The following is a 71314-nucleotide window of genomic DNA, read 5'->3' on the forward strand; positions in this document are numbered from 1 at the left end:
TTAGTTGTGAAGAATAATATCTGTCTGTTAATGTCTATGGCTACAGCTGGGAGATTGTTAGCTTAGCTAGTTTAGTACATAACACCCTGGAACAACAGTTAGTTGTTCCAGGTTGCCTTTTGTATGAATTAAAAAAACGTTAACATGTATGAATTAGTGATAAGTGTTTATGTTTTTTACTTTTGGACAAAGCCGGTGTAGCTGTTTCCCAACTATTTCAGTCTTCATGCTAAGCTAGGCTAACCGTGTCCTGGCTGTAGTTTCATATTTAACAGCGTATCTGTCTTCTCATCCAACTCTCATTGGCAAATAAAGTTTTCCAAAAGTACTGTAGTTCTTTAAAATGAGAGCAAGCTATATGATTTAAAAGAAATGTGAATGTTTAAGGAAAACAGGACAAAAGAAAGAAAGAAAGAAAGAAAGAAAGAAAGAAAGAAAGAAAAGCATATTTGAGTTGCAGGAAATGGGTACATTTTTGCAAATAATTGTAGCACACAGCCACTTAAAAAAAGTCAAGTATAAACTGTCTGATAAATAATTAGCATTGCAGCATTAGTGCGCCACGAGGACTTATTGCCTGAAAGCTTGTAGTGTTTCGAAATAATGAGCTGTGGCTTCAGCCTGTGCGTCTGTGGTTTTTGAACGTGTGTCATATTGTTTTCTATTTGGATTCATTGGGATCAGCTGCTCTTTGATGCTCTTTTTTTATTCTGTATGTTATTTAGGATCTAAAATACATTTTGTCACCCTAAAACTCCACCCTCACCCTCCACCCTTCTTGGGTTTAGCTGGTCAATAAATACTCAATCTCCACCTCTCTGTTGGGAAACACTGATGACCCAACATCTCAAACTGAGTGATTTGAAATTCATTAATTAACTGAACATTTTCAACATCTATACTTACAATGCCATCTCCATACAGTAGCACGTAAACTGACCAGGCTGCATAAACACTGACGCATATTTGTATGCAGTGATTCAGTCATCAGGAGTTCCAGGTGTAATATAAAATATTCATGTAATTCTTAATGTATGTCATGTGTGAAAATTTCCAACATTAGTCATGCTGTATGTGTAATTGTTGCACGCAGCACATGCTTTAATCAGCTCTGACCTTTCCAATGGATGCAATTCAGGGAAGTGTTGAGGAAACATCCTCCGTGTTCTAAAAAGGGTTATTGTGGAAGAGAAGGATTGTCTAGATCTGGGGTGGATTTTGCCTTTCGGGTTTTATTTAAGTGCTGTTGAATGCATGCAGGCGGTAATCCTGTAATCGCCGTTTAACCAACTTTTTAATGTGATGAAATTGAACCATTTGAACGAGCCACTCTGGAGCGTCCCTCAGTGATGTCCTATCAAATTAGGGAGCAGGGTCAGCGGCATTACCAGCCAACCTCAGTAGTAGATGTATCAGAGATGGGTGTGGAGCACTGGAAACCAAATGACATAAAAAAAAATCTTTGGTGGAAAAGACGTTACCATTGTACTTTATAGACATAACAATTCAAACCAAAACATGGTGGTCATGAGCTTTGGGTAGTGACCGAAAGACTGAGATCGCAATGGCATTCCCTTGTAAGGTGTCTGGGCTCAGCCTTAGAGACAGGCTTAGGATCCTAGACATTCGGAGGGAGCTCAAGAGTAGAGCCGCTACTACTTTGTCGAAATGGGCCAGCTGAGGTGGTTCGGGCATCTGATCACGGTGCCTTCTGGACGCCTCCCTTTGGGAGGTTTTTCTAAACGTCCAACTGGTAAGAGGCCCCGGGGTAGACCCAGAAGGGGAATTTATTAAACGTCTCATCTGTGCCGTGGAACGCCTCGGGGTCACCTGGAAGAGGTGGAAAACGTTGCTGGAGGGAAGAAGGTCTGGAATACCCTGCTAAGTCTTGCCGCCGCCATGACTCGACTCCGAATAAGCAAAAGTTAATGGATGGATGGACGGAACGTCGGTATTTTTGCAAGATCTAGTAAATCAGCATTAGCCTAACATCTTTTCGGTTAAGATGTAATAACATGTTTTGTATACAGCGGATTTCCAATAGCTATAATAGGAAACAACTAGTCAACCAATTGCTATAAGCATGAATTGTAGGCCACCACAGTAATGTGAACAGTCACAATGTGAAAGCAAATGAAGCCGACATGACTAAAGCATTAAGTACGGCCAAACGCTACGCTGCTAATAAAATTTATATGCGTTTAGTTTACTGTTCCAAAGCTTTGCTACAAATTAAAAGATGGAGCTTAATCTGTGTGTGTGTGTGTGTGTGTGTGTGTGTATATATAATGAATGTGTTGTGAAACAGAATTATACCTACACACTTTGTCTCACCAACAGTCAGTGCATCATGGTAATTATGGCGTGTGAGGGCAATCAGAATAAATTAATTATGCTCAGATGCATAGCCTTTGGCAACTTTTCATGCGCGTGTGTGCGTGTGTGTGTGTGTGTGTGCGTGTGTGTGTGTGTGTGTGTGTGTGTGTGTGTGTGTGTGTGAAAGGTCAGTTTCCTTTGCAAGGCGTAAATGAAGTCGCTGACAAAGTGATGGATGTCTCTGTGTGAATGTTGATGCTTCAATCCCAACCCCACTCACCAAATGGTTCAATTATGACACAGACAATTTGTAAGTCATTTAGCCGGCAATAACGACGCCATTCTAGCTTTTTGCGTGTAATTTAATGCCATAACGTCTGTACTGACTGCGATGTAAATGCATACACATACAGTAAAGATTCAAAAAAGAATACTTCTGGTGGGTAGGAGTGGAGGCAGATGGGGCAAACAAACAGGACTTTTAACCAGGAGACCGTTGTTTGTGTACCAAAGAGATATTTTGAGGTTTCAGTAGTGATGTTTGTGACGTGTTTTCCATACGTACATTACGTTATTTATTGTTTGACTTAGTCTTATTTCAAACCCTACCATGATGTTTTTCCCGAAACCTAACTAAGTGGTTATGTTGCCTAAACCAAACTGCGGCTGTTTCACGGTAACGACGTGACTTAAAATGACACAAAAAGCCTCAAATGTGTTACCATGACAGGCAGAATGTCCTTAAATAGTTATGCGATTTGTACGCCTTCCCATGTGCTTAGGTTGGCTTGACAACAACGTGAGTATTGGACTCTGCAAATGTCCGATGCCAAAGTTCTTTACAGTCTTTCTTTACGCAAAATCTGTGCATTGCAACTATGGTTAAGGTGAGGGAAAGGTTGCGGATATTTATCGTGAGATAAATTAATTTGCTAATTTACCTGAATGGAAACGTCACTGTATGATCCTCCAATGACCCCAGAGATGGCAAGCGGAACCTCATTTTGGACGGGTCTGGAGCCATCGGGGCAGATGAAGCCTGGATCGTGCACCTTGGTGAGGGAGGCCCTGACAAAATCAAGGGACTGCTCCAGAGCATATGTGTCCTTCGAGCAGGTGTCCAGAATGTGGGCCCCCAGCTGGAGTCCGGGAAGGATGCGGTCGCTGGAGTTAATCTCATCAAGCGCCAGCAGCATGGCTTCCAGTCTCTGGATCCCTCTCTCCTTGTTGATCTTACCACAGTCCTCCATCCCATCACCTTTATGGTGTACCGGGAACAAGCCTCCAATCACCAAGTCCCCGTCCATGATGATCTCACGTTTGGCCGCGGGCGTTAATCTGGAGATGTTGGGCAGGACTCCCGGTATCAGCAGCTCCAGCAGGAGCATGGGTAGAGGCCAATAATGGGCCGAATAGGCCAACGACCTGGGGCAGAGCACTACACCCAGCATGGCGGGATCAGGTAGCAGCACTCAGCTGGCTGAAGCAGAGAGGAGCCGAGGTTCACAGAGTCTGGAGGCCAATCGCTGTCAAGTCTTCTCTCAGTGGGTGCAGCATGTTTGGTATTTCCTGAGTGAATGAAAGAGAAAACTAATAACCCAGTTAATCAAGCATGAAGTGCATTCGACTAATCTATCTATCTTTTCAGGTTTAACAGCATCCATGGGCAGAAAGTAAATACATTTTAATTAATGAGGAATGAAAGAGAGTTACAAAACAGAATAATAACATGACTATGTCTTAAAATGTCCATTACTGACGCCCACTGACAGCAAATTGTTTCGCCTTTTTGTCCCAGATTTTCATTAGTGCCGTTACCCTTTCAGCTTTTTCGCCCACAGGGTTATTCAAACACATGAAACAGTCACCACAAGACATAAAGCAGTATAAAAGCAGCCAGTTTATGTTTAAACTTTCTTTGCAAGTGGTTCTTTACTGTTTTCATATCGATTTTTGCCTTTTTTTTTCTCGACGTCTAATGCTATCTACAGACATGTTACAGACAGTTAATGCTATTACAGTGTAAGGCAGTATAAACCCAGGACTCAGACTGTTTTGTCAGGAGGCTGAAATTGGGCTTATGAGTTACTTTTTGAAGATAACTGTGATTCCAGTGTGTAATATAATCACTGCAGTTTGATCCGAAAGTGACCACATCAAACATTAATAAATATTTAAGGGACTTCTTTTTTTTTTTCCAAGTGAAGCGTAATTTCCAAGCTCACAACCGAGATATCACATAGATGGCGGTTCTCCTCAATGGCTGGGGTTGCCATGGAAACATGGTGGGAGAAAAAAAATAAAATAAGGGTTGGACTGCGGGGAAGTGGGCAGCGAGACACGTATGCTAATATAGATTCCTACCATGTGGAGGTTACAGGTTTAGGCCTCACCAGGAGCTGTTATGATGTCTGATTAGGGAGGTGGGCAGCTTCAATCACGGCGCTCTCAGAGAGAGAAAACCAATCCTGTTTCTTTCAAACACAATCATTCATCACATTCATCAAACACACAAGTTCAGCAAACTGATTTAAACTGTCTTTAGAGAGACAATAGACTTTTAATATCTCATCACTTCATGTTCATGTTCATGTCCGGTACTATCAATAACGTCGCTTTCCCCCCCCCCCTGTAAAATGCAGAAGTTGCTTCATTTGAAAGTCATAGGGATCCAAAAATGACACATGAAATCAGCAGAAATTGTCTGTTCGTGTGTTTTGTACTTTTTAACATCCGAGTTCAGGTTTTAGAGGAGTCACGCTGGTAACAGAGCTTGGCTGTAGTTTGGACTATATACAGCATGCGCCGCCGCTCCCCTATTAAGGAACAAAGAGCGGCTACCTTATTAGTGACTTCTCATATTGTGCCGCGAGGTGTTGCCACTGACATTGTAACATTACATAAAAAAATGTGTCACTCGTCCCTTCCTTATAAATATTACATCAGGTTGTGGGTGGGGAAACCTTATGGTGCGATGATGAATCCACTACGCTCCATCCAGCGGAGAGGAATACATGTGTGAACTCATAATGTAAAATGTGCCTCAGACCCGCTGTGTGTCTTGGGACAGTAGGTGCGGGAGCTTGTTGGTGCTACCCAACATGTTGCCCTATTATTAGCACCAAGGTGAAAAAAGCAACTTGAAGAGTTCAACATTAAGAGTCTAATTGCTCCTCTTTGCTGTCTGCTGGAGCAGATGGGGGCTTTCCGGTCGCAAAGACTAGGTCACGGTCTGAATTAATGGTGCAATAAGGAACAGCCAATTAGACGAGGATGTGCAAACTAGGTCAAAGTGAGGCTGGAGGTCCAAGAGAACCTCTCGGAACCTATAAGAAGTTCAAAACAAATGTTGGTCTGAAGCGGACATGAAGCGCAGCTACCGTATTTCCTACCGATATTTGAAACACTTACTAAACGGGAGCAGCGATATCAGCTCACATCGGGCTCTGCGTGGTTGAAAAGTAGCTCCTATCAGGCCTCGATCACATCATTAAAACCATCTTGATGTGGAAACGGCTGTCACGCTCACACTGAGCAGCTGAGAGAGAGAGAGAGAGAGAGAGAGAGAGAGAGAGAGAGAGAGAGAGAGAGAGAGAGAGAGAGAGAGAGAGAGTCACTCGCTCCCCAGATGCCTGAGCACAATATTCCCACTGAAAGGCAAGTTCAAAAAGAAGAAGCAGTCTGCTTTGAACCATCATCAGCTAATGCGTTACAGCTCCGGCACGGGACAGAGAGGATTTCGCTAAAACAAGCTGGTGTGAGAACACCGTTCCTTATTATCTTACCCAAATATAACTAATGTGCCATGTGTGGCTTTCAATGCCGGTGATTGCCACATACAACTGTATTACGCACGTGTTTACAATGCTATTCATGTTTAGGAAATGAGTTGAAGAGATGGAGGGTGTGTGTGTGTGTGTGTGTGTGTGTGGGGGGGGGGGGGGGGGGTGCTAACCACCTGTTTGTTATTGTTAATAAAATCCACTATGATAATGCTGAAATCAATCTAGTTGATGTATTATTTATTACCATGATGTACGAGAACCGTTATTAATGCTCCTTTCGGTAGCATCACCTCAAGCATTTGGGCTTTGCCCTCAGGTTTGTTTGGCACACAGCCTTTTGTTCAATGCTTGACTCTACATGACATGACATTTAATTTAGCGTCCAATCCACTACAAGTGAATCATTAAGCCTGTTGAGTAACAACAGCTTAAACACACGCACTTGTCCCATGAGATTTTATAAAAAATGTTGCTTTCCAATATTTAGTGACTATCACTGATGGGATGATAATTTATGGCTGCAGTATTTTTTTTTTTGTGCTCATTATGGCAAACTCTCTTCCTTTTCCCCACGATTTGATTTTTTTTTTATGTAATATGACCCAACAGATTTTCACATTATCCATGCAGTCGGAAGACACAGGACAAATCTCCTGTGCCATTTAGCATTGTGAATATTAATGATCCTCTGAAGGAGTGGAACTAGCTGTTCAAAGCAACAACAACAACAACAAAAAATATATATTTACTGCTGATGAAATACAAAAGGAAGAAGAGAAAAACAGCAGTCGCCATAATCCCACTAATGATTTTCATCACAATATCATCTCCAGTGGGGACACAGTTTATCCCTCCACCTGGACTTGTCAGCTGAAGGAATTAGGATGCCTCTGTGGTGGCCAGCAGCCGGCTAGATTGTAAATTTGAACATAGATCAAGTGCATCATTTCATCAAAATAGCACAGGAGAAATCAGTCAGCCTGTTTGGCTCCCAGGCTTTTATTGTGCCAACATCTTACCTGCATGTTTATGAGGAAACTTAAATCACAGACTGAGACTGAAGTGCAGATGTGAGAGTGAGGCTGGCTACAACAGGTTGCCTCGGTCTATTGACTGTCGGTGGCACCATCCAATAATAACATGATAATCACGTTCATGCAGACACGGTGGTATTACAGTAACCTATGACCAACCCATCACTGTTCTCTTGCATTCGAGAGAAAACCCGCTGCTACATCACATCCTGTCTGATTTACTGACAACTATTTGATGCATTGTGGATTTGTTCAATGATTTGCAGAATGAAAACAACCCAGGTTCTCTCACAGCAGGGCGCTGTTACGTTGCTTAGGAAGCTGACTGAAAACAAAAGCTCTGATTAGTTCGAGAACAGCAAGTGCCATATTAGACTAGAAATGCAATCTTTAGTGGAGGACAAATGTGACTGTGCTGAATAGCCTCTGGCGTGGAGAGGGAGACAACTTTGCATGCATATCCCAACATGCAGACACACTCAGGTGTTGGATTGTCTAATCATAAAGTGTGAGGCTATACACACTATAAGGGCACGTTGCTTTGAATATTTGCTGGGGATATTGAGCCATAGAGATTTGTGTGCAATAAAGATGCATGTTGGCAAAATGTGATCCACTGATCTGGATTGAATGGCAGTTATTAAGATGTGGATGTGAGATACGTGATCAAATCTAATCTTAAGGAGGAAAAAAATGCAAACGCACCTCGGACAGTACAATGCAGAGACAAGTTATTTCTATGACAGACTATGCTAGGTGGGGGGAAAAAAACATACCACTGTGTTAAAAAAATCAAAGTTATCAAGCGCTCATTTCTTACCTGGTTGTAGCACTAGATGTCTCTTGGCAGATGTATCTGCAGGTCTCTTTTCCACAATCCGCGCGCGCGTCAATTAACAGACAACGTGCGGAGCTTCATGTGACGAGCGGAGTCCAGATGTTGTTCACTTTGAGCATGTTTGCCAGGCAGCGGGTTGGATCTGTCCGTGGTTCTGAAGTGTTGTCCTCATCGGCAAGTCTGTCAAACTCCACTCGGGGCTCTCCAACTCGTGTCTGCCAGTCACCGTGTGTACAGCACGCCTACAGACCCGAGCGACACAGCCCACCGCCCATGTGCGCGCGTGTCCACTCGCATCGACAGTTACGATGCGCGACGGATTCTTCTGTATGTGTCTGCCTGCTGGACTGGGAGTCAGGTGATTCTAAACGAATCTGTGATTACAATTTACAGATCGCTATCTGTAGTCGTTTCTCTTCGGTAAGTGAATCAAATTCAACTTCAAAACAAGAAGTGTTGAGGAATCCTATAGCGCTCGTGCAGCTCCTCTCTGCAGCGCCACAGCTGTAATGAGTGCAACGAGTCGACGCTGCGCTCTCGCGTCTCAGTAGCCTCACTGTGCTTCACAGCGTTTGTTTGCAGGGCAGCGAGCTACAGCATCGGCATCGGGAGCAACTTAAAAAAATAAATAAATAGAGAATATAAATATGTGCTGTTTTGCTGTATGCAGGAGTGAAGAATACAAACAATGAAGAAAGTGAAATCATCTAAGCCACAAATCCTGTCTTTTTTAAAAATTACCAATCAATTGCATTGTGGGACCAAGCTTGTGATGTATCTAACTTTTAATGATATATCCCCCCCCCCCCCCCCCCCTCCCTAAAAACACTTTCCAAATAGACAAAGCAAGGCGCTGCAGCTCTCCAGCTAAATTTAGATAGATGAGAAAAAGGGAAATGAGCAACTTTTTTTTTTTTTTTCCCCTCTATGAAGGCTGGCCAGCTCCTCATTCACCTCCATCTCATTAAAACTGAATCTCACTCCAGATGAGTGGCACAGCACTTCACAAACTCAAAGGGGGGGGGGGGGGGGGGGGGGGGGGGGGCCTTGCACGGTTTGTTTGTTTTTTCACTGAAAAGGCTACAACGTCCCACACGAACATGAAAAAACTCCCAAAAGCAAACATTTAATCTGCTGTTCAGCTCATATGATGAAGGCATAATTGAGCTCAAGGTTGAATCAAATGCAAAAAAAAAAAAAAAAAAAGACATCATTCGTAATAATTTGTCGTTGCAAACAACCCTGAACTAATACACAATACAGATCAGAACTGTCTTTCATCTTCCAAAAGAAATTAACTGTATTGATTCAGCTAACTATTTAAAAGCGGATTGGACGACTTCAATGTCTCACTGGTAATTAAAGTTATTCTACACGGAGCTCTGTAGCAAAGCATTCTGGGAAGACACCCTTTCATTCAACAAATTGTGCATTTTTTTTTTTTTTTCTTCCCTCATCCAAAACAATATTACATCAGCGACATTCCTGTTGCATAATTAGTGAGGAGTGCAGAAGAAGGTCTGCTGCACCAGTTTGGGTCGTTAAGTCCAACTCCGTTCCCCGAACACCACCAGTCACAATTCAATCTGGAAATATCCAGGAAGCAACGTCATAATTAATACAGTATATGTGTTCAGCTTCACCGCTCACCCGTTTCTGTCACCTTCACATACTTGAGCGCCACACCCTCCTCTCACCTACACATACATAACACATCTCGCCATTTTCAAATGTTCCATTTCCGCACTAACAATAGATACTTTGTAAGTTAGGGGTTGGGAGAAGGAAAACTTTTTCTGTGTACAGTGGCAATTAGAATGACGAGTGGGTCCTGCTTGTTGCATAATTCCCTCAGCTAACACAAAGGGACCAATTTCCTCCTGAAATAGCATTGTAGTTTACATTACAATAGTTGAGGGCATGTGGGTGGAATGTAGAGTTTAGATAGCAACATGCCAATTAATGTCGAGTGGAATTATAGAGGACAGACACAGTGCGTTTCCAGCCAGTGGTCAGAGCGACTGCTGCTCTCTTTGTGTGTTTCTAACGACTCAATGTCAATGAACAATGTTAAACAAATGTGGTGTTTCTGTTTTGTGTTGATATTCACAAGTATGGAAACATACGAAAACAAACTTTGTCATAAAAATACTGCTTTCTGCAAAGGAAATAGTCCCTGCTAAGCTTCCCCTTCCCACCCCAAAGGTTCACATCCTTCAAGGATAAATCCGTTTTTTCAGCATCATTTTGGCTCATATTTTCAAACATTGTTTTTTTTTGACGAAAACACTGCACTCATTAACGTAATTGCTGGGAACAAACGAGTTCAATGTGGCAAGAAACTCGAGCAGTTGGACTATCAGATGCAAGCCAAGCCTTGTAAACAAGCCAAACGTTTGGTCAGATCACTGAAACTACTCTATTTGGAGGTAAAACACAAAGTGGCTTTAATATATAAAAAAAAAAATAATAGGCTGCCTCAATACAGCAGGATGTGTCCACAAATACAACATGTACAGTAGGTCACATTTAAACCCTTCAATATCCCTGCAGTCCCAGATTATTCAACAGGAACAGTGATCCTAAACTATGACAAGTTGGAATAAAGCGGAATTACCCTTTGATTCCATAAAACAGCTACTGTCACACCAATGATATTTAAGTCTGGTTATGTTTCGATTCCCTGTAGCCAACAAATAATTCACAGGTCAGCATGGCCTCAGCAAGTTGCTACCCCAAGTGTATAAGGGCACACCCCACCGCTCCCAGAGAGGCGCTAATTACACCAACAGGCAGCGTCTCAGGGCCTCACTCGACTATTTAAGCACATTCATCTTGTTTAACTTCATCCTGAGGGAATTCAACCCTCTTTAGAGCCATCAGCATTTAGATTAAAAATGTAAACACCCACTATAGATCATCTTATTTGTACTGCATTAGTCAGGTAACAGCTCAGCATTCCGCCAATTAGGGTCTCTGCCGCAACTTCAACCAGAATAAATGAATGAATGAGTGATGTCGTGACAGGCTTTTTTTTTTTTTTTTTTTTCTTTTCTTCACATTTCCATGTGGAATAAGAACATACAAGAGTTTAACAAGGGATCGTCAAGAAAAATAAATGACTCAAATGAGCCGTCAGGCAGCAAAAAGATCCCCATTAATGGGATATAATCCTCCTCAAAGAATCAGCCTGGCTGTATAATATATGTAATGTTAGTAATTAAGACCGGATAACAGCCTTTACGACAGCTTTGGTTTAGATAAAAACACTCTTTTCTGCAGGTTTTCTTTGGGCTCAAAACAGTCTGATCGTGAAGCCGTTGCAGGTTTGACAGTTTATCTGACAGTTATAGTTAAGGAAGGCCTTATTGGTGCGATTAGTCATATCAAACACAACAGCGAAGTCAAGGACATCTTTTCCGTCCGTGTGAAAATCTGTACGATCTTAAAGGAACGCACTTTAGCTCAGAATATGCAGCAGCTGCTTACTTGATAACACATGCACATCCCTTTGAGTGAGCGCCGCTCTCTGCGACAAGTTCCGGCGCGATCTCTTGTTTGTATGGAAAATAAAGGATATGGATGTGACTGTGCACACTGCTGTTGTGGGTCATCGGGTGGTCCGTCAGGCTGCAGCTGCCATATTTATTTCAGAGGGAAAGAGAGGAAAACAATAAAAAGGAGAAACAGAAATCTAGAGACCATCCTGCAATGGGATCACACACCGGCCAAGATGCCAAATAGGGCCATGGGCATAAAGTGAAAGCCCCCCCCCACACACACACACTTCCTACCTCCTTTCTTGGATCACACCCGGCCTTCAATTTAATCTCAACTACATACCAGTAAAGTGTTGTGATTGGATCCTGCACAGTTGTGACACAATCTGTCCACAAATAGACAGACTGTCAGACAAATACAAACACCTGGCAAAGGCCTCCGTGGTCGTTCCCACTGCAGTTGGCGTCTCCAGAACACACATTTTGTCGTGATGACACACACACACACACACACACACATACTCACAAGGTGAAAACTATACCAAGCCTCGCTGTTGCAGCTGGTAATTAGCCTGCGCAAAGAGACAGCAGATGGGAGAAAGGCTGAGAAAGTAAAATAACACAATATGACGGCTTGAAAGAAAATGAGGAGCTGCGAATGGATGTGTGAGGAGAATTTGAGGAAGCGAGACGCCAGATGTAAATAAAAGGTAGAGTAACAGAAGTTTGCTTTCAGTAATGGGAAATTAATGTTAGTGGTCACTTGCCATGTCATGTTTCTCCTCGACTGATCACGACAGCAGGCTGCTCGCACACACACACACACACACACACACACACACACACACACACACACACACACACACACACACACACACACACACACACACACACACACAATAATCACGTCCTCTATTTCAGCAGTGCTCGTGAGAACGACACGAAGACGGTTATTACGCATTAATTCACACCTTCCTCTTTGGAAACGAAGTCAATTTTATATCAAAACATGTGCATCAGCAGCAGAGTCATGTCAACGCTCAAACGCCGTGAAATACACTTAACACTTCTAACGGAGCGCACAAATATTCAGTCAAAAAATACAAACAGTACAGATCATTTTGTGAAATCGATGTGCTTACAGTAATTCCAACGCTTTGATGAATGAGACTAAGGCCCTTTGTAAACAAGTCCAAAACTTAAAAACTCCATGAATGTTTGTCGAACAAGTCTTGTGCGAAATGCAAGTAATGGTTAGCTTCAGTACAGCATATTAAAGACATTTCAAGTAAAAAATGTTTTTTTTTGTAACTTATACATCTTGTATGATATACATCATCACTTCTCCAAAAAATGTTTCAAGAAACTCAGGTCACCTGAATAAGATTGTTTTCTGTCAGCAGAATCAAGCAGATTTGAACACTTTCACTTCAGCGATTAAAAGATAAGTCTGGTTAGATTATAGATTTGTGTGTAATTATCAACAGATCCAATGGAAAGACCAAAATTAGCCATAAATTAGACCTCCTGTTTTGTTCAATAACTCAGCTGTTTTAGGGGCGGGGGGGGGGGGGCACTTTATATTAATGAGCCATTTATTTTAAAGCTTCTTCTATAGGGCAGAACGGGCTCTCAGGGTAGGGAAGTGTGAAAGTATTGAGAAACAGTGTTAGTTTTTGGTCTTTTCATTGGATTTATTCACAATACCAATCCACGATACCTGCTTTATCCTTTAATATTTCCCCATTTGGACATAATGAGACACACTTTTATAATTTGAACTTCTCAATCTTCTCAATTTCAATCCTTCAATCTCCGTTTCTCAACTAATGCCTCTCTCAGTGAACTTTTACTCCTCTCCCCCAACAGCGCCCCACCGCTCCCGAGCCTCGGGGCTCTTCTTATTGGAGTCTCTAGGAAGCCGCTCTTCCCTCTCCGCCTGCTGTCCACCGGTCTGCTCCCAGTCCAGCTCTTTAAAGGAGGTTCCCCCGGAGCTTCTCCCTCTGTAGTTACTATCCCCTTGATCCCGGAGAGACGGCGAGCGGACAGAGGACGCCGCCGGGGACGTCTCTCTGCTGTCCGACAGGAGAACCCCACTCCCCGAGCTGCATTCACTGTTTGAGTCTGCACCTAGAGAGCAGTGATAAAACAAAAGGGAGGGATGGACAGATGGTGAGAGGAGTTCTATAAACAAACACCACATGAGAAACTCACTGCCCAAAAAAAAAAAAAAAATCCAGTGCTGGGATTCAACCAAAATCTGCATGACGGGATTTGAGCTGCACCGTGACTTCAGCTCGGAATAACTATTATCTTATCTTATTTTAAAACAGACTCATCAATTATTCAGATATCATATGCTGGGAGGAAAATGTATTCATACATGTATGAATATATCTTCAAATTAGTTGTCGGTATATCAATTGTTTCCAAATATGAGTGTTAAAATAGTTCAAGGCCATAAAAAGACTGGAGTCCACAGCCACGTTTTAGACTAACACGCTCACAAAAGACAATGTTAACATACTTATACCATCCTCGTGTTTAGTTAAGACTTTGAGCTTACAAACATCTGCTGATTAGCTTCAAACAGTGCAGCTGAGGCTGCAGGAGAATGTCATCAGTTATGCACATATTCCGTAAAGTGCTGAATAAGTTAAAGCTTTGACCTGATGATGGCACTGCATGAAAAGTCAGGGGATGCCCAAAGTTATTACAATTCATCCGCAGGGAGACATAGATGTCCGTACCGGGTCTTATTTGATACCATCCATCTAATAGCGGTCGAGATATTTCACTCAAAAACACAACTGTCAACCTCAAGGTGGCGCTGAAGGAAAAGTTAGGGGGGGGGGGGGGGGTCCCCAAAGTCGTCCCCCTGACTTGTCATCCTCTGCATACGCATTCATGGTCCCAACACATTTCATGGCAATCCATCCAATAGTTGCGTTGAGATATTTGTATAACGTCCGATCGGTCTAAGTGGTTCGAGTGACCGGACTGATGGACCCACAGCCAGACCAACAGAAACATGACCTACATCCATTAGAGATATTGAACCTTTGCAGTGTGGAAGCTAGGAAACACTTCATTCTTCTTTTCCAGGATGTAGTACATGTTGCTCGTCACATATTTTTTGTGGCTGTTACGGAACTACGGGATGTGCAGCAACACCTTGTGCTGCATCTAGAAGTGGGGACTCAAAATAGGCACTGAAATGTTGTTAATTAGAAACTCTGGTACGCTAAAGGTCTTCTGCTCGCTAATTGGAGGGGTTCATAGAGGCAGCTCCGCCACTTGACTCCTCTGGTTTGTAGTTTGTTCCTCGCAGGTTAACAGGATTCATATCATACCTGTGTGCCGTTTTTGTCAACCTTTTTTTTTTTTTCCGTCTTTGAGCGTTTTTCCACATAACACTCTTCTCAAATCATTAAGCCAGACTGTCATTAACTGCAGACCTGATGATGACACACATGAGAACTAACCTTTCATCGGGAAAAGGTGACAGAAGCCATAAGGAGGTTAATGTCATAGGTGATATATAATACATGGTGGAGGTATCTGAGCAGTCAACAGACGACGGGTTGACGAGCTAAACCTTCTAATCGCTGAGCATATCAGCTGAGGGACAATGTTTAAAAAGCACAACGCTTTAAGTAAAGACTGCATTATAAAGCAACAAGTTATTACTGTTCAAAATCACCAACTATCAATCAACAACTGCGTCTCCCATGAAATCTATTTAACGTTCAAATATGGGCTTTCAGATCAACACTGGCTGTAAACTAAACTAAAATCATACAATGATTTCAAACCATAAGATTGAAAGAGGTGAAGAAAAAAATAAATAAAAAATACAGTGAAAGCTGCTGACTTGGTCAGTAACTCCGTGAGAAGCTCTCGAGACACCAGACAGCATATTTTTCATTCCTCATTAAACTTCAAAAAGGTAGAAAACAGAAGGACACGCTTCAGAGACATGTTGAACGTCACACTTCTGAGCTCCAGTCAGGAGACCTCCAACAAGCAAAATACAAAAAAAAAAAAAAGGAGGAGTTGTGTTACGAAGCGACATGCGAATAGTACCGAACATGAACCAGTCTGACATTTTAATCAGCAGCAACTCTGATAGTTTATGAGGAAATCCGTTACGTTTATGTGTGCTAAGCCTGCTGCTGAGTGTGCTCTAATGCACTCAGTGAAAACAGAGAAGACCCAAGGGCTCACGTTGTTGTGTCACGCATGCCCAAAATATGATATTAGAAAAAGATGAGAGAGATACTGCAGTGGAAATCTTTTCATGTTGGAAGAATATGAGACTGATGCCAGGGTGGAGCACACAGGCGCAGATTAGAGAATTTAATCTAATTGCATGTAAACTGCAAAGCTTATTGAGCGATACATTATTTATTCCAGACAATAAGATTGCATACAGGGGACTATATTTTTTTATTTTATTTAAACCTTTATTTAACCAGGAGAGTTTGTGGAAGGGAAGTTGTATACATGAGAAATAAAACGACAAACCACACAAGGTGTACTCTATAGAATAAACTCCTAAATCTACCTTTGTATAATGCATTTCAAATTCAAATTAAATCTTTGAATTAAGCCACAGGCTCTCGTTGATAATTCTAAACTCACTTCATGATTGAAGCAGCCAAGAGACAAATGAAATAAAACGTTAGAAATATGCATAGTGAGCTCCGGTAGAGCAATGCGTTTGGTCTCGTGTTGGTTTTCCCCTGCTGGTTGAACGCCTAAAGGAAGCAGCAACATTTAATCAGTCAGTGGGGAAGAAAAATCCCATTTGTATTGGAAGACACACATTAGGAATAACATCTTAATTTTTAAAAAAGGGGGAAAAAAAACAAAACTGTCGTTGCATTTGATCGGAGGGGTCGAGCGGCGCCTTCAGGCATCGGCCTCTACATGCATGCGAGTGACGGTTGATCCTCTATTGGTCTTCGTCTCGTCCTTTATTGGAAAGAGACGAAGAAAGATGCTGCGGGATTATAGCAGGTTAAGATCGAATGTGCAAACTTACTTTACAGAAAGATAATTAGCATATTAAGGCTTTAAACACACGACTAACTAAGAGAGCTTTTGAGGAATAGTTTGACATTTTGGTAAGTAGGAAGCTTAGAGCATAATGATTGGGAGTTTAAAAGATTTTTAGAAATCTGCCAACCAGCACTTTCAAAGCGCACTAATTACCGTGTTATCATCAATTGGTCAGTCTCAGACTGTTGCCTGGCAACCTCACGGCGAGTACAACAGTAGTCACCGGGCAAAAGACATATTAAAAAAAAAAAAAAAAAGCATGTTTCTCTCCGTAAAACATCAAGTGGTCATTTCTATATTCCTGTTTGTGTGCAGATAACAGAAACGACATAGAACATGTCAATTAGTGAGCTGTAGAGGTACAGGCGGATATCTGCGGTTAAGATGAGCTTTTCTCAAAACGTCCATCTATTCCTTGAGAGGAAAATGTTTAAATACTGTGTGATTCAAATGGTCAACATTCAGAGACGAGAAAGACTTGCAACATCGTCAGGAAGATTTTGTGACATGCTTGTGATTTCACTCGACGAATGCTTTTCGATTTTACAGGCAGCTAGCAAAGACTTGTGGGGTTCCTTTAGAGCGAATATGTTAGAGAATGACAGGGCGGTTTCTAGACTGCCGTCTGACAGAGGTGAGGAGGCCGGGGGGGGGGGGTCGATCCGGTCACTGAGACGGTGGGGGGGGTCCGGCGGAGGAGCGGATGGGTGGGTTGAGGCGAAACCGGACCAAAGACGCCTCCAGTGTCCCGAATGCTCCGCTGGTGTGGTTGAGTTGATCCCGGCGTGACAGCAGCATGGCTGCCTTTCACATTATCATTCACAGTCATGGACCCGAATGTCATTCCCACTCTGCACTGCAGCCATGACACATTGTCAACAGCTCTCAGCTTAATAAATCTGTTTTGCAGCGAAGAGTGGAGGTCCACATACACACTTGGGGTATTGTTTCCTGTGGAGATGTGACACTAGGTGTGAGGGTTCAGACAAATATTAGAAGCAACTACTTCTTGTAACACCTGTTGAGGTAACTGACTCGCTTTTTTTTTGTCAGTGCAAAAATAATTTACTTTCAAATTTAAAGGCGATTATTGGCGAAGAATCGTCGTCAACTACGTCTGGAAGAGTTACAGAGAAATGAAAGTTAGGGGAAAGGTTTATCCAGAATATGTGTGACACGGATACCCCTGAATAAATCAAGCAGTGTGCACTACGCTCCTCAGTGCTTGATAGGCATCTCCAACAGTTTATGTTGTTCTCTCTGACTCTTTATTTTAGAGACGTTGAAATCAGCTGCATCTCTTGTGACTTAAAACAAAAATATAGTTGTAGAAATTAACTCGCAGTGCCCAATGTGACGTCTTCAGGTTGCTTGTTTTGTCCGGCCAACAGTCCAAAATCCAAAGATATTAACTCTGCAATGCTTTCAAACAGAGAAAAGTAGCAAATTCTTGCTGTTGAGATTCTGGCACCAGAGAATATTTGGCATTTTTACTTGATAAATGAGTTACAAAAAAGTATCGATTCATTTAAATTGTCGCTAATTCATTTCTGTTTATTAGATATTGGGCTAAATGTATAAAATTGACCTCTTTTTAACCTTATCTAATACATTCTTTTCGATGTCCTATATATTTGTAAACAACCCATGCTATCTAGGCTTCATGTTAAAAATGAAATGCATACTGTAACATGTGGTCCCCTGTGTATTTTGCCTGTTTTAAGTGGATTTCTTCTGTGTATTCATGTCTTTTAAATTTCAGCTGGGCTATATATATAGATTATTATATGGTCGGCTTGTATTCAATTGCACTGAACTGAACGACATGGCCTCTGCCACAAAGCTGTAGCAATTTGGCGCCGTTATCATCAATTCGCACTCCAAGTCGACTCGACGATCAGGCTCGCTTCATCTCGCATCAACCGGGCTCCTGTCTCTTGAAGTCATTCGTTCACAAGCTTTTACGTCCCTCTCTTATCGTCTCATGCGAGGATAAATTAGTGTCAAGTGGAATGGGGCTGAAGCGCTTGTGCATCTTTTAACTTTGAACGTACGTTTTCCCATACGGTGTCCGTATAGCTGTGGACAGGCCCCTTTGGTGGCTGTGTATGGCAGCGCGCTTCCTTCCGCCAGAGGCTGTTGTGTCGATGCTGTTCATTAACACCTAGGAAGGTGTCAATCACGGGGGTTTGCTTCTGCAGGGCTGCTCATAAACAAAACAGCATGGAAACAAGGTCCAGCTCCCCTGGGTCCCAGCCGAGCAGCGACTCCCACAGCCAAACGCTGAGCCAAAACACAGGTGCGGTAACACGGCATTCAAGAAGTAGCTGACTGTAATGAGCTAGCGGAGGAAACTTTCCTCCTCGAAAGCTTTTTAGATACAATAGAATGGTATTAATAACCGATTTGACTTCTCTGAAATGTGTCTTGTGGCTATTAGAACGCTTAAAGCAGCACTAATCAATATATTTAAAGATATAATATTGCTTAAAGATAAAGATATTACAGCACAAACACACCCATACAATTTTGCATTTTATTTTTTTTTTTTTGTTGCAATTATCCATATAGCAAAGTATACAAGCGCTTGAAGTCAATGCGTCGGCTGTGAGAGGGGTCTTGCCAGAGGTACCTCAAGGCAATTAAGAGAGAGGAAAGAGGGAAATATAAGCCCAGGATTTGTGAGGGAAGAAATCGTTTGTTTATCCGTTTATATAAAAACATTAATTTTTTTCTTTTTCTTGTTTTTCTTTCTCTTGTATTTTCAAAAAAAAAAAAAAAAACGACATGTAGGGGAGCTTTATTCGGTTATCTTTCGTGACATAACTGTCATTGCATCCTGTCACTGCGTCCCAAAATAAACGAGCTTGAGCAAACACCTCGTATAAATGTGCTTCACTTAACACCGACTCTCCGAAGACGCTAATAACGTCACTGTAACTGTGTGCGGCTGATAGCACAGATCTTTGTGAATCGGACTGTTTTTGCAATAAGGCTCTTTTGCATAGAAACAGATTTCATTTTTGCGCTGAATGAAGGCATATTTCCTAATTAAAACACGTGCCAATAGCACAGGAGCGCCGAGAAGCGATTTGCTTGGCATTTCAGAGTTTCTTTTCCGGGCAATTTCTGCAGGTTTAGTGGCTGCAAAAGCCACGCATCCTTTATGTGAATTCGCCCATAAGTGTACTGAGAGTTTTTGGTGCCCACCCATTGTAACACTACCAGCTCAGCACTGCAGACGGACAAAGTTAAGAACTAGCTGGAGAACATGGCGTAGCGTTTAGCTGCTAAAGACACTGATATTTCACTCCACAGCTAAACACAGAGCTGAAAAGAGACTGAATGATGGACTTCAGTTTGTCACATGGCTCCAAATCAGTGCTGATGTTGCTCAATATCTGCTGCATGTGTAGGCAACTGTAGGGATACTAAATGTCGCCATTTCCCATCAGCATGACTGGCGAGCCTCCGGTCCTGTGTAGCTTAACAGGGCTTTGAAACCCACAAGGTTCAAATTACAAAACACGTATGTGCTTATGCGGTACAGCGTGAAATAGACTCACACGGTACCTGAGACTTCAGAGTCACTGTGAAAATCCTCTTCTTCCAACAGCTTCCTTTCTGCCTTTCGGACTTCAGGCACATAGAAGTCTCCCTGCCGGGCCAAGGGGGCCATGAAGTGGATCAGACCCTCTCTGTAGATCTCAAGGAACGGGTGAGCACACAGCCTCCTTTCCTACGAGAGAGAATTTATTAAGTTGGAGTTGGAATAAAAAGCAAGTAGAGGATTTACAACAAATGTACAGAACCGTCTGAGAAGCCGCATTGGAAACTATTAGTAAAAGGGCAGACACTTTCAAAAAAAAAATACTTGGCAGGTAATTGGATGAACCATCTGTCAATCAAACTATTGCTACTTGGGAGAAGAGCGAAAACACTTTTTCCATCGAGAAAGGCCTTCAGTGTGGTTCTTCGCTCTTCTTTCAATGAAGAAATACTCTCCAGTTCTGATATAACCTCTTTAGGAACAAACATGGCCCGTGGTTGCCAGCGGCTCCTCGCAGGACTCTGCTGGTCCTGACGAGACGGGTTTTCCTGTGATCTCGTGATCCTGCGTTTCTCTCGTGATGTCGCAAAAAAAAATCCCGCCGCCGTGCGAGGTAAAGCGTTCAGCAGTAATTTAACGGCACAATTCCGTTGCGACGTGTCTGTTCTAATGTAACTCTGAAGGGGCTAAATCATCACTGTCAAAGTTAAAAAGAATCCCATTGACACCCATTGAAAAAAAATGTGCTCTCTGCGTTTGAACACACACACACATACGGTACAGATAGTGGACAGAGGAAACGCCACAGAAGGATACAAGCAACAGACTTGTCCATAATCCCACAAGTCTGCGTCCTTTCAACAATAAGTGAAAATGACTTGATTTCATATGTGGGAACCTCACCGCTCCAACCCCCCCCCCCCCCCCCCCTGAACCATCATCAATCTCTTTCTCCCCCGTCTTCACGTCACACATGTGACGCGACACATCTGTCTCCATGAATGTTCAGCCTCTGCACGCTACCCGGCCTCCGTTTACAATGCTTGCTCTTCCTCCGTTGCTTGCCTCACTCTTCTGGAAGTGGGGAAGTCTCGCATGACAGACACCACTCCACTTCTCCGACTCATTAACCTTTCATACACCGCGTTTTGTCATTCCGCTCATGCACATCCGATGTCTGTTACTTTCACCCTTTTGGCATATGCTAAATGTCGAGCAATACTAGAAACACATCGCAGCTACAGTGCAGCATCTCAATGGGGTTAATTAGGTAGTTTGTTTATATTTGCTCAAATTGATGGCAGTTTTCAATAGCACTTGTCAATTTGACTAAGTGCAACTTATTTGTTGCCGTTTGATGCAATTTAACAAATAAATACACTTGATGTTGGTTGTCGGATGTGATATTCTGCATCAGACTAAACCATAAGCAATATTATTTTCTTATGGTTAAGGGGCTAAGGATTCAGAGAGTCATGGCAGAGACCACAGTCTTCTTTAAACTAATGCTACCGCTTTAATTCTACAGATGGGCGCCATTTTGACCAACAGAAAAAAAAAACCTGCGTATCGTGTCCATTACTGTCATACAGGTGAGTTTAAATGTCTGGATTCATTAGGACTATGCTAGTCTTGCTACTGTTCATTTCCTGAAAGCTTTTAAGATCAATCTGAAATGTAGACTACAAATGCTGTCAAGTTGAGTCCAAATGCATTTTGAATAAAATCCCTCCCTGTTTAAAGTTACACAAGTGGTATCAACCTCCAGTAGCATTGCAAACTTCCAACAAATAAAAGGATTATCTCATTTTATCTTAACATTATTCAAATGTTCTTCACTATGAGACAGGTCTGAAGGATATATAGTTTGAAGAGTTTTAGATAAATAGTTTTAAAAGGCATCTGATAGTTGAAATGGTAGCAGCATATGTTTAATCTAATGTAACGATTAAGAGGAGGTTCTTGGAATAAGGGGTCCCTTACCCCAAAAGGTTTAAGAAGCCTTACTTAAAAGAGGGCGTGGCCTGTGTGAACTATACTAAGCATAGAAGCTTGGCATTATGATTATGAAGACCTCTGTATTCACACATTGCGCTGTTCCTTCATCTCCAAACCCTGTGTTTCATCACCGGCTTGAACTGAATCAGCCTAACTACGCAGACCATGAATCATTTCTTACACTATGGCAAATTCATGTCACCTCTCCGAGAGTTGAAACCGCTCAGATTATGTTTGTTTCTTGTTTCTTGTCAGGACCCCGGGAGTACGGAGTCCCCGTGCCCCTTGCTGACGTTCCAGTTTCAGGTAGGCGAGGCGTTTAGAGGAACAACAGGAAGGCGAAAGGATCTCACAAACAGGCTTGCAGACTGAACAGACACACGTAAGATGCATTCTTTATAGGAGACGGCCGACTTCTTTTTAAACTTCAGCCTATCATTTCGCTCACCATCTGTCTCTTAGCCCAATTATGACAGCAGTGACGTTCCTCTCGCTGTCGTCTGCAGGAACAACGTTGTCAGTTTCAGTGATTTCAGCAGCATCAATAATTGGTGCACTTTTCCTTCAGGAACATCTGTGTATCCTCATTGGCTTGCTTCATCAGCTACTGCTACACATTGCATATTGATGCGCACACATGCATGCCGACATACACACACACACACACACACACACACACACACACACACACACACACACACACACACACACACACAAGTTTAATTTTGCAGTTCAGACCATCAATAAATGATCAAATGTGAAAATGAAGCCTAGCGCAGACACACTGTCGGTACAACAGCTACATAGAGGGGTTCGGCATTAATATTTAACTTGGCAAATTCAGATTTGTCGAGAATGTTTGTTTTTTTTTGGCTTTAATTTACGGAGGAAAATGGATACACATTAATTTCGATTTGGTTAGTTAGTTGGTTCTTAAAAGTTGCACAACAAAAGGATTAGAGAGTAACTAATAAATACTGTAGGCCTACCGCAGAATAAGATGTGCCAAATGAGAGTAGACTCAACAGTTTAATGACACACTTAAGAACAAAAGCATTGTGCAAAGAGTGGGCTTTTAAAGCCCGGCATTACACTGAAAGCAAAAATATATGGTAGAATATATAGTAGAGAGAGAGGGGCTCTCTTATAAGAGTCCTGGACTCTTTGCAGGGGGGGAAGTCTGGACAGGATGAAGAATCTGTTTGCTTTTTAGTGATGTTTTTGCCTTGCAGTGTTTTTGAGTTCATCTATTTGTTAATGCAGTCCAGCTTACATTTTCATGATTTTAGAAAATACTTTTCTTTCCACAGTAAATCATTTTTTTTGATTTGTGACTCATGCGCCTATAAATTTGAGTTTTCTTGGCGTCTTATTTTACTTAAAGCCCTTCAGGCTTCTGCTCAAAGCTGAATGAATCATCATCCTTGGATCTGGGTTTGGTAACAGAATATTTCATGGGGGAAGCGAGCTAACGATGCTAACCGTGCTAACGGCGCAAACAATGGCAACAGTGCTGACAGAGCTAGCGGTGTTTACCCGAGGGGGAACTGTAGAGTGGGTGCTACGCTTCCACGACAACAATGCTAATTGCTTATGAATGGATTAATATTCAGTGAAAGGGTTCAGTCTCCCAGAGGGTGCTCTTAGCATTACTTGTTTTTAGAGCTTCAAGGAAGTTCTCCAGGAAGTTAATACAAAGGCTAGCGTTTTATAAAAAGATACTTTCATTTAGCTTTAACTATGAATCAAGATATAACCAAGAGATAGTTATTTTTGCATTAAACAACCACAACTTGTCTGCTGAAGCTATCTAATACCTATAATCATGGTTGTAAACAGTATAAAGATTAACCATTATATTAAAATGTACAGGACGCAAAACACATTTAGCTAAGATGATGACCAGAAAGGCAGATGAAATGATGTGTTGAACATAATGTACGGAGCTGAAACGGTTAGTAAATGGACTTGTACTTGTACAGCGCTTTGCTAGTCTTTCGACATCTCAAAGCGCTTTAACACTACATGTCATCATTCACACCCATGCATACACTACAATGCAAGGTGCCATTTTACATTCACAAGACATTCACACACACCGTAGTCACGGCTACAGGAGCAAATTGGGGTTAAGTGTCATGGACTAACAGAGCCGGGGATCGAACCGCTGATCCTTCGATTGAAGGAAACCCTCCTCCCCCGCTGAGCCACATTCGCTCGATGAGAAAATTGACAGAAAATTAATTGGCAACTATTTTGAAAATCGATTGTAATTTTGCATGCAAAAAAATAGCATCCTCCCTGATCCATGTATCTCAACCACAGAGGGTTTGCTTCTTTTATGCGATAGCAAAATGACGATCTTTCAGTTTTTAACCGTTGGTCATGTCAGGTTTTAGGAAATTGTGATGGTTAAAAAAAAATTTGATTATTTTTCTGACATTTTATACACAAAACATTCAATCGATTAATAGATACAATAAAAAAATGTGTTGCAGCCCTGCAGTGCCGCTATACATCCTATATCACGTTCAATCACTGCTAGGTGAGTTAAACAACAAGCTAACCCAGTGAGCCTAGCGATACGCTGAGGCTAGTTTCTCTGTGTCCTATAAACAGGAAGCCTAGGACAGAGGGCGGGCAAATAATTAGAGCCACAGTGGAATAGCTGAGACAAACTGTGCTCGGTAGACTTCTGTAATTGGGTAGGGGATTGAGGACGGTGCAGTTATCGATTTTTGTGTTTGATTTTCGCTGGATTTTCCTCCTGCAGTATCAGGACCTCGGAAGACCGGGGGCAGCACTTAAGGGCAGTCCAGAGTAACATGGTCATAGTAAGGTCATGTCTGTCTTCACATCCTCCACGGCATAGAAATGGCAAGATATTATTTTGTTTCTCAGGCATGAAAAACATTATTACGTTGTAGCATTATTAAGGGAATAGACATGGGAAATTACAGCGGCCAACAGAACATGATCTCACCTTACTTAAATTATTCAAAATTTGAAAAAAAAAAAAAAAAAAAAGAGGTCGAATTGAATCCTTTGCTTCATGTTTTGCTTGTTACCAAGTTTCAGACATCTTGTATCACTGAAGTCTACTGTTGAAAACCATGACTGGAAAAAAGCATCAATCACAAGCAGGTAAATGAGACAATTCTGTCCATCACCCTCAATGCGTTTCAAAATATGGAGGAGAAGAGGAGCAACCCATCCTCAGTCAGGATCTCCAGGAGTAGAAGCTTCTCTTTTCAAGCTTTTCAAAGACACATCAGTCTGTGCCGATGCCGGTTCATGGGGAACCATTCAGAAAAGGTACCATGGAAGCTCAGCTTATGGGTTACAGAAAGCGTAGCTATTGAGCTAATTCTCATGTCACAGTTAAATAAACCTCGTTATTATGGCGCTTTCTTTGTGAAGGAAAATCCGAATCAACAAAGGATTCAAAATGAAAGACATTTGTAGAGTGTAGGGGATTACCAAAAACATCCCGCAAATAGGCACACATGTGAGCGCACACACGAACACACACACACACACACACACACACACACACCCCCCTTAAAATCACCTCTAAAGCATTTTCTCATGCTAGCTGTGTCTTTGTGGCCCCTCTGCAGTAGGTCCTGAGGGAACGAGTGAAGGATGGTCTACATGAAGAAGAGGATGTGCTAGTGTCCTCTCTTTCCAGGTTCCTAGCCCGGGGAAAAACATCTGCAAGGGACCCCTGTGCAAACACATCACATGTGCCCTTGGATATTTTAGAGCTCTAAAACAATATTTCTTTGTTGATCTGGAGATGCTATTTGTGTTCGTAATTTGTAAACGGTCAGTCCGTATACTTTCCTAAAATAATAAATAAATACATCTTTTTTTTTTTTATATTATTGTATTTTTTCCAGTTTGAGTCTTGTTTTTAAGGAAAGTTATTACTGAGTGTAGATTTTCTGAAAGTGGTTTACTGAAATCTCCCTTATGAGCAGCAATTCAATAAGAGACTAAAGAAGAGTCATTTTATTTCCAGTAAGAAGCTGAAAGTAGTAGGGAAGACAATATTTTAGCAGCACATAAAAAGAGGCATTCTGGGACGACGTGACACCTATAGTAAATATATTTGTGCACCAGAGGAGTGATTTCAACAATAGAAAAAAAAAAAAAAAAAAAGAGTGCTGGCACTGTAGAGGCACAATAACTAAAGTCAAGCCTGACATAGGACAATGGTTTAATCTATATAAATGCCCAACACCTTCTCCCACAGCCCAAAATGATAGCTTCAACTTTCTTGCATTGTCCGACCAAAAGTCTAAAACCCCAAAAAATATGCAACTTACAAACAACAGAAAAGCAAAACTGCAACGTGTCCATGTAAAAAAAAAATCACCTTTCCCAGCAGCAGTCTGTCAAACAGACAACATGCCACAGGAGCAACTGTGTGAAAACACCCCGACAGCCATGCTAATCAGGCTAGGAGAGCTGTGCAGTAATAACACAGGGAGGAAGTGGGTGGAGGAAATGTCGCTCATGTAGAATCACAAAGTAACAAAAGTGTGAAGAAAAGTGTTGAAGGAATCTCAATGGAATGGTTCTTGTGATGACATTTCATCATTTTTTTTAAATATATATTTTAGGTTTATGTTCCAAATATGTTGCAGGATTGTGCTCAAAGCACATCACTTTAGCAATATGTAAAATAAACAATAATCCCAATTCATTCTCAGGTGCTTCAGCTGTACAGACCAAGGCTGAGTCATCTGCTGTAGCATATGGTGACAATATGTTACGGCAGATTACTTAAGGAATAAATCAAAACTATTAACATTTTCCAGCATTTGTCTGTGTCTAAAAAGAAGAACAGTTTGGAGTGACACCACATCCCAGGGGGCATTGCACCTCCTGTATCTCAGAGAGAAAGAGTCAGACTAGATGAGATAAAGACAGTGAAGAACTGATGGAGAAAAGTGAAGATCTGGTGCCCACGGGGAGATACACGAGAAAAAACAGAGGTGTTTTTATTTCAGAGGAAAACAGCAGACAAATGATCATTCTGAGTCCAGAGACGGATACAAACAACAACCTCTGCCTCAACAAAGGCCACTTGTCTCCCGAGGAGAAAGGCAACAGGAAGTGAACGCCACGCTGTCAGCGTTAAAGAGGACAGCTGAAGGGACAACGTGACAGAAAAGTGCTCCCAACCATTGTGCTGGACTCAGATCATTTGGAAACAAGGCTGTTTTGGGGGTATATTAAAAGTACAATTTACCATTTCATTGTGAGCAAGAAAAATAGCGGCTTTACACCCACCAATCAAGCGATATCTATTTAACCATCAGCATGACAAAACATAACATAAATAGACAAAATACACCAGTGACACATATAACACGCCCCCCCCCCCAACTTAAACAAAAATCATTCAAAAATGAAAATATATTGATTAAAAACAGAAACTATTTTGACGTGTCATTGCAGGGTAAACACAGGTGCAATGAATAACGTGAATTATGGCCCTGCTCCATTTAGGGGGACCCAGGGTCCTGGCATTATGCACGCCGGCTCACTGGAATTACGATGACACGAAATGGAACGGGACCATAACTCATTTTATGAATTCCACGTTTACCCTCCTATGACATGTCAGAAGAGCTGCGGTGAAAAGGGCCCGTTGAGGTTCAAATTGATCTGACACAGATCGGCTTGATATTTGCTACCAGATAGCCAACTGGAAGCAGCGGGTCAAGGTAGAAATTACATGAAAAAAGGAATGAAAATCACAGTAATTATTATTGATAATAATGGAGGGAAATGGGAAAATTCGTCTTAAAATAAAAGTAGATGCAAGTTTAATTTGCCTTTGTGGAGATCTGTTATCTACCACCACATGTCCCCATGTTAATGTGAGTATTAAGATGCATTAGTCCAGGGAGTATTCATGCATTTGCATACAAGACTAGAGAGCCTCCCATCTCAGTGGCAGCATAACGTCAGTATCAGTGCAATGTTGCTGTTACACATGTTTTGATTTGTCAGGGCCACATTCATGACGGGGAGAAAACACGTGTCGTCATTTCAGGTTCCCTGTAGAGTTCTTGACCTTGAGTAGCGCTATGGAGCCGTCCCCCGTTTATACTATAGACGTTTACAAGGACACACACATCGCACACAATACACATTCCTGCAAATGGTTTGTGACTATTCCACAGCTGAAGACTGCTGGCAAGTAAACAGGAATGCACATAATACTGGATTCAATACTGCTTTTCTATGAAAACAAAAAGAAACATTTAAACATCTGTTAGACCTCAAGGGACACAAAATGTGTTTTGGTGAACACTGAATGTCAATACATTTTTTTTTAGAAGAAAAGTCCACAGGGGGCCTTTAAGTATTAAGCATTTGTTTAAGTCCTGTAGTGTCCATCATTTAGTCTAAATGAATCCCAGGGAAACCACGGCTTGTGTTTTATAAAAGGCAAGTATTTTTACAATGCAGATTGTACTCTATCTTATGACTTTTGCATCTGGAAAGAGTATATTTTTGAGTTGTATTGCCGCTCTGAAGTTGAGCAAGCAGAACATCTTTGACCTCTTTACAAGACGAGGACAAGAAGCCTGAGACAAATGTACTGTATAGCCTTAGCAGGCTATTGAATGCACAGGAGTTCTTCCTGTAAGATAACTGCACTGTGTCAACCCTCAAAAGGTCGATCTGAGCTAAACTCAAAGCGTTTCCTCGTTCCGGTGAGGTTTGTGGCCGACGTGTGGTTCCATAGATTAACACCTGAAATATACATCTTCAAAATGCAACTATGTTCAAAAGGGCGTTCATGTGTACACACACTGCAAAGGACAGACAATGTTAGCGATATTTACAACTGTGTGATTGACAATACCAAACAAGACCAATGGTCTGGTTAGCCATTCAGTAAATGATTCATTATTATTCATAAATGTGAATAGAAATACAAGAGTTTCTAGAAGTGTCTCTGTCTCTGTCTGATCATTCTGGTCATATCTGCTAAGGTATGTTTGAGTTCAAATTGCAGTCTGCATGATAAAATAAATATGAAGAAGACATATGCAGCGAATATGTCTCTTACATAATACTCTCAGCAGACGAAAAAAAAAAAAAAAAGTAGCAACAGAAAAATAACATCCATCAAAGCTGGAGTATTCACACAGGCTTTTTTTTTTTTTTTTTTTTTTTAAATTGAGAACCAAGACATATTTTTGGTGCTAAATGCTGCAGGGACACTACCATCTACCGACTGCACTACATTCAAATGACTTCAAAGGTAATAGTCACCTGATGGTTGATAATAGCGCCGGGCTTTCAGTGGCTGCGGGGGAACATAGACCGTCTCTCTCTCACAGATAACACGACCACAAGACCGCGCCTTCTACCTCACCCCGCAGGGCACTGCAGTTTCTCTGAACACAGAGGAAAAACAGAAACTGGAAAATGGAATTGACCCGTCGCCAAAAAGTTGAACTCCCACTGGTACTACCGGAGTGCTACACTAAGAGAAATTCAACTTTTAGAACATTTGACAACAAATGCACAATTAAGAATAAGAATCGAACGCAATCTATGATTTATCGAGATATTGTCTTTATAATTCCAAACGTTCCTCGTCTGAACCTAGTGCCTACTTTACCCACGATGCAACTTGCCCGCCTGCAGCTTGGTGGCAGATTCTGGTCGTGTTGTGCTCGTACAAGCTAATTTATCCATGAGTCATTAGCCTCAAGCAGAGGCGACAGTCGAGGTATGTAATCGATCAGCTTCCCTTACGCCAAAATATGCAGTAGTACTCCCCAAGTAAACACATTTTGATGTGTAAAAGTGACGGTGCACAAACAGTGACCTTTGGATCAAAAGGACCATTCGCTGACACTGTTAGCGCTTTTTTTTTTTTTTTTTTTTTTAGCTACTCAAATGTTGGAATCAAAGCAAGTCCCGCAAAGACATCGCTAGCAGTCAGTCAGTGGCAACAAAAGAACATGTAATTCAGGGTGACGTTTGAACGCTTCCTGCAGCCAGTGTGTTAATGACAGTAATTTGTAAGATTATGGAGGATACCACTCCATTAGCGGTATATCCTCTCCCTAGCAATTTACTTTCCCTTCACTCCGCCAACCATATCCAATCAATCCCTCGTCCATTTTGTGTTTCTCCTACTTTCTGTTTTGCTTTATCACATGATTAATAGTAGCACAATAGTGTTTCCTCAACAGCAAGTACACTCCTTTTTTTTTTTTTTTTTTTTTTGACGTTCCTATTGTTCACATAGAGGAGGGGGATAATGGAATATAGTATCTCTGCAGCCCCTTATAGTCTACATTTCATTTCAAAGCCCCGATGGGGGAAAGAGAAAGCGGTTCAAAAGGGGCCGACGGCATAATGAATGACAGTAGTCGCTATACGAACAATCCAGGTGTCACTCAAGCAACAACACTCTTTACACAGACTTATTCAGGCCTGACAAATGAACAAGGGCTGTTTGAAAGTCACTGAGCTGAATAAAGCAGTTAAGTCTTAAGCCGCTTTTTTTTTCTTTTTTCTTTTTTTGTTATCTTTCCCATTTTCTTTAGTTAGCTCAGTGAGGTCCCAAACCTCTGCACCTTGGGTAGGTTCCCCCACCCAGTTGTCCGACTCATACTTGAATGGTTCAAAATTGCCTCTTGGATTGCTTTTCAGAAAATCCCTCAAGAGGACACTGGAGAGCAAATTCATTTAATTTGCATGTCGGTCTCAACAAAAGACACGACCAAATGGTTGGAATATTTTAGCCGACGTAAGAGAATGAGTGTGTGTGTGTGTGTGTGTGTGTGTGTGTGTGTGTGTGTGTGTGTGTGTGTGTGTGTATGTGCCCGTTCTTCTCTTCTATATAAGCGAGCCACATCACCGATACATAAACTTCAGCTGTTGGAGAGAACTTTAAGAATGCAATATGTAATATATCTAATAGAGCTAAAACTACAATTTGGACTTTACTTTGGTAAATCATCCGATCACAAATATGTCGGCCGCAGGTTTAAACATTATGGCGTGATTTAAACGTGTGTCCGGTTTGTTTTTGAATGCAGGAAATACATTTCTATTTTTATCCCACCCAGTTTTTCAACGTTTCTAAAAATGTTACCGGTGTGATTGCTAAGGCTTTTGGGTATTGTAGTCCTACTGCAGCGAGCCTCTACTATGACAGTGCCATATGTGCCTCTAAGTAGTCTGTATCTCATCTTGAAGGAGTTCAAGTCAAGAGACTACAATAGTTGTTATTTACAGGTCTACGCTGTAACATGTTTCCACTGTATCCGCAGGGAGAAAATTGAAAAGCACAATCACAGACTGGTATCGTCAAAGTAGCCGGTGTGCATCTTCTGAGCATTTGCTCGAAGTGATTGGTGGAAAAGGCCGCTAGCACAAAACCATTTGTCCCATATCTAAAAATAACTCTCCTTCTTAAACTGTAATCCCACCCCGCCTGATCTTGATTCAGAGCGACAGTGCAACAGAGGATAAAGTTTGGATCCGATCAATCATATGTAGATGTGACATTTAACGGCAACAGTAGATTCCCAGCTGCGGAGGATTAAAGCCACGTTTCAACATTTGACGGGCAAACTCCACAGAGCGTCCCCGTGGGAAGAATTGGCTCGCAGGATCGTGATGCAACATACTTGATGAAAGAGGCCCGATGGTTTCGTACATTAATATAATTAATCGGTTAAAAATAAAACAACACAGCAGAGGTATCGATTTTATTCAAGCTACTTATTTCTCATTGTCAGAAGAAATAACACCAGCAAACTAAATGTCTGAGGTCTTAAACTTAAACCCTCTTTTTTTTTTTTTATTCGCATAAAGAGTATTCAAGCAATTATTTTCTTTGTATAAAACTCCTCACTATTTTCGCATAGTTTAAACTCCAAACAATGCCTGTTGTTTGTGATTACAAGACAACAGGAGGGGATTAGACAAAGGGCTCAGGATACTTAACAAGTGTGACACACAAAAAACTTTGAAATTTGTGTGTATTGTAGATAAACTGAGGGGAGCAAAAAAAAAAGAACACAAATGTTGGAGATGACGCCTTCGGCAATAACACAGACACAGGCACGATACTCAACTAGTGTCATGAGTTACAACTGAAACAGACACAAGAAATATGTACAACTTCTGAACACTCAAGACTGCATGGAAGGCCTCCTAATAGGCTTTGGATTTGCCCATAATGGCGTTTTTTTTTTTTTTTAACTCCTGCGAATAAATAGTTTTATGCCCTCTTCATGATAAGAATATTTTTAAGACACCCCCCCAGAATTAGAATTACAATTAAACCAGACCCTCGATCTTCCAGCATATGCGACTGCCACCGCTTTTACTTTGTCCAGCACGTAACCTTTTCTGACCTTTTCGGAGAATACGTCGCCTTTTGCCAAAAGTCTGCATGTTTAACAGGCCCCGCGGACTAGCATCTGTGCACTGCTTTGTGGACGCCACTAATAGGAATTGTGAGCGGCAGCCCCTTATGTCCCCCCCCCAAAAAAAAAATGAGGCTTTAATCTCTACTGTGCCGAGGAAGACTTGGTGATCACTGTCACACCATGTGTGTCAGTTACTAAAAAAGGCCATTTCTAAAAGGAACAAAGAGAAGCATACTTTATATTCAGCCCATAGCCTCTGTGCTGGCAAGAAACTTCAGTGCCCTGAAGCGAACAAATGTTCCATCGTCTGCCTTTCACGAACCTTTAGATCTCAGTGAATGTCAACAATATTATTCTCCCACTCCAGTCCCCAATCCAGTCTGAAGGCCTGGCCACCATGCTTGAATCAAATCTCAAGATGCCAAGGCGTCTGTGATGTAGCCCGCCACTAAAGAGCCAAGGCACAGAAGAAAAAAAACACCGGGGCCAATCGATGGTCTGCCTTGGCAAATATCAGGCCCAACTGTGGGCCGGCGACTCAAAGTGTCTGACAGACAGAAATCATTCTGCCATGACAAGCCAGGCATGCTAAATGCTGATGAGCTGGTTTGAAAAGGTCTCACCACTTGGGATATTCAGTGTGTCAAACAGCATCAACAGCATGCGTTATTCCCGGAAAAAAATAAACCCATTTAGAGTCTGTTTGTGCTGCTTCTGTTGAATGCGAGCCATGTTTTAGTTTAAATACCGTTGTTGAATTTGATGCAGGAATAAACTACTTATAATGAGGTTAAATGTTGTACTATTTAGAATGTGTACGGGGCATTTGCAACATTTGCATGTATTTCAAATATGGTTACGTTATCGCTACAGTCCTTCACCGTTGACCAACGCTCACGCTTCCATTTTCAACCAGCTGCGGTGTTTCAAATTCAACTTACGTTTCAACTCCCTTCAGCAGGTGTCAGTGTGCGCTGGTTGGGAAAGACATGAAGGAGCGTGACATGACAGGTAATAAATGTAGCTCCTTTAAAAAGCTCTCGCAGTTTCAGAACGGGCAGTTTGGTTTAAGTCAGTCTGGTGACAGACAAATGCTTGGATTTGAGAGACAATATATATTTGGTTGTCACTCTTTGAATGTTGTTGCGAGAGCGTTCGAGAGAGTAATGCCGCCTCTCGGAGAAGACCAGGTTATCCGCGTTAAGGTGCATTCCGGGTGAATACTGATGCAAGCAGAATGGAGTCTCCAGGAGCTTACGCGGTATTGAATATTACAAGACAAGTAAGACCTACTTCATTTCACCGTAAAAAAAAAAAAAACATCTTTCTGGAACTCATTCTCAAGATCGCACAGCTGTATTGAAATAAGAAAGAAAAAGACACAACAGCTGGAACTGTCCAACCTGCGATTTACACCAAGAGATGTCATGTTTACATACATTTAAAGTGAAACTCATTTCCTGAGCCTCTAAACATAACCACTGGATTTGGAATCAAAGTCTGGATTTCATGACTGTGGATGAAATGTCTAATGAATTCACATTATATCCAGGTATCCAGACAGAAAGATATACTGTATGTATATACAGTAAATATATATATATATATATATATATATACATATATATATATATATTCTGCCCTATTTTCCTGCCTTCTTCCGGAACAGGTCAGAATGAGAGTTGCATATCAGTAATAGCTGGAGGGCCGATTAACACATTTACTGAACACGCTCAGTTTATAGTCGAGTTGCAACCTCTAGCTAAAACTAAGGAAGTCCGACAAAACAGCCTGCAGCAAATTCTTCCTTCATGAAGGTTCTAGAGTTCAGTTTTGTTGAAACTGTCTATGTGAGGAGTTGATGGGGGTTGAGTTTGTGTTGCTGTTATTTTGTCCACCCCAACAGGGTTTCGAAATCTACAACATCCAAAAACGGCAATGAAGTTGAATCAACTCCTCTCTAAAACATTTTTTTTTTTTTTATTGAAAGTACGACGTATATTTCGAGGCTGTTGTATTAGACTGCATTCTTTTAGCTGTTCCTAATAAACCGACAACTAAATATATTGGGAGAAATCCTGAATACGTTCATGTAAGTCAATAAAATGCATTAAAGACCATCAAACTGCAGTAGCTGCTAGTCTTTCATCTGATTCGGTATATGGACTCGTGTGTCTGGAAATAAAAGTGTAATAAGTATCTGTTTATGTTACAGATTTAATGGGACGGCTCGTTAATTATAAAACGCAATACTGCTTCCAACGATATGGAGCTCAACGACTACAAATGACTTTAGCCGGTAAGTGTTGATACAACACAATACATGATACGCAGCGATGTAATAGTGCTGATTAAGGAGGCTGGCGTCCGCTTTAATTGGCTGTGTAAGCTGACCTCTCTGACGGGCTAAGTGTCGCTGGAGCAGAGCCAGATTTAAACAGCGTTCCGAGCAGATGGCAGAGGCGGCCAGTCAGGACGCACGGACGCATTCCTCCAGCAGCAGCAGAGCGATTGAGACAACCTGTGGTGTCGCCACCTGCTTCAGCGCGCTGCATAATTAAACCACGTCCTCAAAACTCTCGGCTCAAACGCAATGACTCACTTTCCCAGCATCCCTCAAAAGCAGCGCTCGGCGAGACCGTTCATCAGAAAGTGCTAAAAAAAAAAAAAAAAAAAAAAAAGGAGCTGAAATTGTTCTCCTCCTTTGTCTTAAAGTTGCCTCCACGCCTCCGTCTCCTCTCCAGCACGCATCTCTTCCTGCCGCACTACCTAACAAACACCTCCCTGCCCTTCAGGCGATCTGACATGCTCTCAAGCTTTTAACAAAAAAAACACAGCTGCCTGAAAAGCACACAGTATGACTCAGATGTACATGTGCTGATCACTGGGTTATATATTGATTATTGACGTAATCCCACCTTAGAGTTAGCAATGATTCATCCTATTATAAACACGCACATTTCACATCTCACGTTTCCCTCCCTGCTGCCCGACCGCTAAAATAACCATACAGGCAGTGGCTCATAATGGTTATTTATGCACCTAGTCCCCTTTTAAAAAATATTAAAATATTCCTTACTTAGTCAAAATACTGTTCATGTAAAAGTATACTTTATTTCCTATTTTAGCGGTTAGCAATGGTCTTATTTCATATTTTCCTGAATGGAGCGTTTGCCTTTTCCTTGAATAAAGACATTTGGTTTAAGGAAAACAAAATTCCAAGAGATTGTGATTGGTGGAAAAGAGTCCAAAAGGCATAATACCTTGATGTAGTGCTCTAGCCGTGGGTACACTCTTCTTATTCCCAGGAGGACAGAGCAGAACGTCCTGCGGGGGAACGAGGTAGTGACCACGTGCGTGACTTCGGGAAAGGAAAAGACTTTAAAGCCAGATGTCTCATAGCTCTTTAAAAGTCCCTCATCTGCCTCCTTCTCTCCCTCGCTCACAATACTGCCGACAGCGTAGCGACACTGTGGTCCCGGCACCTAGAAACAAGGATCGAATGAAAACACAAATAAAAAGGTTGACGAGGGAGAGAAGATATAAACACAATTAGACAGAGCAGAAAAGGTACGACTTGCTGTAGTCTTATCTTTCCCTTTGTTTCAGCGTTACTGCAATAATTACACATAGAGCCTCCAATATGACAACAGCAGCAGTGACAGATTCATGTTTTCAAGCTAGAATTCTATTTCAGAACAACTCTTATTGTGCGCCGATGTTTTTGTGCCTGAACTGATTGCACGACTCGCAACATCATCTCTCCCTCTTTGCCAGTCAATCTCCCTGAGAAAAAGAAGGGAAACCTCTAAAGTTTTCATTTTCCCCGCAGTAACGTCAACACTTCCAAAGTCTCTGAAGACTTTGGAAGTGTCATATCTTGAGTCATACTGTAAGATCATTTTGTGAGCATACGTACAAACACAATGGCATGTAGATACCTTCTCTGATGTCAGCCAGGTGCCAAATGTAAGGAGATATTATTCTCATTAATCTGGGCTCTAATTGGACCATTTGGCAGCGCAGCAATTATTGCTCCTTCCTCCATTTCTGAGCACCCTGGTGCCCATTAAAAAAAGAAAAGAAAAGGGAGACACTCTTTACAAATGAATACTCCTGGGACATCCAAGACTTTCTCCCCACTGCTGAGCTGAGCTGAGCTGAGCTGAGCTCCGCTGAAGGCTCATGTAATAAATACGCCGGAATGGTCCAATTTGTCCATAAACCTATCAATGCTACGCTTCTAGCACAGCCAGTGTGTCTGAGAATGCCTTTTTTTTTTTCTCCTCCACACGCAAGGCCAGTCATGGGTAGGAGTGTGGCGTTCACTGTGCAGCGCACACTAGGATAATTATTCACACTGCAGCACATTCGAAGTTTAAAATACTGCAAAATGTGAGAACCGTGCATACATTTGATGCCGAGGTGTGTTTGGTATCCGCAGATGAACAACGGACGACATTAATTAGAGTATTGTCAACAATACAGCGTAGTTAGACAATTTACATGTCCGCTACTAGACTGATTTTGTGAATTTGAATAATGATCCATAGCTTTACTCAGAGTCCAGCTGCAACAAATGATCAGTTAGCCAGGTCGTTCGGTCGCTGCTGAGAGCCATCAAACGAAATGTCGTTGTGTCACTACAATGACAATAAAAACCTGTTTATCCTTTATTCTACTAAAACTCTGTTTAATGCACAAATTGAGAGAACTGGTGGGATTACATTTCACTGGAATTGCATGATGATTGATTGATTGATTGATTGATTGATTGATTGATTGATTGATTGATTGATTGATTGATTGATTGAATTGGTCTAAGTTATTTTTAAGTAACAAATATACCTCAATCAGCCTCTGGTTGCAGCTCCTCCAGTGTGAGGATGTTATGTTTATTACTGTAAGCTGAATACATCTGTGCTATGGACTGCTGGTAGGATATTTGATGACGTCAACAAGGACTCTTAGAAAATATGATGGGCATTTTACAGACCATGGATTAATTGGGAAAATGTTCTGCAAAAGAATCAATAATGACAATAATCGTTGGTTGCGGCTCTATTTTAGGTTTCTCATTGTCTATCTCCTGTCAGTTTCCATCTTTATTACCAGGCAGATAATCTTTAGTTCCAGTCAAACTGTGGGGAAATAAACACTACATTCAGTCCGACCCGAGGCCAGTTTATGAGCTTATGCTACGTGCATTGTTTTCTCTTGCCAGTGGTGGAAGTTATAGATTTTTACATCCAGGAGTTGGTATTGTTGTCACGCATGAAGCAACAAAACACACTTACAACTCCAGGGTGATATTTTAAAGATGAGCTCCAGGGTGATATTTTAAAGATGACGCCACACCTTGTTTGTCCCATAAGCCTCGTACCATATAATGCTATAAGTGGAGATATGAAGGACAAATTCAATAAAGACTCGCAGACAAATATATGATCTGATCTCCATCAAATGTCCACAATCCCTAAATAAACATCTCAATAGTTACTCAAGTCAGAAGAAGAGTGGAGCAGGCCAAACTAAAAGAGAACCCGTCAAACACTTAAAATGTTAAATGCAAAAGACATTGACTTTAAATATCCAGTTAATGTCTTAGGTGATATATATATATATATATATATATATATATATATATATATATATATATATATATATATACACACAATTGTAAGTACTAAAAGTGCATTTGGAAGATTTTACACGAGGATATTTTCGACACTTTGGATGTTTTGGGGGCTCACAGTGGGGAATCTGAGCCAAGTGGATCCATTAATCATCACAGGGCTAGTCCAGATCAAAGAGCCAGCGCCAAAAGCACACGCCTCTGTCCACAATCTTTGTTTTGCCTTCTCTGCACTCATCAAGACACCAGCGTGCTGTCTTTTGAGGTTTCTTCAATACGCCGACGGCACATCTGAAGCAAAAAGTTTCCGAAATCCAACGGAAGGAACGTTGGCTGTGTCTCAGCTGTGCATGCGGCTGAATTGACTTTGGTACTGTTGCAAAAGGAAGAGAGGAAAACCATCTTCACCCCGCATACAAAGCACCGCACTCGCATTCCGAGAGGCTCACATTTGACTTTCTGAACGGGCAATTATCAAAAGAGATTTTCCACTATTTCATCATTCGGCGCAAAAGTCTAAACGTTGGAACAGAAACACATTTCCTGACCAGTACACCCTCGCTTTCAGCAGACAAAAGCCCACAAGCGTTCATCGTATTGTGACCCAAAACACGGGCCCCCTGAGGACGAGCAGACGCATGTGTCACTTCCCCACCATTCCACTTGTCACACCAGCTTTTTATTTGGACCATCTATGTCTCAAGGACCGCAAAAAAAACCCTGACCCCGGTCGCTTACTCGAAATATCAAGTTTGACAGAAAACTACACGGTCCACCCCTGTTGCCTCCCTCAGAGGGGGGGAGGGGGGGCTGCCGGGTAGAGGTGAAGTGGGAGCAGTGGGTCGGGAACCCCCCTGGCTTTGAAGCTGTGAAGAGGCTGGTGGTGGAGAGGTGTTTTTTTTTTTTTTTCGTGAGTCGGGGCCCCAGAATATCTGTTCGCCGTTTGAAAAGGGAACAGAGACAGAGCTGCTCCGGCCCTGTATCCATGGCAACCGTCTGAAGACCAACTCGAGTCCTTGTTGAGGTCTTTTGTTTCTCCAGAGGAAGTGATTAAAGGAGGTAAAAGTGAGAAAACCGAGAACAGAGGACGAGACTAGCCACGCTGACACTTATGCTCTGTCAGCTGCACTTTTGAAAAACCGTTCTCACTGCAAAATATCAATGGACAGAGTCTCACTATTTAGTCCTCTGTGGTTCTCCTGACGCCGGGACTGAATGGCATCGTGAGGCTCGGACGCTAATGAGCTGAGATCATTACGCCAATTACTTTAACTTAGATCAGGACTTGGCTGGGACTGTGCAGAGGAACTAGGACCCATTGCTAGCTTAATTGTCAGCTTGGGGGGAAAAAAAAAAAAAGAAAAGAGGATGAGCATAACAAAAAGTGTTTTGAAGCAGGACCAGAGTCCACGTCTAAACTCTGGTTACATTCCATCAGGTTGTCGTGCATCGGGTTTAAGTAGCGCCACATGAGTCAATGCTGGCAGATATCATCATATTTAAGAGACAGACAATGCAAATGTTAGAGTTGAGTGATGGTGACAAATATCACAGCATAGTTGACAATAGTTGGTTCTGACTATTAGCGCTTCCTTCTACAATATTTCTACTAAACTACAAGTACGTATATATACTACAACATGGGAAGAAAGACGCACTAATAATGGCCACGCAAGATGCTGATTGATCCTTCCACTTGCTCATTTTTCAACCGTATGAATATACGCTCAGCTGCCAGTTTATATAAGTAGTGGTTGCAGCCAGGTATACCAACGCTTTATAAAAACATAAATCACATAATGCGACAATCTGGACAAATCACAGGGACAAGCGGTACAAAGGTGAGACCCCTTCGAAAGCAGTAGAGACGTTGTTTTTAAGACGTGTGTATCCATCTGGTTGAAAGCTCAACTTGTTGTCAAACACAGTAAAAGGACTTTTTTTCCCACCAGGTCAATCATTCAATGTCTAATACAACAGCCCTACAGTAAACCCTACCTTCATAAAAGGTCTTAAAGCTCAGTTATTGATTTAATTTAGAGAGGAGTCGATTCACCTTTAATGGTCATGTTGGAGGCTGCGGTCTGTGGTGCCGGTAAATTGTATTGTGCTGATGTTTTTATTATTTTGTCCACCCCATTTACATCAATAAGAGTAGGCTCAACAGCAGAAACGCGACTCTGCTGTATAATCATCTGTGAAAACTATTATTTTGATATCAATTAAATTGTTATTTTGTTTTCTTTATTAGCCGATTAATTCAATGTTCGAGATACATTGATGATATGTAATCTCATTTATGTCCCAGCTCTGCGATGCGTCGTCTCTCAGGGAGGTCATTAAGAGCCAGCTACACACAGTGTTCTACATCCTGCTGTAGTATTTTCTACAGATCCCCTTTTGTTATCTGAACCTCCAGACCCTCCACAAGCACATCAAGCTGTACCGCTCAGCCGTTTCAAGCTACTCCTCGTCTCATTCCGTCTCATTGTGTTTGGGCAGAGCCTTTTTGAAAATACAACTCAAGCTGGATTCTCTTAAGAAAGTGGGAACTAGCGCCGCATGATTTCGGAGACCCCGGAGAGTGAGCAGGATTATGTGGTAGGAAAACAGATCCAGCAGATAATATTTCCTGCTGCTTATAGACACTGAGATTTTGGGATGGATGGAGTTCACACAGGGAACGGGTTCGGAATGTAGGGAAAACATCTCGCAGACAGATCTGGATTAGTAATTGTGTTTTTATCAGCATTAGTGTGACACTAGAAGAGGCCGCAAGAGTTTTCAGTCACATTCACTTCAGTGTTTAAGCTTCCACATTTCTGAAAAATGGTGAAAAATGAAATAAATATTGTGAAAACCCCAAGCTAACACTACAAGCTATAGTCATCCGACTGTCAAAGGGTGAATCAAATATAATAATATTATGTGTTTTTTTTGGGAATATGTTTTGATGATTAATAAATACACTGTAACACGTCACAGCTGGAGACTCCCTAGTGGCTGATTTGTACTGTGGACCTCTAACATAAAACATATCACAAACATAACACCAGTCAAACGCGTTTATCACGTCAGCTGGTGAGAAATCTGACTGAGACTCTCGAGATAAAGCTGCTGATGACGAATTAGAACAAGGATGTTTCTGAAAGAAGGCAGCAGATAGACTCAACACATCTCATTCCCACTGTGAAATCAGATCATTACACATATATATATACACATATATATATACACCTATGTATACACATATACACACGCATATATACATTGACACATATATACTGTATATATACAGTATATATACACATGCATATACATATACACACATATACACGTACAGTATGTATACACATATATACATTGACACATATATACTGTATATATACAGTATATATACACACACATATACATATACACACATATACACGTACAGTATGTATACACATATATACACACATACACATATATACATATATATGTACACGTATACATATATACAGTATATATATACAGTATATATACACACACATATACATGTACAGTATTTATACACATATATACACACATACACAATACATATACACATATATGTACACGTATAGAATATATATGTATGTATATGTGTGTGTAGATATTATATACACATACGTATATATACATACACGTATATATATATACATACATACACATATACATATCCATACATATATACATATAGTTACATTTATATGTATATACAGTATGGAAAACACAACAATCTGTCAGTGCCAAAAGTCAATAAAGAAGACAGACAGGATGTCGTGACTACATGAAATGTAACTAAACTTATTATTCATTGGGTAAAATATGCATTTCACTGGATAAATGAAATTAATTTAAACACAAACTGTTATCTTGTGAGAATTCACCTTTGATCGCTTCACTGGTTTTAAGAGAATGGCGTTATCGCCATCTAGCGGTCGACCAAACAACCTAGTTTACATCGTAAAATCAGCCTCATTATCGAGCTAAAATATAGAGTGAAGTAAAACTGGTGAGAGAAACATCTGTTCTAGCATGTGGCGTTTAGTGAATATTTACCTTTTTAGGGTCATCATAAAACACTCCGATACATGAAAGCTTTGGTCCAATACTGTGAGACTCCTTAAAAAGTGGCCCGCTGTTTTGGTATGGACCTTGTTTGAATTTGTAGACGAATGTGATCTTCTTTATGGGAGGAGAACCAGTCAGTACGGTTACGTCTGTGAGGAGTCCCGAGTACAAAACGTAACCTGCAACGGTTACAAGACTCATCAACAGGCTGATGGCCACACACAGACTGACCCAGTCTAGCATGATCGGACCACGAACCGTTATTCAACTTATTCCGAACCCTTCACACTGTTGTTACAGTTGCCTCTAGCGTTAACAGTCTAACATTGTTTTTCAAGCACGTATTTGGTCGTTGTCAGTTGTCCTTGAATTAACAAAAAAAAAATACCCAAAAGATTACACATTGTACGGTGCTTCCTGGAACGTACCATTCATGCCGACCAAAGGGGGGGGACTCTGTCACAAACAAACTTGTAAAACTCTTACAGGAAAATATGTACATGTCGAAAACCTTTTAAAAATCCAGATTGATACTGTTGCTGAATGAGTGTGGAGTTCGCATAGTGATGAATCTTTGTTAAGTGCAAACGTTTGTAACCGGTCAACCACATTATTGTGACGCCCGTTATGGACACTTTTTTTTTTTTTTTTGTTCATGTTTGTCTTTTTGAATGGAAGCTCAAGTCAGTGAACTTTAGATGTGCAAAGCATCGGCTCTGCAAATAGATCAGAGACGTATGTAGAAGGCTGGACACTGGGTTAACTCGTTTGACATATTTAGCTAATAATTAATATGCATCGCGACAAGCTACTTCCTGGAATGGCCTTGTGAGTCAGAGGAGAATTGCAATAATAACACCTGAGAACATTTATTTTGGGATTAAATATGATGGATATTGCACACAAAAAAAAGTAAGTGAGGGAGGTTACATTCATTTGAAATAGTTTAGCCTTGAGAGTTGTGCGACATATGCCCCGCCCCATATGAGGGTTGGACTTGAAGGGAACTTGATGACATTTATCTCTGGACATAGAGATAATCCAATCCGAGAGTCATTTCTTATTTAATCTACTTGTTCGTGTGATTCATTCGAAATTCGAGAGAATGGCTGTGAATGTGAGGAGATTTTACGACCTGACAGCTAAGCTGCTGTCTGGAGAAGGTTTCAGTTTCTCTGCACTGAAGGGTAAAGTCGTTCTCATTGAGAATGTGGCGTCTCTGTGAGGAACAACAACCAGGGACTATACCCAGATGAACGAGCTCCACAGTCGGTACTCAACCACGGGCCTCGTTATCCTGGGTGTGCCCTGTAATCAGTTTGGACATCAGGTAGGACATGTGTGTGTCTGACAATACTCTGTTTACCCATGGCATGATACTATTTACATCTTTAAACTAGAACACAATCTGATGCGTCTTGCTCAAATGTAGGCATATTTGTGCTTCTTGATCACCATAGGACAAACAAAAAAATGCACCTTGCTCTTTATTTATGTCACAAAATTCTAGTAGCTTAATAAAACATTTCTAATTTGAAGGATGCCTGTGTTAAATGAGCCTACATGAGTCTTTTCAGTGTGCTTTAAGAAGTTGAACAGTAGTTTGTCCCTTAGGCTTTTTACTACAGTAAAAAGAATCATACCAACCAAGGACTACAGACTGGGAATGAACTGTAAGAAACAACCATCAAAGCAAAATGTTAAAATATTTCTTCAACTTCAACATTATACTATGTTATGTTATATAATTAATGTTATCTGGGGGGGGAAAAAAGGAAAAATACCGTTAATTTGCATATTGGGTCAAACCAAAATACATATATACTTGAGGAAGTGAGGAAATCTGTCACCTGCATCTGTGTCTGCCCCCTTAAAAATGGCTGATAGAGTGCCCCCTACCTCCTTGATAGTGTGATACTTTACAATAAAACACATGGGTAACATTTCATTTATATATTCTATGTTATTTATTACAACTGCATTTTGGGGTGCTTTTGACTGTGGGGCCCCAGGACCCCAATCCTTTGGTATATTTAAAAAAAAAAAGCACTAATAAAAAAAGAAACAATAAAGAATTATGAGTTTTTAGGAACAAATGATTGACAAAGTCATGAGAATTGTAATGATAGGATAAAGCACCAGTGAGATATGACTAAAGGTATACCTGTGGGGTCAGTGGGGATCCCATATGAGGGTTGAGATGCTCCATTGCAAGTAAACATTCATAATGTTACTTACATCAAGTATTACCAGAAACAAGTAAAAGTACTCATAAGCAGCAGAATGTATGTGTAAGTGCATTGATGAAAGGCCTAATAGCATTATAGCCTACTGTATAGTTGGTAGAGGTAAAATGAGAAATATCTGCAGCTGTCAGATAAACGTAGTAAAAAGTACAGTACTTCCTTCTGAAATGCAACAGTAGAGTAGAAGTATAAACTAGAAGCAACTGATTGCACACTGTCCATCTGTAACGTATTATGTTTCTGTCGTTTTATAACAGGAGAATTGCAAGAATGATGAAATCCTAAGGTCTCTGAAGTATGTCCGTCCAGGGAATGCCTTTGAACCCAAGTTCAAGCTCCTTGAGAAGGTGAATGTAAATGGAGAGGATGCCCACCCCTTGTTTACATATCTGAAGGAAAAGCTTCCATTCCCCTCTGATGATGCCATGGCTCTCATGACTGATCCAAAGTTCATCATTTGGAGTCCCGTCAGGAGGAATGATGTCTCCTGGAACTTTGAGAAGTTCCTGGTCAGTCCTGATGGGGAGCCCTACAAGCGCTACAGCAGAAATTTCCCCACCAGTGACATTGAGGCAGATATTAAAGAGCTACTGAAGAGGGTCAAGTAACGCTGTGGGTGGCTCTGTAAGGGATGTCAGTTATGACCAGCCCGGCCAAATAGTTTAATCAGTGGCCTTACCGTTTTGTTTTGGGCATTTCATCATGTTTTTCCACCTTTTACAAGTCAATTGCAACCTTGCGATGCATCCAGTGCAGTACACTCTGGTTGTTCGGCCTATTTACTCAATGAAGACACTCTTTGAAGCCTTTTTTAGCGTGGGGAGTTTCTGATGAGGATGTAAAAAGACTGACTCCGCCTGACTGTATAACTTATGCATTGGGTAGACTTGAAGAGGAGAAATAAACATGTAATGTCAAATAAAGTGCCATACTGTCATTTATGTACACTGCATACATACACACACAATTTCAGTATCTCCAGTGAAAAATGTATTTATTCTGAGGTTCTTTTAAAGTACTACTTTATATGTCAATGCACTACTTGAAAGCCTATTTGTTGGTGTGAACTAAATCTGTGGATAGTTTTGACAATGATGACATCTTTGGCCGGTTTGATATTATAAATTAGTATAATTCTCACGTCCTGTTGGTGCAAAACAATTAAGTGGCAGCTGCAAGTCAGCCCGTTCACCTGAACAGTTAGCTAGCTACCTAACGCTGGCGTACTATCGTTATGTATGTGACGTTACCTTATAGTGTATACATGTGTACAAATACAAAAATATCTATATTTTGAATACGTCTGTGGTTATAACTAATATATTTAAAACAACAGCAGCAGTCCTCTGCCCGTCTGTGCTGTGCTTCCTGGTTGAACGCAGGGGGCTCTCCTTGACTGAACGCTACGCTAAACTACGACTCGTCCAACATGGCTGGCCAGGAAGATCCAGTGCAAAGAGAGATTCACCAAGATTGGGCGAATCGAGAATATATCGAAGTTATTACGAGCAGCATCAAAAAAATCGCCGACTTTCTTAACTCGTTTGGTAAGCTTTTAACGACCAGTCGAAGGAACGGATTACTTTTGCGGATAACGTTACCTTGTCTAGATAGCTACCCTAGATCTAGTTAGCTAGCTAAGCTAGTAGCTAAAGCTAGCTTAGCTGTTCTGCCGTTGCCTGCATTGATGTTGATGCTTTCAATGGCCACTCCCAGCTAGCAGTTAGCTTTTTCGTTAGCTGCGAGCTTGTTATTGTTTCCTCGGGGGAAGGATTGCAGTTTGGTGCCTTAGATTTAGTTTCGCTTGTTATCTCGTGTCCGTTGCCTAACAAGTGTCAAAACATTGAATTATAAGACTACTGGATTCAAGCGTTGAGACGGCTTGGTTGTCAGGCCACTGCAAACGGTAGTCTGTCAGTAACGTATACCAGCAGCAGCAAAAACCCCTTAAATTAAATGATGATCTCTGATAAAGTCTAACTGGTAACATTTATGTTGTCCAATATTGTCGAGTGAACGTGGTTGTTATTGTCATAATCGACAAGCTGCGCCTCTTAAAATGAAATGTCGTGACTGATGATGCTTAGCGTGACATGTTCTACATAATGTCTCATCCTCAGATATGTCGTGTCGATCACGCTTGGCCACCCTCAACGAGAAGCTGACGGCTTTGGAGAGGAGGATTGAATATATTGAGGCGAGAGTAAGTAAACCGCATTGTAATGTATACGTCCCAATGCATTTTTTCTATTTGAATACTTCAAAAAGAGATGACATTCCCTGATTATTTGTCTCGTTACAGGTCACGAAAGGAGAGACCTTGACCTAGAAATCGTCATGGGAACTCATAGTACCCCAGAGCTACCTGTTCATCCCCCTCCCTGATTTTTGGAATAAGTGTGATGGATTCCACCCTCCTTTTTATGGGACCATATGGACCATTTTTATATTTTATGGAGTTTTGTGTTGTTTTGCCTCATGACACTTTTGTATAGAAGATATGAGTCTGTCTTGGGTGTCAGTAACTCAAGAATAATCAATGTGATAAAAAATAAAAAGGCTCCAAACGTAATGATCTGAAAAAAAATAATTGTGGAGCTCAATTATGGATCGTATCAGCGCAACTTTTGACCATCTGTGTTGTATGCATCGTCATTACCACTTTAGAGATTTATGAAAGGGGAACATCCTTGTGTGCCAACTTGAACAATAAATTGTGTAGTCATCTTTATTGAGGACCTGCTTGTACAGTGAACTGTTTGGTGATGTTTCAGGATTTAAATACTGTAATAAATACTGAACAATTACCTTGTTGTATGTTGTACCTTGTCTTAGTCAGATTCAAATTGATTGACTCGGTATGTTGACACATTCAACAGTTTTAATGCTCAGTAGCTCTCAATATGCTCAGACTATAAAAGTTAACAGGAAGATATAAGTATTGACAGTTTACAGCTTAACAAAGATAAACAAACATGCACAGTAGGTATTATGCTATTGTACAGTTAAGAGCTGGTCAACAAACGGTAAGATATTTGACAGTTCAAATTGTTATTGAACATACAGGATTGTGGGGACAAAGTGCAAGATTCCAACGCACTGGCATGAATGCTGGAATAACAAATATTGTAAATAAAAATAGTATGAACAGTAACTTAGTAGTGGGATTTCGTATGGCTTCATGACCAGGTTGAAGACTACAAACAGAAATTAAAACTGCCCTGAGAAGAGCTACACATTAAAAAGTGTGATTTAGCAGTCACATAGGTTCTGTAACTTAATGTAATTTGCTATACAAGGCCTAATGTGAAATCATTATATTTTTAAGTGATGAGAGTAAACGATTACAAAACAGTTTTCTGTAAATATGAAAAGCTACGTAAACCAGTAAAATGGCGGAAATGTGAAGTAGTTGAACGTTTCCCTTAGGCAGCACTTTCAAAAAGAAACACCATACACATCGATTTATGCTCGGGTAGCATGTCTCCTTCTTTAACATTTGCATACGGTTAGCGATAACAAATTGTAACGCCGACTTTATTTCCTGAAATGTCGATCCCTAACATCACTAATTGTCAGAACCTGATGATGGTAGATTAATAACCAAGGACCAAGTGCTGCCTGTGAGACAAATAAAGTGCGAAATGTTCTCACTTCCCATAATGCACCGGGCTATACACCAATGCATCTTGGGATAAAGAAGGGACCGTTGTAGTGTTGGGAAGAGTCCTTGAACGTGAGATGAATTGCCTTTCCGACGGTTATTCAAATACGTTTTTGAAAAGCTACTAGTGGGTGATAACATTTTCAACAAACTATACAGGTGAGTTATTGTAGACTGCAAACGGAAACAATGTACGGCTTCTCTCACTTGTCTGTTTGTTAACATTAGACCGGATCCATGTTATGGTTTACAAGCAGTTAGCTTCTGCGCATTGTAATCCAGCTAACGTGTATTCGACCGTAGTGGAACTGTTCAGTGTTAAACAATTAAAACACCGCCGTGTTGCTTTTGTATTTTCTAGAGTCGTGACACGGGTGTGTGTGTGTGCGCAGCTGGGAGAAATGGGAGCCGATAAAAGGTGAGTAGTAGTTAGCGCTGTTCGCCATAGTAGGCGTGGCTAACTAAAATGGCAGCGTTCATTTTTTTTTTCCGCTAAGCGAATGTTAAACTAACGTTAAATGGCGTCTAGAACACCCGCCTGTGACTTGGTATAGATTAACGTTATCCCTGCAATAGCTGCAAATGGTTAACGTTCAACGTTAGATACGTTGTTTGACGTTATCTCCGAAGACGGGGTCATCTCAGTCAACACTTTGTGGATGTGTAACCTAACGTTGGAATGGTTTGCCATTCCATTGTAGGGTTAGTCTCTTAAACAAAACGTGGCATAATATTTTCCTCATGGTCCTAAACAAATGTAAAAAGATTGAATTGCCTTGATATATGAAATGTATAATGTATACTTATCTTATAGAGCTAGACATTGTGCTCTCCAAATTGAGAGAACGTTGCATGTCGGTAATGTATAATGTTTACAACTTCTGAAATGAGATGGTCACCACTAACTTATTTTGTGGTTACTGTATTGCACATTTGCTTAGTTTCTCTCTGCCCACATCACATTAATTGGGGAATAGGTTAACGTTAGATAAATCAAATCCATTTGTGTGTTCATTTTCTGGAATATTTTGGAGTAATTTATCAGAATGCCAAAAACATGGTTTGAAATGTGAAAAAACAACCACTGTTGTACTGAAATACACAGTATCAGGCCTTTTTTTTTAATGTACTGTCAATCAAGGAATTATGTCGTGAGTTTGCTGATACAACAGTATCTGAATGAGTCATATTCTAAGGAATATTGTGCTATTGCAGAGTAGTTGTACTGATGTGCTGCTTTGCCTTTCAATGTCCTCCTGAATAGGATTAGTCGGACAGAACGTAGCGGTAGATATGGTTCTGAGCAATCGCGTGATGAGTCAGAGTGGCGCGACAGAAGAGAGAGGGACCAGGAGCGTGATCACAACATGCGCCGCTGGGGCGAAGAGAGACGCGGTGATCGCTTTGAAGGAGATCGTCGAGGATCAAGAGACAGTCCAGAGGTAGTTTCTTAATTCTAATATCATTGAGTTATAATGGTAGTATAATATATAAGCAAGCATACGTTGTTGTATGTTGACATCCACTCTTAAACTGATGCACCGATCTATTTAATTAATTATTTTCAGCAAAGAGAAAGGAAACGACGTAATAGTGATAGATCAGAAGATGGTTGTCACTCCGATGGCGACTACCCAGACCAGGATTACAGAAGGGAGCCTGGGGACGAGAAGAAAAGCAAGACCATCATGCTCTGGGGTCTGTCTCCGCATGTCACCGAAGACAATGTACGTCCTTAGTTTTCTTCTGCAGATATGCAACAATGTGTTTTAGGTTTTATGTTTTTTTTCACCATTCATTCTGTAAGATGAAATGCCTTTAATAATGGGGGATTGGCATCATAGTATTAACACACCGTCTGCACATCGTTCAGGTTTGTTTTGCCATAGACCAACTGGAAGGACCGCAGCCAGTGGATGTCAGGCTGATGAAGAAGAAAACAGGTGAGAACTAGATGTATGACGGAACTCTACCTCCCCCCCCCAGTCTTTGACCATAGGGCAAATCTGCTTCCATTCAGACCCATTTTCCCATAGCAGCTAGGAGAGAATATTATCACGGTACTTTTAAAATGTTGATTTAAGACATTTCAGTTCACTGTGGAACTTTTACAGGTAAGTAAGAGCAGCAATATCAGTTTAAACAGAAGTTCAATTGGCAGACACACTTTGTTGTAGAGTGTGTTTCAAAAAGTGGTATTCAGCAGCAATTCTTGCTATGGTAAAACTCCTAAGGAGTGGCCTACTGTGTACCTAACAGGGCCTGGGTCGTGAAGCAGTTTGTGGAAGAGTTTGAATAATATGCCCATGGACTCTTAACTAACACGCCTCCCGTCTATATTTGAATGCTGTCTCTAGGTATAAGCCGTGGTTTCGCCTTCGTGGACTTTTATCACTTGCAAGATGCTACCCGATGGATGGAGACCAATCAGGTTGCTTCACAATCGCCAAGTCTAGTTTTAATCTTGGGGATCTGGAAAAATAACTCAAAAGGCAACCATAGTGCATTGTATAAGTAGTGTGGAAACGAGAGAAGAAAAAAAACTAAACCTCATGGATTGTATGCTACAGAGCAAAAGGTTTGATTTGTATATTAGTAGAGATTATAATATACATGATTTACAACTTAATGTTGTAACAAATATTTTGTTTAGTTAACTGTAATGGCAGTAGCATAAAAGCTGCAGCTTAGACTCATATTTTGAGGTTATCTCCTGAAGTAATCTGCATTTAGGACAATGAATACATTATCTTTACCTTGCTGATAGCTGATGCATCTTCAATGAGATTTCAGAGTTGAAGCTAAGCTCAGCCTATTCTTTTTTTTAAGCCTACCTCTAACTAGAAGAGGACATTTTATTTTTTAATCTTCCCTTTTTTTTTTTCTCTTTAAAGCAGTCAAAATGTCTGTTAGGGTCACATTGTACACTCTGCTCCAGCTCAGCCTGGGCACTCGGGTCCCAAACACCTAAACCCCTCTATACATCACGCTCACATATACATCATGTGCCTGTCTTGTCTTTAACACAAAGGCTGTCTGTTGGGGGTCCCTCTCCCCCTCCTCTCCCTTCCAACACTGCTTGCTCTATTGATGAGATTGACACTCGCCAGGAACGCTTGAGTGACTTTTGTCCTCCTCTTTCAGAAACGTCTGACCATCCAAGGCAAAAGCGTGGACATGCACTACAGTCATCCCAGGAACAAGTATGAAGACTGGCTCTGCAACACTGTAAGTTAATGATCCGTCTTGGTTTCATGGCCACAATATCCCAAAAATGCTACTACAGAACACTTCAAACACACATGGGCCTACAAGTACATATTTTAGGCCCACAAATTACAATTGTTGCAGTCAGCTTATATTGTGGTGCATCTACATTTGAATAAGCGGTAACGGTTAGGTTGTGTCTCAGGTAAGTATGGTATGCTGCACCAATATAGCTCGCCTGTTTTCTGAGGCAAGCACTGTTCAGGGCTTTAGTAGGTGTATAATAAAAATGATGTGAACGGTTACTTGCAGTGTGGCCTGTACAATTTCCGGAGGAGGCTGAAGTGCTTCAGGTGTGGAGCAGCCAAAGCCGGTAAGTAGTTAAAATCAACCAGAGGCCGCTGACTGCAGACATCTGGGCAGCCTGAGCCAACAGTGCTGGGATGCAAAGCAGAGTTTATCTTGTTGGTGTTGTAGAGGCCCAGTAAACCAAATGATATGGATTCATAAGTGTTGTAACTGTCCGATGTAGGTAAAGTGCATAGATTGGAAACAGCATGCTTTCTTTTTTTTTCCTTTCTTTTTTTTTTCTTGCTACCTGGCAATAATGCAAAATGGGGACAAAACACAATGGAGTTCATGACATAGGCTGATATTGTAAAGACTCTTTTTAACAAAGTGACCAGATTTTTTGACAATTCTCACCGTATACCCCATTTCAAATTCTTTTAATTACACGGTTTGGAACATTCTGTTAATGCCCCTCTTACTTCTCTGTTATTCTCTCAACAGAAAGTGAAGCCTGCAATAACACCGGAGTCTCCGATACTCAACCCGGCGGAGATTTCTATGGCGACAGTAAGGACTTCTCTTTCATAGACGCAACGTCCTAATTAGTTTGGAGGGAAAAAGTGTCCCTATCCATGGTAGGTTGTTATTAAATATAGACTTTTGACCTGCACAGCAATCATCTTGAGAAATATCGCTTCTCTGGCCACCGTGGAAGCCATCTTGACATCCCTGGCGCCGTACGCTAATCTTTCACCGAACAACATTCGCCTCATCAAGGACAAGCAGACGGGCCAGAACCGAGGCTTTGCCTTTGTACAGCTGTCCTCTCCTCTGGTAAGACCTTCTTCAACATGCAAAACAGAACATTCTCTCAATGTATTGTTATTAAATGTCATCGTTTATAACTGCTCATCAGGGGCCTCCATTTGGCTTTCTGCTGGTACTCCTCGGTTGGCTTTAAGTTTTCTCCTTAATGAACTTGTCTCATTGATGCATGTCACTTCAAATTGAATATCCTTCTTTTCACAGGAGGCCTCTCAGCTGCTAACCATCTTACAGGGACTGCAGCCGCCTCTCAAGCTGGATGGAAAAACGATTGGGGTGGATTTTGCTAAGAGTGCTAGAAAGTGAGTGTAATGGTGTATAATGTGCATTGATTTTGGGAAAATATTTACCTGGCATATCGTCAGAGGTGCAGCGACACTCAAATTAAAGTTGGGATTAAACTTGTTTGCATTTATTTTTTTTTTAGGGACCTTTTACTACCTGACGGGAATCGTGTCAGTGCCTTCTCTGTGGCCAGCACAGCCATTGCTGCAGCCCAGTGGTCCTCGAGTCAGGTAGGTCCATTTCCTGTCAACAGCCTGTGACTCATGATCTCCCAGCATCAATGCAACGACTCATAACGTATGCTTTACCTTTTCAGCCACAGCAGAGCTCCGAGGGAATGTCAGAGTACAGCTACCTGCAAGAAGGCTATTTACCGATGTCACAGGTCAGTCGAACTAATGAAGCAAACGTTGAAGCTGATTAACTGTAATTTAAGAGCGGATACATTCTAATGTCTTTCAATGTGTTTAGTTTAAAGATGCATTCAGTAAATCTAGTGGCAGCTGTAGAAGACTACAACACAGAGAAATAAATGTCCTGATTTGATTCACCGTCGTCATGCTTACTGACAAATGAACTATGTAATTGAACAAATTGCTTCTTTCAATAGGACTACCAGACGTACTACCAGCAGGCAGCGGGAGCCAGCACCTCCCAGGGAAACGGGATACTAGGAGGTAGGAAATGCTTTCAGGCCTTACGTCTAAGCGGCACTGTCTGCCTGCATAGCTGAACTACACTTCAAAGCCGGTAGTCACTACAACGCTGTCCTATAAATATTTCAGAATAAAAGCCTTGTGTGAACAAACTGAAAGGCTCTAGACAGCTTTTCTTCAGAAATGGAAACAGGAAGTGTTTGTGTGTCTTGTCTGTGACATGTTCTAATTACTACAGTGTCATCAAAACTGTAGTAATATTGCAAATTAATATTATATTACAGTTTGTATTTAGTAGGTCTGCACCATGATGAATGATTATTTTGATCAATATTGAGATCACGATTTTTTTTGCACAATTATTCACTGATTTTAGGGACATTTTTTTATTTTTTTTATTGCACTTTCACATTTAAATAAACGGCACTGCTTTCACGCCCATGTTTTCTACATTCCTGCTAATCTTTGCTTCAAAATAAGAGTTAACGTTCGGTTCTTCATCTGAATTCAGTTCATTTTCGTATCTCTTAATCTGGACTGCAGCTGCAAAATGAACAAAAGTTTTTCACAGGCTGCAGCTGCAGCGTGAACGCACAGCGGCATGACGGCTTCCCAAAAGTCACGCCAAAATATTTTGACCGCCCCGAGTGGCTGCCTCTTCTTTTAGGAAGCTCTTGATTTGATATGCAGCAGAGTCTGTTGTTGCATATCGTGGGAAGTAAGCTTGGCTGATAGAGGAGTTGTATCAAATGTTATATTACATTTAAAGCAATGATTGAGGTTTTCTAAAGGTAATTTGTGCTTCTGCTAGACTACTGATTAAAACTCCTACCGTAGTGAGCAATCAATTTGTTAGGGCTCTGCCGAATAGTTCAACGCTTCATTAGTAACGTGACATCCAAATTATTATCATTATTATTAAAAAATTACAGAAACACTGTGCAATAGTTCTCTCTCTCTCTCTCTTTCTTTTCTCTCTTTCTTTCTTTTCTCTTCTCTCTCTTTTCTCTCTCTTCTCTCTCTCTCTCTCTCTCTCACTCACTCTCACTCTCAATGTTCATTGTTGGAAACATTGTCACGGATCTTTTGTGTTTCCATTTGTAGCTGCCCCAGGTGTAAAGATTGTCCCAGCCGGAGTAGTGATCGCACAGACTGCACAAGTCTACCAGCCCCATATAATCGCTCATCCTGCTGTTCAGGTAACATGCACGTTATTTGTTTATTGTGTAATTATGCTACGGTGCTTTTGTGGTATTAAAATGCATGCTGTAACACTCTCTAAATAACCGTTGCATTACATGCAGGCATTGTCACTCGCCCAGCAGTTGGACGCTAAAGCGCACACGGGACATCTTTCAGGCAGGGACTCTGTGCCTGTTGGCCTCGTAGCTGCTGCTGCTGCTGCTGCTGCTGCTGCTGCTGCCAGTACACTAACCGCCTCAGGACAGACAGCTGACACCAGTACTGGTATGAGCACACTAGATCCCCCAACACCTGTCCTGTTGAAGTATGATGCACAGAAAGAGATTATCCTCTTGAGGTCACTGTAATGTACACCTGTTGTATTATACTGTTTTCCTGGCTACAGCTTGAAACACGGAGACAATAATTTGGTTCTGCCTGTAGTTTTATTAAACATATTCAGTCGTCGCCGTTCATACGAGACGGCAACGACTGAATATGTGGACCATGTAGCGGTACCTGAGACCTCAAAGGATTGATTTATCAAGTATAAATTGCATGGAAATTGATCAAGATTCTCCGGTTTCTACGGTAATTGTTAATAACGGTATGTTTTTCTATTCAACAGTTCCTGACACGTCCACCTATCAGTATGACGAGTCCTCTGGCTTCTATTACGATCCTCAAACTGGCCTCTACTATGACCCAAACACCCATGTAAGCAGTGCACAAGCTCCACGCATGAGTCATGTTGGCGAGTCACGGGAGTTGATATTGTTTTGATTATGTGCTTCGGTGTTTGTCGCGTTTCAGTATTACTACAACTCTCAGACCCAGCAGTATCTGTACTGGGACAGCGAGAAGCAGACGTACGTACCCGCCTCGACCGACGCAAACGCTGCTCTCAGTGACAACGCAGCAGCAGCAGCAGCAGCAGGCAGCAAAGAGCCTAAAGAGGGAAAGGAGAAAAAGGAAAAGCCCAAAAGCAAGACTGCTCAGCAGGTATAGTGATATGAATTCTACATCAAAACATATTGTTTTGTTTTTTTTAAAGTGCGTGGCTTTCGTCTACTTCAACTTCTGTGTCGCCTTTTCTGAAGATCTTTCTCTCGCGTTCAAACCGGTTTGATTCTTTCAGATTGCTAAAGACATGGAGCGCTGGGCCAAAAGTCTCAACAAGCACAAAGACAATTTCAGGGGTGGCTTTCAGCCTATTAGTCAAGAAGAGAGGAAGGAGGCAGCGGCTGCTGATGCTGGCTTCATACTGTTTGAAAAGAAGGTGGGATAATGTCTAAAAACAAAGTTCTGAGACTACATGTGGGAGCTTTAGACTTTCATATCCTAAATGGATTTGATTTTTGTATTTTAGCAGGCAGGCAGTCTAGAGAGACTCATGCCAGAGGTGCCAAGAGGCCCCGAGGAGGAGCCGCCAACCAGCTCAGTCAACAGTTCCAAGGTGAGCCTTTTCTACATCCTCTGCCGTGTTCAAGCAGTTCTTGTCAAAGCTATTTTAATTGCATTGTAAAATGCATGTATTTGTATTAACGACCTTTACGACTGCCCTTCGTCTATCCGTGGCGTGGTCAGTGTGGGCTCGTGGCCGCCTACAGTGGAGACAGCGACCCGGAGGAAGGAGTAGTGGATTGTGACGCCGGCGATGGAGGCCAGGACAAGCTGACCGACTGGTCAAAGCTGGCCTGCTTGCTGTGTAGGAGACAGTTTCCCAACAAAGAGAGTCTAGTTCGACATCAGCAACTCTCTGACCTCCACAAGGTAACGTCACACGTGGCGTCTTCAGGCCTAAAATGTCCAGTCGAGAAAACCTGAAGACCATGTATTTATTGAGATATTCATCTTGTCTTCCCAAGAAAAACCTGGAGGTTCTCCACAGATCCAAAATGACCGAAGCGGAGCTGGAAGAGTTGGAGAGAAAAGAGACGGAGGTTCGTCTTAATACACAATTAAGCAGCTGCTAGTGAGTCAAAGTGTTCTCGCTGTTGGCGTGACTGCATTCTAAACGCTAACATGTTTTTATCCCGCTGGTGAATAGCTGAAATATAGAGACCGTGCCGCTGAGAGGAGGGAAAAATATGGCATCCCTGAACCTCCAGCGCCCAAAAAGAAGAAGTTCAGCCAACCAACACCCGTCATGTAAGGAGCTTTGTTTTATTCATTCCCAGATTTCAGTAAAATGCTTCTTGTCAGTCCCTGCAGAGTTTTTTGTTTTTTGTAATATATGAAGCATTAAAATGTGCCTTTTTTTTTTGTGTGCAGTAACTATGAACAGCCCACTAAAGACGGTCTGAACAGTGACAACATTGGGAACAAAATGCTGCAGGCCATGGGATGGAAGGAGGGTAAAGGTCTCGGTCGCAACCAGCAGGGAATCACTACGCCTATCGAGGTAAACGACGATCGGCCGGCGTTGTCTGGGAGTCACCGGTACCCATCGGCATCACCGACTGTATAATTCTCTAAACTACTTTTTTAGTCGAGTTGTAACGGTTGTGGTCTTCCTCCTCAGGCACAGTTGAGAACAAAAGGAGCTGGACTTGGTACTAAAGGCACCAACTACTCCCTCTCTGCTTCTGACACGTACAAAGACGCAGTCCGCAAAGCCATGTTTGCTCGCTTCACTGAACTGGAATGAGTCATCGGTCTGGAGCTCCACCGGTTTATCGTCACGACGATGATTTGATTGTTTTTGAAGGGGAGCTCCACCGTGTCTGCAGCAACAAGTGAAATGAAGCAACAGAGACGATCTCACTCTATGGATGATGCCTTTTGTCAACTTGGTTAAACCAGACGATAGAACAAAATTTGTAATGGAGGCTTAAGATGGAAGATGATATAATTTATATATTGTACATAGACAAAGTAAATTGACTTCCCTTGTTTACATTTTTCTTCTGTCTTAATGCCATTTTTTTTTTTTTTTTTTCTTTGTCTCAGCATGTTAAAAAGAAATGTACAGTTTTTACAAAAGTATTGTCTGTTTATACAGAAAATAAATGAAAGAAGCGTTTATGATGGTCTTTATATTTTATCGCCCATGGCAGAAATGTTATTTAACAAATTATGAAAGTATTATTGAGGAGGCGTAATCTTCATCATATGAATGGACCTGAAGATGTAGAATCTCTACAGTGCAGTTTGTAATTTATTAAAAAGCAAAAGTTAGGAAATAACATCACTATCAAAACTTACAGACTGAAGTATTGGGTGCTTATTCTTAATATTTAAAAAACCCTTAAACTACTGAGACTACAATGATGCACTGCAAAATTCCATTCCTGAACTCCATGAAACCTGCAACTGGACAAAATGCCTGGTGGAATATGCAGGTGGCTGGTGATTTCTGATTATTAGACTGCAATAGTCTATTTTATTAATTCACCCAGGCACAAGAGATGGAGTAAATCGGCTGCAGTCACTGACTGCCTTCTTGCCTGGTAAACAGAAAAACTACTCCATCAAAACATGGTACTTACTGTAGCTACTGTAATTCTCCACTGTGTGTTTTTTTAATCGACTTGTGTCTACGTCCAGCGCCTCCTCGTCTGCTGAGAGTAAATGCTGTCACTTTAAATGTCTACTCTGCTTTTGCTCGAGGGACAATCTGAATGCAGGTGTTACATCCAAAGGTTTGAGCATAACAAAAAATCTCATGTGTGACTCTCAGATATTTAAAAAAAAAAACTAGAAGAAACCTCAAGAGTTCCCACAAAAGACAACACATCCTCATTCAACAGTCCAGAAGAACTGACCTGCTCCACTGAGGCAGAGGACAGACGAGACGAGACGAGACGGTCTTCTCTGTCTGCAAACAAAACATTGATGACTTTAATATAATATATATTCCATTGTTACAGATTAAAGTCACATTGTGCTACGCCTTGACCAATGACCACATTAAAGTACTGCTTAACTTATCACATCAAAAATAATAATATAGTATGACACTGACAGCCGCTCTGCATTATGAGTTCTTTTACTTTTGAGTACATTGAGTACATTTTGTTACTTTTACTCTAAATGAAATGTTGAAAGCACGACTTTTAATTGTAATGGAGTTGTTTTTTTTTATACTGTAGAATTGCTACTTTGACGATCGTTAATTCATTGAATACTTCATCCAACCATTCTTCAAAGCTTTGCCACATGCATGTCTTCTGTTCACCTCTTGTCTCATTATAAGGCGCTGCAGTGAGTGCTCCCTTCAACAAGAGGAAACCTGTAAACTGGCATTCAGCCTGCTCAGGTTATCTGTTTCAGCTCCTGTGATTCAGTTATTATCCTCTCACTCTAAATCTTCCTTTGAACGTGACACAGAAAAAAATATATTTGCCCAGTGACACAAAGCAGGAAAACCAGAATCCAGCACTGCCACGTTGTCAGTCGTTAGAGATGCATGGAGCGACCGTTTCTGCAGGCCTCAGCACACATCGTGTCAGGAGGTTGAATTATCCTGCTTCCTGCTCAACCTCACTGATACCAGCGCCACGTTAGTCACGGTGCTGGTGCTCCCTGTCTATTCCTCTGAGGTACTTTTCTGCTGTTTATGTATACTGATGTTCAGTGCAAGATAAGTACCGTATGTAATAACAGGGATCTGTGTATTAAGATGGATTATTTTTGAGTTAAGACGCCACACCAAAAAAAAAAAACACTCGACATGCAGAAACCAACAGAACTCTTAACTAATAAGTCTTCTTTTTTTGAACCCATCTTCTTTTGTTTTCAACACTTGTACCAGCCTGTAATTTATCTTTAGTACATTGTGTCTCAGATTTCATTTTTCCCTATCCCCCTTGTCGACGCCATAATAAGTTTAAGGGGAAAAAAAAAAAAAAAATCCATTCTGTTGCTCCTTTTGTTTAAAGAGAGCATTGCCCTCTGAGTTCAAGGTCTTTGTTTGTGCATCCGTTTGTCAGTGGAAAGAGATGAAGAGAGAATTCAACCGTCCTGTAAATGGTAGAATGAAAGGCTGTTATTCTTGGATACTGGATACACTTTCCATTGTCAAAACTGATCTGTAAAAGGTGCGTTCACCTGGCATGTGCATTTTATTGCTATGATTTTTGTTCTTCCACACAAAGAGGAGGTCAGTTCATACAAACAAAGTGTGTTACATAATGGAACATAATACAATACGTCCCTTGGGTTATTTCTTGGACCTCTTGGGGCCTCAGGGTTTGATACTTTCACCTCTCGGGGAGAAATGTTCTGAACCTCACATCCTCTTCTGTTACATAAATATATTGTAGCAATACGGCCTAACTCCTGCAGTCCGAGGTGGGAAACCCAGGATGGTTGTTTTCCTATCCTGCTTTCTCAGAAATATCAAACATTGATCTGAAAGCTTGAGAAAGATGAGCCATATCCCGCTCTCTATGAGAACTTTTGCTCATTTCTAAAGCAGCTTTGGACTGAGTGCTGTAGAGTGCTGTAGTGTGTGAGCAAGCACGTTCAATATTTTTAATGCGACCAACTGATTCAACTAAATGTAATGTATAATGGGCCGTATATTATTGAAGAAATGTAATTTAAATAGGACCTGGGATCCCATCAAACAGCAAAAAAACCCAGCAAAAAAAATATTGACATATATTCTATGGTCTTTTTGTGCAACTCGAGAAAAATATCAGCATTAACAATTAATTTCAAATAATAGAAATTAAATATAAATATAAAACTTATAATACTTTTCGTGTTATGGAACAATCTGGACTTCTGCTGCCTCTTCCATGTGACATTTTTGAGCAACATACATTTGTTGCATTTCAACGTGCGGAAATACTTTTTCACATTTTCACAGTTATGAATCAGGGTGTGTGGAGCGTTCGGTTTTTATAACATGTTACAGTCTGGGTGAAACCTTGTACAGGTGTGCTGTGCTGGATGCTTATGTTTTTTTTGGGGGGGTTGGGGGGGGGGGGGGGGGGTTGATAGTCATTTTTAATTAGCAACCCCTCTGGTGTCAGAAAGGGATCTGAAAGGTCAGCAGACAAGTGTCACTGTCTATGAAGACCCCCACTCATTAAGCCCTTCCTGGATTACTCTGCAGAGATGACCCGCTTGATGGAGGTGTAGACAAGGATTTTAAATGAATGTAAACTGTTGAACGTTAGTATCCTCAAACCTCATCAAGCCAACGTGGCCTCTAGAGGTCGCTAGAAGAGCCACTTATCCACTCCAATGAGTAGTATAGACCAGTTTCTGTTGGGTGGCTTCTCGGTGAACCTGTGCTAGACACTCTAAGCTACAGTGATCACTTTGTAAAATACATTGTAGATTTGTTTATGCAATGATCAGTGTCAGTCATGGGTCTTTTTTTGTATTTCTGTGAGAGTTTTGCGCTATGTGTTATACATGTTCTAGTGCTGCTTATGTTCTGGTGAGCTAAGAACAATTTTTCCAGACAGTGCAGTTCTATTCTATTCTGATGTCTATGTGAGTAAAGTTATTTACTGCTGAGTCTTCATTTGAACACATATGCCTTATTCCATAACCACCTTCGTCGTTGTTTTTATGGACTTTGGTTGAGCTTGCTGTGCAACTATGCAATTAAAACCAATTAGTGAATTCATTTATTACATGGTATTTGTCTGTCAGAGGCGATGCGGTGACCTCCTCACATCAGTATTAAGTGTCCAAGCAGGTTTTTGTTCTCTCGTGAGTGAGCAGGGGGGACGCTCTCCACATTCCACCTTCTTAACAGGTGCCAAATCTCAGGCTGCACCGTGCTGGGAGCTGCTGGATTTACTGGATCGGATGCACCAGGCAGAGAGAGGGAAGCATACCACACCATCACTGTGGGGAACTGTACCGATGTATTAAATTGCCTGAGTAAATGTGGTGAAAAGGGGAGTTTATGCCATTATCAAAAACGTTCTATTCAAATGTGTATTTACTTCCCACTGCTGATTATATGACACAGATATTGACTACAACTCTCTCCATTATGATGCCTCTTTGTTTTACGCACTTTACGCAGCGTTGTGCACTTTATCACTCCCATAATAAATGCTCAGTTATTGCATGGCAAAGGCAAGCGTAACCGCTGCCACGAGCTCTGATTTTCCTCGTATCTCACTCACCTAATGCAGCGAAAGTAGCGAAACCACCAGCGCACATATAGAGGGGTGGGGTGGTGGGTGAGTGGGTGGGTGGGGGGCGTTGGTTGAAGGAGGCGGATCTAATGCGACCCCCACAGTTGAGCTTTCACAGGCTTTTGCAATGCCTTCCATTTCTTAGAGCGCATTTGTTGCCGCTGACTCCAAGAGCGACGGTTCCCAAATGTGCGTATACAAAACGCGAGTGTAGATACGTACCGCCACCTTCACTGAGAAGAGGAAAGAGAAGACACGCGAGGAGAAACAGATCCTGACCATCACATCTATTCGCACTCATCACAGGAATTAATTTGGAAGCCTCGTGACAAGAACCTTTGGTAAGACTAAACAAATTAGATTCTTTAAAGATGTTTCGCTTGGGCTGCTGTGTTTGACATGATGTTTGTGTTTAATCGGTTTTATTAAAAGATGTATTGAGAGGCGAAGTGGTATTTTAAAAACAATGGATGTAATATGATTTTTCCCAATCACACTGGGATGTAATGGGGGGGGGGGTTATAATAAAAACAGACAGGGTATTATGAATATTGTAGCCTATATGATCACATGGCACACTATAGGCCTACTGAGGCATATGGCTTTGTTTCCTATTGAGGGGTGATCAATGGAGACAGAATGGTATATGTTTGGTCCTCCCGCAGTGAGCGCCAAGTCCAGATGTGAGGACCATGTGCTTTAAGGACCCAGTGACAAATTGCCCATCTATTGTCTGAGCACTCGCGTTGCATTTGTGAGTCTTTCTCTTCAAGACATGTAGGGTCAGCTTGCAGGTTAAGGGTCGCCATGCAACAGGTAAAGAAACAGCTGGATGAATGGGATCAGTCTACGTGGCCAATGTGTGACTCACAAGCAGAGATTACCTTTGTTTGATTAAAGTGTTGGCAAATGTTTCCTAGTTTCTGTTGACATGTTGTTTGTTTTTTTTCACAAGCAGTTGTCGTCGATGAATCAAACTTATTTCTAGGGAGCGTGTGTTGGTTAAAAGAAATTCCCTTTCCTGCCGTGTACTCAGTTTCTACCTTACTGTGTCGTGACCAAGCCACATGGCATCGCGTAAACCCAAAGACAATTTCCTTTTCCTCCTACCACCAAAATCATATCCGACCCGCACTAATAGCCCGATAGAAGCCCACCACACCACACAGTCTGCGTCAGGTCAGCCTAATATAGACAGCAGTAGCTTTAACAAGCAGCAGCAGCAGCAGCAGCAGCAGCTTTTTAAAGCGCTTTGCCATTGTTATTGTCAGCTAAATATACAGGAAGAGCGCCCTGTGTGGGAAGTTAATGCTGCGCACTCGTTGCTAATGTGATATTGTGTTATTGGCTTGGAGGAAATGTTACCCCCCCCCCTCCTTCATTCTTCTTCATGAGTGAGAGACAGTATTTTTGTAATTCTTAATTAATGTTTTCTTTGAGCAGTGTTCATAAATTCATATTTATCATGTTGAACACCATCTACTGTTTCAACTAACAATATGAAATGGGTGGCATATTTAAGGGTGAAATTAATAGTTAATTAACAGTAAATTAATCAACTATTCCATTAGGCTCATTGTAATTTTTATTTAAAATTGTAAAGATATTTTATTGACCAAAAGATCACTCCATAACCAAACTTTATTGCACTAATTCCATTATTGCTATTATAAATATTATCTCCACCAGGAGGATCATGCGATCGGTTGCATGTGTGAGTGAGGGGTGTCCGTGAGCGAGTGTGCGCCTCTGTGTCTGTCCACAGCAAAATCTCGCATTCTGCTGCAGCAAGCTGCATCATATTTTGGGTGGTCAGTTATAGCTGCATGTTCAAGGACCTCTCGTGACTCCTCGCTCGCTGCTCTTACCCGGCCTCGGACACTGGGGGCAGCTAGTGACACAGTGAAAGTAATACAGCTTTTAGAGTTTTGCATGGTGTGTTTGGGTAACAGCTAAAGAAACGACCGCCACTTAGCCGCCGCTATGCGGACAGCTTGATGAGTTTAATTTTTGTTTTTGGCAAGATTGTGTGCGGTGTCTTATACAATGATTTCAAAGCCAATTGCCTGCACACATTGCTTGTTTTTGAGTTTGAATGAAATGTGTTTTATCACACAATACAGTAGTGGTCGTTGCAGAGACACCTGGAAGAGATCTGCACTCTTCTGAGTTCACCTTTCTACTTAATAAAGTGTTTATAGGGAAGCAGCCCTTGTTATTCTTCTGGAATATGTTCTACTCCTACTCCAGGTTTCCACAGTTATGATAATAATACTTAGAACTTAGACACGTATAATTCATGATGCTGCAGTTTTCCGGGGGGGAGATCAGCTGTTGACATGCTCAATGTTGGAACGGCTTACAAGTGTGTTGCCCGTTACACGTTGCCAGTTTTAGTCTTTGACTTACTTAGAAAACGGTGGGTGTAGAAATGTGTATTTTCCTGTGAAACAACTGTTGCACTTAATGCAGGTGTTGAGGGGTCATCATGGAAAACTGTAGTTGTACTGCTAAAACATGTAGCTTTCCCAAGTGTGAGGCAGAGTTAAATTAGAAATATTTTTGAAATACCAACCATATTAAGATTGAAAACCTCACAGTTTCTGGTATACAGATTGACTGTCCGGAGAACTTCAGTGTGTGTACTTAAGGTGGGGTGGCTGAGGGGACAGGTTTTTGACTTTGGCCCCTATCTAAACACCAACACCCTATATGGGTTGTCATGCTGGGTTCATCACAGTGGAGAACGAGCAGATAAGCTCGACTGCGGCCAGTGACCCCGGCATGTGCCGCGATCAAAGTGGCTGAGAGTTTGAGGACAAGCTGGACAGGTGCGCGGCATGTGGACGCCGATGTTTTAACCATGTGGGAACCAGCCAGCTGTTCTCCTCTGTCACGCTGAAGAGACCTGTGAATACCTGCGTTTGACTCAGCCCAAGTGTTAAGTGTCAGAGACTCCAGAGGTTATTATTGTCCTTGTCATAGGGCTCATAATCCGTGGGGCTGAATTTAAACATATCATGTGCCGTTGTCTATATTTGAGTCATTATAAAGTCCTTTATTGATGTTGTGTGTATGGAAATGACTAAATTGCATTCATTTATTTAATATTTGATATGTTCCCTGCAGGCCTTTTAATCTTTAGGATTGTCTTTTTTGAAATTGTCCCGACAGATAATGTTAATGTTCATTATCTTATGAGAAAGTTCAAACTGGACTGTGGCATTGTGGTGTTTTATAGCTTAACGGGTAGAAAATGGCACAAACGCTCCAGTGAATTTGTTCCCTCTTGAGCAATCAGTGCCAAATATATATATATATATATATATATATATATATATATATATATACCGCCTCTTATGTTCATATGGCAAACATGTTGGCTAACTGTTGCCTATTTACACATCCAGAAAATACAGAGCAACAATAGCATTCGTTTGGAGTCGTGTAGTGTTGATCTGGCGAGTATAAGTCCAATATTCATTCTCCTTGTACTATTTTGGTCTCCACCTACTCCTGAGGTAAATATCTGGTTATTTGTTCACCAGTCGGTAACTTTGTCTGTCTGCTGTTTGGCACTGATAAGCTAGCATGCAGTGTGTTTATCAGAGCGTTTTAACTGAAAACAGCTGCTTCCTCCTTCCAAAAAAAACAATGCTACGAGAGAGGTGAGAGTGAACCGAAAAACAGTGGCTGCCTAAACAAAGATGCTGTAAAACCACGTAGCATTGAAACTGTATTCAAAACCGTGATCTGAACATAACAGAAATGACTGTCCCTGACCTTCACACTAGATGCAAACTGGTCTCAAAGTCACAAATGGCCGACATTAGCATCTCCCATGCGATGCGTTCCTTTTGTAAATGCGTAGTGTGCTGCAGAGGCTCACTGACGACAAATAGCCCAGCGACACACGTTCTGAAAAAAAAACAACCCACATGTCAATCTAGAAGTTGTTTTAGATTTGATCTACGACATACGTTGTCCATTTATTAACTACAGTAACAAATCAAAATATATATGTTCTGTCTATAAATAATTTAATATAATATTAATAATTATTTTTTTTGGATGGTGTCGTTACATAAAGACGCACCTGTGCTCGAGTCTAAGAGCGGCCCGATAAGCCTTACTCCGAACCTCCTGCTGCCAGCTGTTGTTTGCCAAGCTTTTTCTTAGAAAAAGTAAGTGCTCTTTAGCTTGTCAACATGTACTTGTGATGAATTGAAGTCGACCGATTCCTCATAGTGACTGACAACGGGCCTTTTTTTTTTTTTTTTTTTTTTAGTAAACTCAAACAGCTTCTTTTTTCAAATCTCCTGACTTTCCTTTGGACCAAGAGCAATTAGCCACCATAGAGCTACTTCTTCTTTACTCCTAGAACACCGTTCACAATAACGCAGTCTGCTGAATTACTAGTTTGCAGCTGGAGTTTGAAATGTTTTACAAGGTCCACAAAGGCAGGGTTTATTGCAGGGTCACCGCATTAGAGTGCACTGGATTTTACAGGTAGTCCGTGTCCACGTCCTGTATTACGTATGAACTTGCTTCTGTTATACTTTTATGAAAGGCAAATTGTAGGGCTCCACCTGCCGCCAGTGTACATGCTACCTGGATTGTCGGCTGTTTGATGTCACTCTGCAAATCATCAGTCAAAAAGACTGAGCATAATATTTCCAGCTAAAACTTTGTTTAAACTGCTTGTAAAACAGCGTGTTAAATGGTGTCTTGTTGCTTTTATGGTCTTTAATGATTCCTGTCTGTGTGAGAGAGAGAAAGTCAGGCTGGGAGATTACATTAAGAAACTTTCTGTTGACTCTGTAGACAGGTAAAATATGATGGAGGTTACATTTGACTTTGGTTTTTTTTGTGTTCAAAAGTCAGGGCTAACTTTGCTCACCTGAAAAGCATCAGTAACCTGACGAGAGCTAACTCGTGATGTAGTTGAATCACAGTGCGTCAGTTCTGTCCAGCTTCACATTGCTTTAGCACCACTGTATTTAGGCCGTGACACAGAAAGCTAATGCCTTTGGTAGCATGAATGTCACCCAGATCTTTTGTTTTGTATTTCATTTGAGGTTACATACATCATGTGGCTGTCCCAAGGGAAACATATCCGATTTGCTGTATATAACACATCCCTAAACTCTGTTAGAATTAATTTCTTTGTTCAATCTACAGTCATAATATATCTTCTAGTCAGAAAGGCTGAGACTATTATTGGTATATGAGGAAGAGGGCAGAGCGTGAAATAGAAACATCATCTATTTCGTTCAACTAGTTGATGCAGTACCAAAGCTGTTGAAGTGTAATTTTTTTAATTATCTTTCTTTAAGGATTATTTAAAATGTCATAATGACTTGCATATATGGATCATTTCATAACAATTCTTCCCTTACTCCTTTTTGTTTGAATGAAGATACATTCTCCAAATGAGAACATAAAAATAACTCGTGTTTATTCCAAAAAAAAACTGAATCCTTTATCAAAGATTGAATATCCACCGGCAACAATCACTGCTCCAGATTGTTGTTCATTTGACCTGAGGAGATGTTCGGAGCATTCAAAAGGGGTTGTAGCTCATGACGAATTGACCGTTATAGAAGCCGTCCCTTCAGCCTGCTGCTTTGCCACTTAGCAGAATATGTGATTCAGGTGCTGGCCGACGTCACGTAGGACACCAGCGTGTGTTCCTCTGTCCCCAGCAGCACGTGGCTGAGACGAGCTGGTGCTGCCAGGCACTGTTGGCTGAACCTCGTGTCTGTTCCTGCGCCCACTGTTTCCACACTTGTCCCGTGGCTGCCCTGTTTCATGTCCAACTGACACGAGAAGAGATAGGAAATAATCGTGGGAGTGTTTTTATAAATAGCCATTCTCTCACATTAATGTCCAACGGACGGGGAAAAATCGAACAGTTAATCACCATTCACCTTCCTGTTCAAACATTTCAAATGTCACCTCACTCAGAATGAGACCTTTCACTCTTATGCTCCTCTTGGGCTCATTTGTTGTAGAACACAATGGGCTGCGGTAGAGGTGTAGGAGTGTAAGGGGACTCCCGTGGTGCTTAGTAAAAGAGGATATGCTCCATGCAGTTTTTCACACGGATCATACCCGAAAATAGTTAGCAGTTTTCTTTTGCCCATAGGACTTCATTTCAAATGTTTTATTGATATAGAAACATCGTATTACTCACCCCAAAAAAGTATAGTTTAGTTACCAAGAGGTTGATGCAGAACTCGTTTAAGGCTTGTAGATTTTACCTGCAAGATACAGAGGGCAACCGTTTTCCACTTGACCTTGATCACTTGAAGTCAGCAGGAAACAAAGCCATGGACAGAGAGGAATCAGAAGAATCAGTTTGATTTGCAGCTTCCGCAAACAAGGAATTGGTGTCCCCTCCTTTGTGCCACAATTGTACAAAGGATTTGGGTTGTTATTGTTCTACTGGTGCTAAAACAAGTCATGCATATGTGCATAACCATTGGTTTTTGTGTAGTTGAATTATACAAGTAGGATGTTCTCAAGATGACTCAAACAGCTATGAAGATCTGCAAACTGTAGTCCCTTTTTTTCAGTACCAAAGCTGGCGGCAGCAACGGCCACTTCAGAAACCACATCTAACAGAGAGTCTCTAACAAGTTGTCTTGGATCGCGTTGAGGGACAACTTTATGGACACACATATGGCTAAATGGTCCAGCCTGCCTCGTATCAGACATGTGTCTGTTTGAAGAACAGTTACCTGATCTCAGGCTTGGTCTGTACCCGACGAAAAAAGTTTCCACGGAGTTCCAGTCCTGTTGTGTTAACGCTGCTAATTCACTGTGACATCCTGTTGTTGCACCTTAACTGCATCAGATTGATGTGGTCCTAAAGGTCTTTGCCACCCTTCATAAAAGCCCAGAGAATGCTGCTTTATGGGCGTGTGATTTCCCTGATAGTTTCCAATGGAAAATACTCCCTGGCTTATGCTAGAAATTCATTGGAATGACTTAATTGGATGAGTTGTGTGTGTGTGTGTGCTGCACCGTTGCCTTGCACTACTACTCAGAAGGTCTTATCTAACTTCAACATTTCCATTTGAAATATATGAAATCAATATGAGCTCTTCTGACTGAGAGCAGCAAACTAATCAGTCGGATAGAAATATCCATTTGCGAAGGAATTTGCATGAATACAGTTTTATTAGAAAGAAGCTTTTGAGTGTGATTTTGCATTTCATGCAGTTTATAGACATTTTCAGGGTCTTTGATATAGATTTGATTTCCTGTGCTAAATACACGTCCATCACAGTCCAGCTTTTATGTCTTCCATCTGTCTTCAATGACTTCTGTCTTGACTAAATTGTCTAGTGAAATTAAAGATATTTAATGTAAAAAAACCCACCTGAAAACATAAACTTCACTGACACCACATAATCCAAAAAGGCACTCTAGGGACAGTTTAGCTAGTATTAGCATTTTCTACATCACCATTGACTGTAACTGTCTCTGATTAGACGCATTAAACAGGTTAAACGGTTATACGCTGCAAAACAGTGATCATGTGGGTGGAACACCGGCAACATCATGAGACTTCATAATGAGCCTCCTACTGTATTTACTGTAAATAAATGGCTCCAAGCTCATCTGTTGTTTTCTGGTTTTTAATGCGCCGAAACAGTGATTGGATTCTCCTGGAGGCCACAGCAGGTACATCTTTTATGATTTATAATGGGGAAGACTGGAATCAATATCTTGATGTGATGCTTCAAATGATGCAAAGATATAAAACATGATGAACTTCATTTCAAAATGACTTACGCTTCACTTTTTTTTTTTTACCCCCAGTTTCTCTGGAAATGATCATTATCAAAGTCTGGTGTTGCAACAGAAAGTATTGACATTCGGGGCTTTTACATTTGTCGCTATGTGACGGGACATGTTAACTTAGGGCAAATACAGTGACTGAATAGATGTGGCAATGGAAGGTCTCACTGAAGTTAGATGATATTTTTTTTTTTTAGGTTTAAATACATTTTCTTTATTGGAGGAAATGATTCATTCGTTGATTGGCATCTGCGCCTGACTATTGTGTTTATGCTGTGCAGCGGGACTTTGTCTTATCCTACTCTGTCTTCTTTTGTAGCTGCAGTGGCCTTGTATCAATGGCCCTCTTAAACAGTGTGAATAGCGGTAATAGGGATCTTTTGGCTGAGAGGACACCGTGAACACAATGGAGCTGCTGTTCAGTTGTCACAGAGGAAACAGCAAACAACGCAACATTGTCTCTCTGAGTTCTGGTGAAGAGGATCCAATATTGTCACTTGGGTCATGGTGTGACGGAATCACATATTATTAATAGTTCTTAGTTACTGATCATTTGATTGAATGTGAGTGATGTGAATTCTCCCACAGAGGTCTTGACAAATATACCTTCTTTCTCCTCAAACTGTTGTGACAGAAAACCCCATGCTCCTTAAGGCAAACTACTGTTGAAATGTGTGATTATAGTAATACGGTAATAACAGTTTTGCAAACTGCTTTCTCAGTAATTTGAGGCCTGCTGTTGTGGGTGATTTAGCATTTTGTTTTGTGCTTATATTCGCCCTAAAGACCACCGCGTCATTGTGTGGGATGTGAACAGTAGCACCGAGAATCTGTATGTTTGTGACATTAACTACCCGACGGACAAGAGCAAACAAAAGTAAAAAAAAAAAAAAACCCAGACTTTGACCATTGACCATGTGGTCTGTACTTGTTTGCCTGGCTCAGTACTGAAGTTCTGGACAGCACAAAAAATAAATGTGCCATACTTGCCAACATTTTACCTCAGCCCTTGATCGTTCACAGCTACGTACCGTACATGTTGGTGTATTTATTGCAAAAGTTTCATTGAACACATTGGATGAGTGAGAGAATGAGGTCAGGCCTCGATTGTTGGAAGTCCCCGTGTCAACAGTAGAACTGAGTCATCGCTACCCAGATGTTGCGTAGACACATATTGAATTTAAGGCTGCATGACGTCCGTCATTGATCGCAGAAATTACAGAAGCGTAGCTACGCTAACACCACAACCTGTTGCCTGAGCTATTAGACTAGAACACTGCTCTTTGAAATTGAAAATGAATTGTAAAAATTACAATTAGGCGAAAAAGGCAATTACAGTCAACAACACATACACCAAAGAAGTATGGATGAAGCGCATGCTTTCACTTATTACAATACATAATTTCTTTGGCGTCAGAAGTCACAGTGAAATGTGAATTTCATTATACATTGTTCATTAAAAGTCCAGTGTGTATGATTTAGGGGGGATCTATTAGCAGAAATGGAATATAATATTTATAAAATGTACTCATTCGTCTATAATCCCCCAAAACTAAAAAATCATTGATTTTTGTTTGCTTAGAATGAGCCCTTGCATAGAGAGCGGGTCCTCTTTCTCGGATTCCACCATGTTGCACCGTGATGTTTGAACAGTAGCGCATAATAGGCAAACCACGTTTTTTTTTTTTTACATGACCTGTACTGTGTGTGATTCATGTCCTTTCTCTCTCCGTCCCAGATATTCAAGATATCGAGCGACTGTAAAGGATCATCTTCATTGCACACATACAAGCCA

At 41.2% G+C, this 71314-nt stretch overlaps 6 protein-coding genes across 7 annotated transcripts in view; 4 read left to right on the forward strand and 2 right to left on the reverse strand.

The window, feature by feature from the left end:
- grm2b (glutamate receptor, metabotropic 2b) overlaps positions 1–8546 on the reverse strand; it is a 24067-nt gene extending 15521 nt beyond the window's left edge. Inside the window, 3 exon segments of the mRNA XM_068712176.1 lie at positions 3258–3885; positions 5728–5854; positions 7956–8546. Of these exon segments, the coding sequence (XP_068568277.1) occupies positions 3258–3767 (510 nt within the window). The 5' untranslated portion in view covers positions 3768–3885; positions 5728–5854; positions 7956–8546.
- A 3809-nt stretch (positions 8547–12355) lies between these two features.
- LOC137873777 (testis-expressed protein 264 homolog) lies at positions 12356–42620 on the reverse strand. The gene is made up of 4 exons (XM_068712177.1): positions 42231–42620; positions 35776–35997; positions 20111–20276; positions 12356–13603 (listed from the first exon to the last, which is right to left on the reverse strand). The coding sequence occupies exons 1-4, from the start codon at positions 42483–42485 to the stop codon at positions 13323–13325; spliced, it is 924 nt and encodes a 307-aa protein (XP_068568278.1). The 5' UTR covers positions 42486–42620; the 3' UTR covers positions 12356–13322.
- Positions 42621–43206: 586 nt separating this feature from the next.
- On the forward strand, positions 43207–45411 carry gpx1a (glutathione peroxidase 1a). Its single transcript, XM_068712178.1, has 2 exons — positions 43207–43572; positions 44746–45411. The coding sequence occupies exons 1-2, from the start codon at positions 43348–43350 to the stop codon at positions 45094–45096; spliced, it is 576 nt and encodes a 191-aa protein (XP_068568279.1). The 5' UTR covers positions 43207–43347; the 3' UTR covers positions 45097–45411.
- Positions 45412–45861: 450 nt separating this feature from the next.
- Positions 45862–47295, forward strand: brk1 (BRICK1 subunit of SCAR/WAVE actin nucleating complex). Its single transcript, XM_068712179.1, has 3 exons — positions 45862–46035; positions 46609–46691; positions 46791–47295. Exons 1-3 carry the CDS (start codon positions 45918–45920, stop codon positions 46815–46817), a joined length of 228 nt encoding a protein of 75 aa, XP_068568280.1. The 5' UTR covers positions 45862–45917; the 3' UTR covers positions 46818–47295.
- An 876-nt stretch (positions 47296–48171) lies between these two features.
- On the forward strand, positions 48172–57623 carry LOC137873780 (RNA-binding protein 5-like). Its single transcript, XM_068712180.1, has 25 exons — positions 48172–48311; positions 48514–48570; positions 49417–49594; positions 49721–49879; positions 50026–50095; positions 50510–50583; positions 51297–51380; positions 51672–51732; positions 52152–52217; positions 52324–52484; positions 52680–52777; positions 52903–52990; positions 53077–53145; positions 53371–53437; positions 54521–54615; positions 54721–54883; positions 55227–55315; positions 55412–55600; positions 55737–55877; positions 55968–56054; positions 56186–56371; positions 56467–56541; positions 56649–56749; positions 56873–57002; positions 57123–57623. Exons 2-25 carry the CDS (start codon positions 48554–48556, stop codon positions 57246–57248), a joined length of 2574 nt encoding a protein of 857 aa, XP_068568281.1. The 5' UTR covers positions 48172–48311; positions 48514–48553; the 3' UTR covers positions 57249–57623.
- Positions 57624–61820: 4197 nt separating this feature from the next.
- The window catches only part of slc38a3b (solute carrier family 38 member 3b), a 24698-nt gene continuing 15204 nt past the window's right edge, over positions 61821–71314 (forward strand). For both annotated transcript variants that reach the window (XM_068712181.1, XM_068712182.1), the window contains exons 1-2: positions 61821–62051; positions 71258–71314. The exon at positions 71258–71314 is cut by the window's right edge and continues 129 nt beyond it. The gene's annotated coding sequence lies outside the window, so the exon portion shown is untranslated. The remainder of the gene's footprint in view (positions 62052–71257) is intronic.

The sequence above is a fragment of the Cebidichthys violaceus genome, unplaced genomic scaffold, assembly GCF_023349555.1.
Source record: "Cebidichthys violaceus isolate CVI_PGR_0920_01 unplaced genomic scaffold, fCebVio1.0.p SCAF_17, whole genome shotgun sequence".
NCBI classification, from domain to species: Eukaryota; Metazoa; Chordata; class Actinopteri; order Perciformes; family Stichaeidae; genus Cebidichthys; species Cebidichthys violaceus.

What these genes read in the sequence shown, in the direction of transcription:
- LOC137873780 (XM_068712180.1), top strand. An exon ending in GCTCAGTCAACAGTTCCAAG is followed by an intron (nt 56,055 to 56,185) that starts GTGAGCCTTTTC and finishes TGGCGTGGTCAG; the next exon opens with TGTGGGCTCGTGGCCGCCTA. An exon ending in AGCCAACCAACACCCGTCAT is followed by an intron (nt 56,750 to 56,872) that starts GTAAGGAGCTTT and finishes TTTTGTGTGCAG; the next exon opens with TAACTATGAACAGCCCACTA.
- LOC137873777 (XM_068712177.1), bottom strand. Translation starts at nt 42,485, where the DNA reads ATGCTAGACTGGGTCAGTCTGTGTGTGGCCATCAGCCTGTTGATGAGT. An exon ending in GGCTAGAGCACTACATCAAG is followed by an intron (nt 20,277 to 35,775) that starts GTATTATGCCTT and finishes TCTCTCTCGTAG; the next exon opens with GAAAGGAGGCTGTGTGCTCA. An exon ending in CAGTGACTCTGAAGTCTCAG is followed by an intron (nt 13,604 to 20,110) that starts GTACCGTGTGAG and finishes ACTGCTCTCTAG; the next exon opens with GTGCAGACTCAAACAGTGAA.
- brk1 (XM_068712179.1), top strand. Translation starts at nt 45,918, where the DNA reads ATGGCTGGCCAGGAAGATCCAGTGCAAAGAGAGATTCACCAAGATTGG. An exon ending in CGACTTTCTTAACTCGTTTG is followed by an intron (nt 46,036 to 46,608) that starts GTAAGCTTTTAA and finishes TCTCATCCTCAG; the next exon opens with ATATGTCGTGTCGATCACGC. An exon ending in TTGAATATATTGAGGCGAGA is followed by an intron (nt 46,692 to 46,790) that starts GTAAGTAAACCG and finishes GTCTCGTTACAG; the next exon opens with GTCACGAAAGGAGAGACCTT.